Here is a 72,089-nt window from a genome sequence, read left to right on the forward strand (position 1 = left end):
TAGAAGCTCTTATTAAACTTGATAGTAACCCCATCACTCCTTTGATGATTCAAGCTAGAAATTTGCTCAAACAAAGGATTGCTCCTATGTTTATCAACATCTGAGGGGACATCAAAGCCTTCCAAGTATTTTGACCAAAGGCAATGCCCTCGTTGACCAGTTAGCCTCTAATCCTGAATGTTACACTTTACAGGAGGCTATCTCTTTCCATCGGCTCACGCATGCCAACTGGAGGGAACTACACTATCGATTTCCCCAAGTTGCTATTAAAGACCTAAAAAAGATTATTAGGACCTGCAAGTCATGCCACCCTTTATTACAGGTTCCACCGCCCCAAATGGGCTGTGTTAACCCTCGAGGCCTTAGGCCTAATAATCTGTGGCAAACAGATGTTACACATTTTCCCTTTTTTGGAAAACTTAAATACATTTTTTAACAATAGACACCTTTTCCCATGCCTGTTGGGCTACAGCCCATTCCGGGGAGAGAGCTAAACATGCTATCAGTCATTTTCTTCAATGTTTTGCTACTCTCAGATTGCCAGACCAAATAAAAACCAATAACGGTCCATGTTTTGTAAGCAAGTCTCTTGATGACTTCTTTAAACAATGGCAAATTACCCATACTACTGGCATCCCTCATAATCCCAGAGGACAGGCAATAGTAGAAAGATATAACCATGTCCTTAAATCTCAATTAATAAAACAAAAAAGGGGGAATACACTCCCCCCCATGATCAGCTAAAGATGGCTTTGTTTACTTTCAATATTTTAAATTTTGCCAAAGGGGAACATCTCTCACCCTTCCAGAAACATTGGACAACCTCTATTCCCTCTCGAACTGTCTATGTCCGGTGGAAGGACCCCCTTAATGGGGAGTGGAGGGGCCCTGACCCCCTCATTACAGCTGGAAGAGGATTTGGTTGTGTTTTCCCCACTGATGAAACAAAGCCAATTTGGGTCCCTGCAAGGGATCTTAAATATTGTCCCCAAATATGGAGGGACCCCAATAATACTGATGAGGACCCAGAAGGCTCTCTGCCTCCTGAGGATATCTCTCTCTCTCTTCTTTTTCAGAATAAATAATGGACCTTACAGTGCTGATCCTGTTTCTTCTTGGAGTCAAGATACCCATCATCAACTTCCTCTGGACCGGACTGCACAGATGGCTACCCTGTGTCCTTCCATTTCTTGGTCCTATACTCCTCTTGTTCTTACTTTTAACTTTTGGGCCCTGTGTTATCAATAAGGTTACAATTCATTCAAAGCAGGATAGAATCCATTCAGTTGATGAACGTACAGGTGCATTACCAGAGGCTTGCTACCGATGCCAATGACCCCTATGACCAAGGAGAGCCCAATGACGAGGAGGGATCCCTCGACTCCCCTTAGATGTCTCCCCGAGAGCCAATGATGGGTAAGATCTCTGGAGCAGGGACAACCTAAGACAGGCCCGGGGATGATCTGTACTGTGGGACAGAAGGCCACAGAGCATTCAAAGATGGGTAAGATCCCCTGAAAGGGACGACCTAAGACAGGGACTTTGCGCGTTTGTCCCCCCTGTTCTAATAAACAAAAAAGGGGGCCTAGCCTCCATCTCTGAGGCCTGATTCTGGCTCAGCTGCAATTAAAGGGCTTTGTCAAGGCATTTGGTCTTTTGCATACCTCTCTTTTTTTTTTTTTTTTTTTTGCCAGTCCTGGGCTTGAGCTCAGGGCCTGAGCACTGTCCTTGGACTTTCTCAAGGCTAGAGCTGTACCACTTGAGCCTCAGCACCACTTCCAGCTTTTTTCTATGTATGTGGTACTGAGGAATCGAACCCGGGTCTTCATGCATGCTAGGCAAGCACTTTAACCACTAGGCCAAACTCCTGGTCCTGCATACCTCTCTTAAGGCATCTCTGTGTACGTGACTCGATTGAACCCCCCGCCCCCCGCAGTTTCGCGGGTCTCACAGCAGCTCAAGTCTCGCGCGCTTTCCTGCACCTGTCCTGCCCAGTACCTGAAAGCCCCACCCAGACCCTTAGTGGTAGCACAGAGGCCCTCTTCCTATTGGCTAGCTTCCCAGTGCCCACCTTCTCCTACCCTAACAGTATATAACTCATTGTCTGATGCAATAAAATGATGAGAGCATCTGAGAGAACCAGAGATCAGCAGAGAGATCTGATGCGCTTTCATGGTTAACACTGCTTCTGACTCAGCATGGTTTTTTCTTCCCCAGTGATTGGGGGAGGGCTGGGTCTTCGACACTTACCATTTCGCTCGGCTCCCGGGGGACTACAGGCTGGCCCTGTGTGTCCCTGCCCATTCCCGTGTTGCTGCCCCGGAGAGGAGCAACACAAATATGTTTATGAATACAACATTCTTTACTCGAATATATACAAATATTTATTTGTTGTCCTTTACAAAGATTTTTGCACAGCAGTTCAGTATCTTTTCCATATATTTTTATTGTAATTAATAGAAGGGTTACATTATATTCACCAGAGAGAAGGGGCATTACTTCACATACACTGCTACCCTTTCTCATGTCTTGGTCACTATTCCCCCATCCCTCCCCTCATCTTGTGTTTCCCCCTTCCCTTTGTGATTTCAAATAATCAAACACAAATATATACTATATTTCAGATAATAAGGTAAGATACTATAATATTATGAGATAGCCAAGGGACAGCTAAAGAGATATAACATAATACATTGAGGACAACAATCACTCAGTATATGGCTTTTGTTTCTAAATCTTGGTGGTCTTTCATTTAGTGTCATACTATATGGCCTATGTATATAGGTTTTGTTCTATTTTAAATATCTGCTAGGAGAGCTCAAGATTTCTACTGATTATGACAAATGAGGGAAACCATTGAGCCTAAGTTCCTTTGAATCTGGCTTACTTTACTTAATATGATTTTTGCTAAGTCTTTCCATTTCCTTACAAATGGGGCAATGTCGTTCTTCTGACAGCAGCATAAAATTCCACTGTGTATAAATACCACATCTTGCTGAACCACTCACCAACTGAGGGGCATGTGGGTGGTTCCATATCTTTGTAAATAGTCCTGCAATGAACATCGTTGTGCTAGTGGATTTAGTATGTCCTTATTTCCAGTCGATTTGGTAAATTCTAAATAGTGGAATTGCTGGGTCATAGGAGAGCTCTTTTGAGGAACTACCATACTACTTTCCATAGTGCTTGAATGAGTTTGCACTCCCTCCAATGGTGTAGTTGTGATCCATCCTGGCCACAACCCCTCCAGCATCTGTTGTTATTAGATTTCTTGCTCCTGGCCATTCTAACTGGAGAGGTGGAATCTTAGAGTTGTTTTCATTTGCATTTCTTTTATGACCAGAGATGTTGAGCATTTCTTCATGTTTCTATGGGCCATTTTTGTTTCTTCTTCAGAGAAAACACTCTTCAAGTCTTTGGCCCATTTTTTGATGGGATGGTTGTTTCTTTGGAGATAAGTTTTTGAGTGATTCAATTTTTTCAGCTGTTGACATATTTTAGATATGAAGCCTTCGTCCATTGTATGGTTAGTGAAGATATTCTCCCACTCTGTGGGCTTTCTATTTAATTTGCTAGTTATGTCCTTTGCCATACAGAAGCTATAACAATTTAATGCAGTCCCACTTGTCCAGACTTTCTCTGATTTGTTGTGTTTCTTGGTCCTTATTAAGAAAGTTTCATCCTCTGCCAAGGAGAACTAGAGTATCTCCTATTCCTTCCTGTAAAGTTATCAGTGTATAGCATTGCAATATTTTAAGCTAATATAATGCTGAGTTATCTCTTGTAATGTTATTAAACTGGGACTGTAAATTTGGTATGGAAATAGAATGCTTCCTAGCATGCAGGATACCTGGGTTCAATTCCTCTGGGGAAAATGAAGTGTGTTCACCACCTTCAACATTGATCTGTTGCAAGTAGAGTTATTTTATTCTTCTAAAATGAGAGCTTTCAGAAAATAATTATTTGGGCTTGGAGAATGACCTCATTGTAGAATATTTGCCTAGCATGCATGAAGACCCAGGTTCGAGTCCTGGGTACCACATATATTGAAAAATCCAGAAGTGGTTCAGTGGTCAAGTGGTAGAGCAAAACGAATGCTATCATCTTTTTGATTGCCTGCATTTTCCAATTTTGAATAAAAGTTTTGAAGTGCAATTATATTTTTAGGTATGTGTGGATGCCATACAATGTACAGTTGATTAATATATTACTATTATTTATTCACTCTAAAGGTTTCTCACATTTTTTGTAGTCAGGTTGTTTTTCTTCTCGAAATGAGATTCAGAAAAAAAACTTATTTCAATTAATATGTTAACAACACATCAAATATTTGAATCTCACTACCAGAAAGTTAATTTGGATTTGATGCTCCATATCAAATTCATTGCTTTTTTTCTACATGCCATTGTGTACACCATGGGAAATATAAAGGGATCATGAGTTTTTAAGGACCAGTTTTGAGAAAGTATAAAGGCAAGTATAAGTTTCTGTGTTCTAGTTTTGGAAGGTTTGGATAATAATTTTTTTCTGTTGTTTGATCTCATGGTATTATTATTCAGAGCTAAGAGGGCCAAAGCATTCTTGGCTTCTGGCTGAGATCAAATAAATCTGCAAAATACGCATAGATGTAAATAGATACAATTTAGTTAAGACCCCCATGGAACAAGGTAGCAGGTACAGTCTCCTAGTGACCCATATTACATCATTATTAACCAGAGTAATCAGAAGTCTTCCATATTCCAAACAGATGTAGTAAATAAGAGTTATAAATTCTAATTTAGTAATTTACTACATTTTTACACATAGAACTCTGTTTGGAAGGGAGGAGCTGGTCTGGGAAGGATGTGGCAGGATGATGAAAGCAACGAGAGATCAAGATCCATTGCATTTATAAACTGAGTTGTTTAATTATGATCCTTTGTGAAAATACTTATGTATAATAAAGTAGAATTATAAACAAGAAATGAGAATGAAGTTCTCACGTGTCCATACCTCCCATCTGTCTACATGTTTCTTTGCAGTTGTGGACTGATTGGATTGAGTCTCCTCCACCTTGTAAGTTCATAGCAGATGAGAAGAGATCCCAGTACATTTGTAGCATTCACAGCAAACCAGAGAGGAGAGGAATGCTGGAAAAATGTACCTCCAGAACAGATGAGAGGAGCTCACACCTGAGGACTCAGTGAAACCATTGCCAATTCTCACAATATATCGAAGATGGCTTTGTCCACGACCATGTTCACACATGCCTTTTCCTATCATCAACTTGTGAGCATAGTGAGAGTTTCAATAAGTCTAGAACAATGGAAAATGAAGTATTATCACAAAATAGATAAGGCATATTTCTGAAACAGAAATAATGTTTGACACAAGGGATGCAAGAGAAATAAACGTGCGTGCAATATTAATTTCTTTCCTACTCAGAATGTGTCCAGAATTCTGAATCATCATCAACATCCCTGAGAGGATGTGATAAACAAGATTTCAAAGCTACCTCTGATTGACTGAAGGTTGACCACTCCCTCAACAAGTTGAGAAGGGATCCCTGTAAGGTTCAGGAGGTTGTTTTTAGAAGGAGATGAATATCACAAATACAGAGAAGCTTTTTGCTCCTCAGTTGGCATATTAAGAGTACTTATATTTAAACCACTTCTCTCTCTCTCGCGCGCGCGCTCTCTCTCTCTCCCTCTCTCTCTCTCTCTGTTTCACACACACACACACACACACACACACACACACACACACGCACACACCAAGCACCCTGTGTCAGTCCTTTTCTATAAATACTAACTGACATAAATTGTAAATAAAGAAGAGTTTTAACCTTACATCTTTGCATGCAGAAAGTCCTAAATGCAAGACCCTCATCTATCTATACTCTGGTGGGGACTGACCTGTCTGTGTCATAGCATGGTTGCTAATAAACAGAGAACCTGCTGCAAGTTGAGGTGGCTAAGCAAGTGGTCATCTTCACTTTCACAAGTGACTATGATGAGAACTGCCCCACTACATAAGAGCAGCTCTAATCCTCCCATGGACAGTAGGCAGGAACTCCAATGACCTAGTCTCTTTCCACAAGTCCCCTCTGCCCATGGGCAATGTGGTCCATTGGTTATCAGAACCAGTCTCCTCCATGCACTCTTTCTTCCCGGGTGAACTAGAGACTGAAACCTCTGAGACAAATAAGTAGAGGCTGGTTAAATTAGATTAGAAGTGAGACATTTTATATTGTGTTTAATTAAAGACAATCAGAATTGCATATATGCATAGATCATATATGCATATATGCATAGATGCTACGGGCATCAAGGATTTTTATTGGTTTTCACCAAACCCAGAGCACATCTGATGTCACCTTCCTCAGAAGAGCAAGCCTCACCCTCCCTTGGCTCTTCTCACTCTGTTGCCCCCACCTGGATATTTGCATACTGCTCCCTAGGGAGGACCTTCCTCTCTAAGTCTGAGATAAAGGCTCAACTCTGAACTTGCCTTGAACAGTGAAGAGTCCTCATTTCATTACTAGAAATGAAGTCCTTCTCTCAGCTCCTGTGGCTGTTAATGCTCTGGGTCCCTGGTAAGGACAAATGGAGATGAGGAGTGAGAACGGGTGGAAGGGTGAGCTCTCATGGAACAGTTGTGCCCTATCTGTGTTGCATGTGTAGTTATTGTTATCCATGTTGGGGAAAGTGAGGTTGAGGTCTAGGGGAATGAGGAACTTTTCAAAAAGAGCTTGACCCTTTGTTTGACTGAGGACTCTGATTTATACTTTGAAAACTGTCTATTTTTAGTATTTATTATTTTAATTCTGTTGAATCCATAAAATGTGAGTAATAAGGAAAATATATAAACATAATTAGTGTTTATATATAACCTTGCACTTCTGTCTTCTTATAATTTCAGATTCCAATGGAGATGTTGTTCTGACCCAGATTCCACTTTCCCTGGCTGTCATCCTGGGAGAGCCAGCCTCCATCTCCTGCAGGTCTAGTCAGAGCCTCCTAGATAGTGATGGGGATAACCTTCTTTATTGGTATCTGCAGAGGCCAGGCCAGTCTCCACAACTCCTGATCTACTGGGCTTCCAACTAAGCATCTGCAGTTCCAGACAGGTTCAGTGGCAGTGGGTCAGGCACAGATTTCATACTGAAAATCAGTAGAGTGGAGACTGAGGATGTTGGAGTTTATTACTGCATGCAAGATATACATGATCCTCCCACAGTGATGCAGCCCTGTACTAAAACCTGCTTTCTGGCTGAGTGAGTTGCTGTGATGGACTGCTGGTCTAGGAACATAGCAGAGCAGATTGTGTGAGTGGGCTTAGGAGACTCAGACAATGGTCAATGTGAGACTGACTCTAAGTACAGAAGAATGTGTGACAACATACAATATCACAAGAACAAGAGAATAATCATGGCAGTACAAAGACCAGGAGACTTCAGATAGAACATGAGGAATTCATTGAAAATATTCTTTGTGTCTAAAATAGCACCATGGCCAACCCATAATATAAAAATTAAATATCTCCCTTGATTCTACTTCCTTTGTAACAAAAATTATAATATTTTTATCAAGCATGTGGTCTTGCCCCAAACCCATAGCACATGCTATGTTTTCTGTACAGAGTTGGGAAGTCCAGTTATGCATTGTCTAGCGTCTGTTCTATATGTTCCTAAAGTCTTGCCTGACCATCAAGTCATTAGCAGAGTTTGATAAGTGTTTTGGCTTTATTAAACTAGGGTACAGGCAGTACTAGACTCTGCACAAGGGTCTTTCCTTTCCTGAGACTATGGCTCTACTTCATACAGTAGAGTATGATGAAGCCCCGTAATAGAGTCCAAAGGTCCTGAAGTCTGAGCCTGAGTTCCTGTTGAACTCAGCATTCACAGCCCTGCCTGTCGAGCCTCTGTGACTTTATCTGAATCACCATGGCATCAGTAATACTTTAATATATCTTTTATTCACTTCTATCACATTAAATCTTGTGTCATTTCCTTGTACTGAGCCTTTCAGAGGCCTGGAAATATGACACTGCACAGCTTAGGACTTGTGAGTGTCCAATGTGCATCTGCCTCAGAAGATGGTGCAAGCTGTTTCTCCGCGGTGCTCTCAAATTAATGTCTGAAACTTATGGATGAAGTTGGAGCACAATGAGTTCACTGAGGTAATACTCATAGGATAAATGCAATCTGGATTTGATTCGATTTTTATTTTTTTATTTTTTCCAGTCCTGGAGTTGGACTCAGGGCCTGGGCACTGATCTTAGACACTTTTGGTTCAAGGCTAGCACTCTTCCACTTGAGCGAAAGCACCACGTCTGTCTATTTCTCTGTATGTGGTACTGAGGAATGAATCCCAGGTTTTCGTGTGTACCTGGCAAGAACTCTACCACTAAGCCATGCTCCAGGTCCCCAATATAGATCTTTGTGTAGAAAAATGGAATAAACTCATGTAACCTTTGGAAGTTTCTAACCAATTTTATCTAGTCAGAACTACAATAGAGGTGATTCTCAGTTCTCACCTGTCTGGGCATCTTACCAGGATACAGAGAGGCACCCTTCCAATTTCTCATTCTCACTGAAGTTCCTCATTGTGCAAGTCTATGAGTCACTGAAAAGAAGATGTAAATCGTTCCTGTGCCTCCACTGTGGTGCTGATGCTGGGTGATTGACAGTGAGTTGTCATCATAATTTTCCATATCAGAATTTTGCCAATTTTGTGATGGGCCTGAAACTCACTTGAATGTATTTCCAGATATTATCATTGAGTCTAAAATCCTAGCAAAGCAATTTCATTGTAATAAGATAGATACAAAATGAGAAATTACATTAAATAATTTTCAGTCAACCATGGACAAGTAGTGGTAAACTTTTCTAGAAAAGCATGTGCATCAGCACACATACACAATGTAATTATGCAACATTAATTTACAAACTACCATGGTTGCTATATTTAATATGTCAATAGTTATTTTGAGTTCATTTTCTTCAAAAGTGTATAAAAGGAAGGAAACTGTATTTGGTGTTTACCATTGTAATTTGATCCCTAGATTACCTTTGAGATTTCTGGAGGAAAATCACCAAGTTGGTTTGTGTTTCCCCATTATCTGAGTTGAGACGACTGACGTTTGTGTATAAACATGTTTACAGTGTACTCTGTGGTCATGCATTTCTCCATATATTTCACAAAATGTGAGTTTGTACATGGGAAAATGTGCATTGAATTTATATTGAAGATTAAATGGTAGATTGGGATCAATATAAGACATGCAGACTGCCATAAACAGGTGAAGCTTCACGAGACACAGAGGGTTACATAGTCCACACATGAAAGGTACAGCCCAAAAGTCCAGGTCTCAGCCTGCTGCTGACAGTGCTGTAGTCCTTCCAAGTTATAGAAGACCCCCCTTCTCTGATGAGGTTGCCTAGAATGAGAGCCATTGGTGTTGGGGGTCTTTCCACAGCTTCACTAGGAATGTCCTTGTGGTCCTGTTTCTAGAAGCTTTGCCAGAATCTCCTTCATATGATTTCCCAACAGTGTGTTAGCAGATTTAACATTCCAGAATGTGTACTTTTCTGCTTGCCATTCATATTTACAATTAGCAGCAAGAGTAGCCAGTTCACACAGGTACAAGGTCATTTAATTTCTTCCAAGAACATCATCTAATCCCCTTTCTTGTAATTATATTATCTTAGTGGACCTGCCAGAAGAAGCCAACATGAACCATATTCCAGGCTTTCAAACCTCAAGACAAACAAGAACAGAGGAGCAGCTGAGTTCTCTCCCCCTGCAGCAGAGTTGGCCTCACTGTGGATCTGGGGAATGCAGAAGCACTCTGCACAGGATAGATCCAAGGAGGAGACACACAGAGTCCATGAAATTTAGGCTTTGAAACTTTTGCAGCCCTGGGGTGATGTGGATGTATAAAACTGGTACATTGTAGGTTGTGTTTTTATTATTTTCAGTAGTTGTACAAGGAGTTATCATTCTATAAATCAGTCCATGAGTTCGCGACATCATGTTTGCCCTTTCATTATTCTCCCCCATCTCTCCATGGAAATCTGATTCTTGAATCGAATTCTTGAATTGTCCATTGTATCAGAATGATGGAAGGAGAGCCAAGTCAAGGGGTTAATTTCTGGGCATCAGAGAAACATACTAATATGGGATATCACTCTTGCTTGGTTATCAAAGTGGTTCTCATTGATTAGACACTGATTATTGTTGTGATATTATAAGGCTCCAAATGATACAGAAGACAAAGGATTGAATGGACACTTGCCTTTTCCATGGGGTCTCTCATAATACATCGAGTCTCTGAGGACTTTCTGGCATTTTTTTTGTCTGTCATGATACCTTTCGTTTCCCCCTTCACAAGATTCCTCTCTGTCTGTGATCTCAGGGCAATATACCAGTTTTTTCCATATATTTTTTATTATTATTAATAGAAGGGTTACATTATATTCACTAGATATAGGGAGCATAACTTCACAAACACTGATACACTTTCTCATGTCTTAGTCCCCATTTCCCTTTCCCCACCCCTGCCCCTCATCTTGTTTTCCCCCCTTCCTTATCTGACTTCAAATAAACAAATACCCATATATACAACATATTAGAAAACAAGGTGAAATAGTGTAACAATATGAGATAATGAAGAGACAGCAAAAGAGATGAGAGACAGCATAGTACATTAAGGACAACAATCATTAATTATATGGCTTTTGTTCTATATCCTGGAGGTCGTTTCACTTAGCGTCATTTTATATTGTCTTATGTAACTAGGTTTTGTTCTATTGTAAATCTCTGTTAGGAGAGCCCAAGTTTTCTACTGATTGTGACAAATGAGGGAAACCATTGAGCCTATGTTCCTTTATATTTGGCTTACATCACTTAATATGATTTTTTTTCTAACTCTTTCCATTTCCTTACAAATGGAACAATATCATTCTTTCTGACTGCAGCATAGAATTCCATTGAATACACCCATTTTTTTTTTGGCCAGTCCTGGGCTTGAGCTCAGGGCCTGAGCACTGTCCTTGGACTTTCTCAAGGCTAGAGCTCTACCACTTGAGCCTCAGCACCACTTCCAGCTTTTTTTTTCTATATATGTGGTACCAAGGAATCGAACCCGGGTCTTCATGCATGCTAGGCAAGCACTTTAACCACTAGGCCAAACTCCTGGCCCCGAATACACCCATTTTTATCCTACTTTGGAGACATTGTTTCTCAATGGATCAGGATTAGTGCCAGGTTTTAGGTTTATCCTAATTCTGCTTTCAATCACTGGACTCTCCTGCTTGATTAGAGGAAGTGAACATTAGTTCATTTTCTTTGACAATTTGCTTTCTTCTTATGCCCTATAGAAGCCCACCCCAATATCCAGTCCCTCACACAACCTCCAAACTCACAGGAAGCTCTGTGTCACTCACTGGCCAGGCCATAAACTGTCCTTGTCTGTTTACGGTGGAGTCTGGCCTATTCCTTTTCTGTTTCTTCCATTTTCTAATTACTCCTCTGCTAAGAATAATTATCCTTTCTTTTTTTTGCCAGTCCTGGCTTTGACTCAGGGCCTGAGCACTGTTCTTGCGCTTTCTCAAGGATAGAGCTCTACCACTTGAGCCACAGCATCATTTGTGGCTTTTTCTATGCATGTGGTACCAAGGAATCAAACCCAGGTCTTTGTGCATGGTAGGCAAGCACTCTACCACCGGGCCAAAATCCCAACCCCAATAACTTAGTCTTTTTTTGATGATTTTTGTGAGTATACAACAAAAAGCATCCCTTCTCCTAGGAACAAATGTGCATTGTAAGGATATTTCTTATGTGAGTCTCCATATTGCCAGCATCCTTCTAAAGAATCGAAGAATGGTATCGCCAATATCCAGCTGTTTATTTTCATTTCCATGTGATATTCTATTAAATTATATACCACAACTAACTCACTGTTGATGATACTATTTTAGCCATGGCTCTTACTTAGGGAAAAATTGTTCATATGTTATTTTCCCATTTTGTGATGGGAACAAGTATTTTTCATTGATTTATTAGAGTTCAGTTTGGCTACAAGATTCTATTCCATTAAAGAGATCTATTTGTAACAGGTTTGTTTGAGTTTATTTTGCAGTTCTAAACAAGGTGCTTGTAGTGATATTTATTTAAAGGTTTAACAACACGTTTAGTTGTTACATACTTAAGTTTTCTAAATATACTAGAGAGGGATTTAGTGTAACAAATGCCTACAATATTCCTGTGACACACACATGCACATGAAGACTTCCATCACTGTAAGCCTCCAGAGAGAGTTACTTATTCTATAGACATTGATATATCTAGTTCTGTGTGTGTGTGTGTGTGTGTGTGTGTGTGTGTGTGTGTGTGTGTGTGTGTGATGGGGCTTGAACTCTGAGTCTGGGTGCTGTCCCTGAGCTCTTCAACTCAAGGCAACCGCCCTACCCTTGAGCCAAGCCCCACTTCCATTTTCTAGATGTCAGTTGGAGATAAGAGTTTCAGGTCCTTTTGTGCCTGTGCTGGCTTTGAACCTTGCTCCTCAGATCTCAGCCTCCTGACTAGCTAGGGTTACAGGAGTGAGCCACCGCTCCTGGTTTTCATATATCTATTTCTTTAAAGTCCATAAGTAAGAAAAATGTCCAACAAAGGGCAATGGATGCAATGTAGTTTGGTATTTCAGTGTAAGCTCTACTATGTGTTATAGATTGCAGTTCTATGGGTATAAATGCAGGTTGTCCAATATTGAATCATGTAATTCATCTCTTACTCATAAGCATTCTGTTCTCATCAAACATACCATGAAATGGGTATTTGTAAGAGGGAAGGATAAGGAAAGAAGGATAGAAGAATGATGAAAGGGGATAGACTGCAAGCAAGAATTCATTGTGTATACCACAAAATTGAGGAAAAATAAGGGAATGAGTGGGTCAAAGTTGGGTGAAGTTGTTGAAGTGATGACAAATGCCAAAATGCTTTACAGCTTGCTTTGTTAAATGGCCAAATAATTCAATATATAATCAAAAATTATGAAAAGTGAGGGAAATGTTTGGGTGAGAATGTTAAAAGGGGTGACAATGATAAAAAGGCACCGTATTTATGAAATGTTGTGTTGACTGGCATGTTCTTTGTACAATCACAAGAAAAAATATTCAAAAAAAGTTATTCAGAATATCCTCTTACAATTCCAACACTGGAAGGAGGTAGAAGACTTTTTTTGAATTTTGCCATTTGAGAAATTGCAAATCATTTTTAAGGGTTTCCAAGTAAGAAAACTATTATGGGTTCTTGCAAATAATTATGAACTCCTGCCGGGGCCTACCGGCAGCAAATTGGGGTTCCTGAAATAGGGGGCAGGGACTGGAAAAATTAGAAGAGAGACAAACACATGGGGTCCAGGAGGTCTGCAGCCCAAGCAAAAACTGCTCCTCCTTTATTGTCAACTCCAGGCTTATATCCCTTCTTGAAACCAGGGAACTTCCAGCTGTTACATTCATATGGTAAATCTCAGGTCATTTAAACAGAATAAGGCCAGAAAACAATAAGACAATAAAGCAATTGTCTGATGCAAATAAAGGTACAATTTGATTCCACTCTGGCTCCCAACAAACTCCCATAAAGAAAACTAATCAGGAGTTTTTTGCATCTGTCCCCAGCTTGCCCTAATGCTAACATTATGTCAGCCATGATATTGACATTGCCACAATCCATAGAGCTTTAACAGTGTTCACTGGTTATTCTTGCAACAGACAGTGTTTGTGATTGTGCAGGATGAGTGTGCATGGAGTGACTCTATGTGTACCTAACACATGGGTCAGCTCCATGGAAGTATGCATGTTGAGTGTGTTTTGTAGTTGTTGTCAGCATCCTGGAGGAACTCTGCAGAATTATTTCTGAGCAAGAAAGAACACAATATGTCTGCACATTTTTCTAAACTGCTGTCCCATTTCTCGAACAGGAAATTACCTGCTTGATTGCCCAGTTACAAATGTGTCACTTCAGAGTGGAACTAGCAGGGAATATTCCCTAGCACACTAGAGGAACATGTCAAGGAATTACTGTGTTCAAGTTGGTAAGAATCCATGAGATGCCTGGATTATCCTTGTCTCATGGGGAGGCACAGGATTAAAATTATGGCAGAAACTTTATGGGAAATGAAACAGTGAGATATGATGTTTCTAGAGCTGACTGAAAGCAAATACTCAGGTTCTTTACTTTGCTTACAGTGTAAGTACAATTGGAGCTGTAATTGTGGCAACAATCCCGGTGCAATTTGATTTATTACTAGTGAATTAGTATTGTTGGTGCTCTGGTTTATCAGTAATATGCAGAAGCTCCTTTTTCTTTGACTGTTGCTATCAGCTTTTAATTAGCATGTATTTCTTTGCAGGCACGAACACACACAGGGGAGAATATGTGTGCTCCCCTTGGGTAAGGAAAAGCCTAGACGGACATGAAAATTAATACTCAGTTTTAACTACTTACAGTTTATCTGCAGCTAGAATGAACAAAATATATTTAAGATGTGTAAAAATAAAAACGTAATACTAACTAAATGCTCTTGATAATATTTGAGAGACTAAACCTCAGTAATTGACAAACTTTACTTGGACTTGTGATGCTTTACACCCATCATTGTTTCTTGTGGATCTTTGTCATTCACCATTGGAAGGGAATCTGTAGGAAATATTAAAAAATCTTCCTTCCCAATATTTCAGACATCTAGTTCATAGGAAATTCAATAAGCTGCAATGTCACAAAAATACTATTACATGGCAACTATATTTTACAATAAAAAATAACTGCCATGACAGGATTTTTGCCTAGTGATAGAGTACTTGCCTAGCATGCATGAAGACCCGGGCTTGATTCTTCGGTACCACATATACAGAAAAAATCCCAGAAGTGGTGCCGAGGCTCAAGTGGTAGAGCATTGGCCTTGAGAAAGTCCAAGGACAGTGCTCAGGCACTGAGATAAAGCAATATCAGCTCAGATGAGATATTACAGGGAGTGTCAGTGTGTGTGTTTGTGTGTGTATGTGTTGGGAAATATGGGAGGCTATTTAAAAAGATTCTGTTCCTCTATGACTGGAAATATAAGAGCTGTCCCTCAAACTGTTGTTGGATTTTTTACTAGAGAACTTGGTAGAACTACTGTGGCTTTCTTGACACCATGAGGCATTAAGCCTGATATTGAACATTCTACCTGATCTTGGTTCCAAAGGATTCTGAGTCCTTTCCCTCATCATCACACTGTTGTGAAGGCTGTTCTCCAGGCTTCACACTGCTTAACGTGAACCACTGTTCTACTATGGTTTCTTTTGCTGACCATATAGAGTCCTCTGAATCTTTGCCCCAAGTAATTCCATCTTGAGCCAGTTGTCCTAGAGCTGTCCTGTATGCCAGACTGCAGCAGAATAAGCCATCCTCCCCACAGGTGAACAGCTGCTTGAGACAGCAGATTTCATGATGAAAACAGACATAGTCTCATAAAGAAATACTTTTCCCAGGGTATAGTACTTCTCCTGGCAGGGCATTTGACCCTGTAGTTGTGTTTACTGTTTTGCCCCTAGGTGGAGCTCTAGGGACAGGTTTTTATTGATGATTTACAGGCAATTAAAATGTAAACCAGAACTTGTTAGGAACAGTTGATAGCTTTGGTGACTTAGGGTACATACGGTCATCTTTGGTTATCCAGTGCTTTGTAAGTAATTCCTGTTAAGATCATTCAAGCCATAGAAAGTTATGTCCTTCCTGGCATCTCAGTCACACTGTGTCAATGCAATATATTCTGTGAAACAGATCTTGTTTTTCTTAATCCCTGTGTCCACCAAGGGAAATTAGCATAGAATTAGAATTAGGAAATATAGGAAATCTTTCCACAGACGTTCATGGCCCAGTAGAGCACTCTGCTTATAGAACAGAGTCTCTGAACTAGTGGGAGAATCATATTGTTTGCAGGAAAAATCCTGCTGTTCTGCTCTGACCTGAGACCACCTGACATTTGCTGTGCTAATGACATAAGCCTGTCCTGCAGCCATGCTCAGCCTCTGCTGAGTTGCATGGGCCCAGAGCACAGCCCACTGCCTTGAGTATTTCAAAGACGCTCACACCAGGTGCAGGAGTCAGTGCTGGTCATGACACACAGCATGCCCACGAGGGCTCCGCTCAGCTCCCAGGGCTGCTGCTGCTTTTCCTCCAGGTAAGGAAGGGAGCCATGGGAATTTCTCATCCCCGTATGGTCAGTGTTGCCCAGTATGTCAGAAGTCTGGGTTCCATGTCCACATGCCTTGTGGCCTTAGGTACTTCCACAAGTGGCACAGTGTGGTGTGCCTCACACAGTTGACTTGGGAAGTTTCTGGGACAGTAGGAATGTGCCTTCCCTGACAGCTATAGACACGGAAGCCAAGGCTTCCACACCAGCGCTGCCATTAAGCCCAAAATTTCTTCAGAAATATTTTCTGAGTCAGCATTACTGGCATTTCACATGGGACCACAATACACAGTCTTAACTGTTGCTGATTAATATTTTTTTCTGAATTTAAAGTTTCTGTTACTCTTGTCCTCAAGAAGATGTTGGAATGATTGAGAGAAAAATTATTTTGATCCATTACAATATCTATCCTAATTATCACTAGAATGTGTAGCGAAAGTTGGCAACCTACTATTTGTGGGTTCTATTTCTTCCTGTCCTTATCCCTTCTAAGTATGAAACAGCACTTCATTTTCCTTGAGTCACCCTTCTTCCAAGGGTAATTCACATAGAATGTTCATAAGAAACAGAAGAGTAGCCAGGGGCCGGTGGCTCATGCAAGTAATCCTAGTTATCAGTAATCTTAGCCTGAGGATGAATGTTGTGGTTGTTAGTTCAAAGCCAGTCTTGGCAGGAAAGTCTGTGAGAATTTTATCCCCAATTGATGACCAGAAAATCAGAAATGTACTTCTGCGGCCCAAGTTGTAAATTGCTAGCCTTAATCCAAAAGCTCAAGGATAGCCACCAGGCCCTGAGTTAAAGCCCCAACACTGATACCCAAAAGAGGGAAAAATAGAAGTATAAGACAATTTATTCTGAGCCATGAATAGAGACACAGATCACTCCCTTCACATCAGACAGTTTCTCTCTTCACCTTTGGAAAAACAGGTTGTCTGATTAAAATCTGTGCTGTCAGAATGATCTTCCATGGGATATGCGGAGACCCTGAGCATGTGCTGCCATGCAGACAGGAGCCTGACTTGCAGCTGTGCCCAGCCCTGCCCAAACCCTGCCAATTTGCTTGTGCTGAGAGCACCGCCCACTGCCCCAGTGACTTCTTCATAGTCTGCTCACACTCCATGCAGGAATCAGTCCAGTCAGCACACAGCATGGACATGAGGACCCCTGCTCAGCTCCTGGGGCTCCTGCTGCTCTGCCTCCCAGGTAAGGAAGAACAAAGTGGGAAATTATTCAGTACAGTGTAATCAGTAATTTTGGCCTTTGCAGTGAAATCTTTTTCTGATATCATTAGTTGTATGGACATTCACTTTTATGTTTCCAATCTCAGGTTCGAGATGTGCCATCCAGATGACCCAGTCTCCATCCCCAGGAGACAGAGTCTCCATGACTTGCAAGGCCAGTCAGAGTATAAGTGGTTCTTTAGCCTGGTACCAGAGAAACCAGGGGAAGCTCCTAAACTCCTGATTTATAGTACAAAGAACTTGGCATCTGGAGTTCCATCCAGGTTCAGTGGCAGTGGATCTGGAACAGATTATTCTCTCACCATCAGCAGTCTGCAGCCTGAAGATGTGGCCACTTATTACTGTCAACAGCATTGTAATTGGCCTCCCACAGTGATACAAGTCATAACATAAACCTCCCAGGAAAGCAGAAGTGAAAGACTTCTCTGTCTCAGCTGGTTTTTCTGTTTTGTTTAGTTCTATATTTTTTTCATATGTAGCCATGCTTGCGAGGCTACTAGGATAGTTTTATAGGAGCCAAGAAGGCATCCCTTTGTGCTGTTTTTTTTCCTTTCACATTCTCAGCATGACAAACATGGCAATGCCCTTTCTGATATAGAAGAAATAACATTTTCCTTGAGAACTCTGAGTTACCATTTCATTTAGGAATTATACCTTACACAGAAGCTAGCCAGGATACTCTGAGCAAGAAATGTATGTATACAGAGAATTAGGAACTAAACTGTAGCTTTTAATATGCTGAGGTAGTAAGAGAAGTCAATAATAGAATCAACACATTCTCTGATGCTTCCCCATAATGCAGGAATTCTGTTATAGGCTAAATGATCTTCCCTGTAGGAAAATCCAGGGAGAGGTTGCAGGTGCTCTCACTGGCCAGGCACCCCTTCATTCTCCAGTCCTCACCACTGTTCATATGTCTGATTGCTCACTTCAGTGTATATTAAATCATCTTCTGGCTTCCAAATCTCTAAAAAGAACCCCTACACCAGCACCTCTTTGTAAAAACTGTGGAAAGAGAAGAGAATCTGGGATATATGTTCGTGAAAGTGGTGAATCCATATCAATAAATCAACTCCAAAACAGAATCCGACCCTCATGTTTATGAACATCCTTCATCACAGCATATTGATATACAAGGAGCTTCATCTGAATTACAAAGCTGGAGTTTAAAACTAAGGTACCATGACTGGAAATTATAGAGCATTTAAATGTATATTATTGTAATTGAACTTGAAAAAAAAAGATAACACAACTGTGGATTTTCCTTCCAGAATGAGAAAGGAAAGGAAGACATAGAAATAGCCCTGAAATCAGCTATTGGTATAATGCCCAGTCTGGCTCATGTGTTGACCTGGAGATCCACAGTGGAGTTGTTCTTAAGTATGAACCTGGTGGATTTTTTTTTTAGTTTTAATTAATTGTCAGGATGATGCAAAGAGAAATTACAATTACATTCATAAGGTAGAGAATGTAGTACTTATTGAACGTCATTACAATTTCCCATGTTTTTGCTTCTACTTTCCCTCTCCCCACCCACTCCTGAATTGTAAATTCAGGAAATTGTTAATTTCTAACATATTGTTCGATGAATATCACAGTTACATTAGTTCACACTTTGTCCTTTGTCTCATCACCTTGTTGTTCCACTTGCTTTCCCTAATTGAAATATACAAATAAACGTATATACAATATGTCATGTACCAAAGTCAGATACAACAGGGGAATAAACCATAAGGGAAAACAACAACAACAAAAGAGTAAAAAAATCAAGTTCACTGCTGGCATGGTAGCTCACGCCTGTAATCTCAGGAGGCTGAGATCTAAGGATCAAGATTCAAAGACAGTCGAGGCACTACAAAGCCCGTGTGATTCTTATCTCCACTTAATCACCAGGAAACTGGAAGTGGTGCTGTGGCTCAAGGGATAGGGCATAGCCTTGAGCTGAAGAGCACAGGAACAATGCCCAGGTCCAGAGTTCAATTACCAAGACTAACCAAAAATAATAATAATTTTGCATAGTACATTAAAAACAACAACCACAAGAATAAATCTCTTGATTCCCTATGCTGGAGTTCATTTCCCTTAGCCTCATATTACACGGCCATATGCACATAACTTTTGAGATATTTCACCCTCTGCTATGAAAATCTTAGACACATAATGGTTATTACAAATGAAGGAGACCATGGAGCCTATGTTTCTTTGGGTCTGGCATACTTCACTGAATATGATTTTTTTCCATTTCTTTCCATTTCCTTATGAATGGGGCAATGTCATCCTTCCTGATGACAGCATAGAATTCCATTGTGTATAGGTATCACATCTTCTTAATCCATTCATCTACTGATAGGCATCTGTGTTGGTTCCATATTTTAGCTATGGTAAATAATGCTGCTATGATCATGGTTGTCGAGGTATCTTTAGTATGTCCTTGTTTACAGACATTATGGTAAATGCTCCAGAGTGGGGTTGCTGGGTCATAGGGAAGCTCTATGTTTACTCTTTTGAGGAACTGCCACACAGTTTTCCAGAATGGTTGAAGAAGTTTTATACTCCCACCAACAGATTAGTAGTGTTTCCTGAACCAGATGGATATTGAGATGAATTTCTTGGGAAATATCCAAGGATTGAAGGAATCTCTGGTTAGATTCTGATGCTACTAAAAGGTTTTGAGGAAGAGCATTAGGCAACACTTTAAGATGCATATGGTTTTTATGATTTCCTGTTCAAATTCACCTTAGCCCATAGGACAAATTTCTAATCAATCTAGCAGAGTATACTTAAACATCCCAGCATTGATTCTGCCTTTTCTATCTGTCAGCATGTGTGAGGCAGAGGGGTCATTCAAAAGCAACTATATGGCTAAGATCCCAATGACTGGAAATGAGCTCAGGGAATGTAAAGATCAGAAGGAAGATGCAATGCCACTCAGTAATTTGCTGTAGACAAAAGGGAAAACTAGCACATCCCTGTAGAGGAAACCCATGGGACTCTTGAGGGTTTAGTATACGTTTATAGCTCAATCACTGAATCCCATTCCCCAGTGTACACACCAGCAAACGTCCCATGGAAACTGACAATCTGCTTTTTTGAAGAATACCACCAGTGCCCATTCCGCTAAGGCAGTTCACACAACTGCCCCGCCTCGGCTGGGTTATCCTTTCTCTGTCAGAATCACTCTGAGACAAATCAGAACCTCCTTAAACACGTAATTTGGCTAATTTTATTAAAGGCAAGTTGACATATATACAAAAGCTCATTCTTTCTCAGGAATTTCATGGTATCTGATTTTCATTTGACTCATAATATTCCAATGTCATCAAAAACCAATGTCTGAATTTCTTTGCTTTTTACAAATTTTATCCTCATTTATCACAACGTGTCTACCACTGAGCAGTAGGTGAATTAATAAATGCACTTTACATGATTACCCAGAGTTCCCAAAAAGGAAAAGAAAACTAAATAAGGATAATAATGCCATCATCAAAATTACATGCAGAGAATAATGACACTGACTTCTACATTTTGATAATAAGCTTGTCAACTTATGCACCTTTAAATATCATGTACTTAAAATATATATAGTGAGACACAAATATGTAGATATATTATATAGAGATATGAATAAGTATGTAGATGTGTGCATAGATAGATAGATAGATATCTTCTATCAGCATCCACTGGGAATGGACTTTGGAGATGATTCAAGATCCTGGGATCTGTGATTTGTTCAGGTAGAACTGTTTTCCCAGATTCAGAATATGCAGTGAGGCACAAACATTGCTGGTAGAACTCTGAAGAAAATGAATGATCAATTGTATAGCAAACAGAACCTGATATTCCAGGCCCCCCCATCAAATAAATGTGTCTTATATTTCATCTTCTCTGGAACTAGATCCTGTCAAACTTCCTGCTGGTAAGATCCCTTGAAGTTTGCCCCTAAAAATGCTGCAAGAGGACCACACCCAGATTTTATGTTCATCTGCATTCATGCATCAATAATACTCTCAGGGTCACAATGCTGAAGGGTACATATGCTGAAAGGAAAGCTAGTTCCCCTTTTCCCATTGCTGAACTGGGCTGGGACATCCAGGGAAAAGACACAGATGTGACACATGAGGTCTTCCAGACTAAGTCCAAGTCTTGCACAGATCCAGCATGTTTCTAGAGGTACATCTGCATAGGCTTGATAAAAGATCCATAACCCAAGCTACTGTCTGGGTCAGGGTTGTAAATCACCTGGTTGATAAAGAGTAAAATGCAAAAGTAGAATTTACACAGCATAACAAACACATACATTGTGTATCAGTGTTTTTTTCTTTATTTACCTTTTTATTGTAATTAATAGAAGGGTTACAATTATATTTGCCAGATAGAAGGTGCATTACTTCACACACATTGATACCCCTTCTCATATTTTTGTCCACATACCCATCCCCCTACCACCTCCCCTCATCTTGTTTCCCACCTTCCCTTTCCTATTTCAAATAAACCAATAATCACATATACAATATACCAGATAACAAGGTAAGACACTGTAACAATATGAGAATAACCCAGGGACAACAAAAGAGATGAAAAATAACATAGTACATTAAGAACAACAATCACACATTATGTGGCTCTTGTTTCCGTATCCTGAAGGTCCTTTCATTTATCCTCATCCTATATGGCCTTGTGTATCTAGGTTTTGAGCTATTGTAAACCTCTGCTAGGAGAGTCCAGGGTGTGTACTAATTATTACAAATGCCTCCCCCTCTTTTAATTCTAGTTCTGAACAGAGTCACAGCCACAATGCTGGGGAATCTGAGTGAACTTGTACACTGAATGAATGCTCTTTTAAAGAGACGACTAACTGATTTCATGACTTTTTAAAACAACTTTGAACAACAATTGGTTGTAGGTAGTCAAGAGAAGATTCAATTCCCCAAATAATCCTTTCGTACTCCCTCTGGAAGAAACCAATTAGAAAAAGACTGAGACAGAATTGAAATTAAATGGATGTAGAAAACACACACAAGATTAGTCACTTGGGTTATTTTCTGTTTTCTACCATAAGTCAGTCAAATGTGGCCTGAAATAAACCAGAAAAAAATTATAAAGTTTCTTTATCATTTCCTTTTTTTTAATAACTAAAATTTCTTTATTAGTTTTTTGGGTTTTTTTTTGCATTTTTTTATTGTAATTAGTAAAAGGGTTACATGATATTTGCCAGATAGAAGGTGAATTAATTCACATACATTGATACCCTTTCACATGATACCCATTTCCCTCCCCCTCCACACCCCCCACCCGTCTTGGTTTTCCTCCCTTCCCTATCAAATTTCAAACAACCAAATACAAATAAATTCAATATATCAGATAACAAAGTGAGATACTATAACAATATGAGATAACCAAGGGACAGCAAAGGAGATGAGAGACAACATAGCACATTAAGGACAACAATCATTCATTATATGGCTTTTGTTTCAATATCCTGTCAAATTTACACTGCATAACAAACACATACAATGTGTATCAGTGGTTTTTTTGAAGCAATTGTTTCTGTTATCTAGCAAGGCCTTCATGCTTCTGAGCTGTAGGAAATACCACATGGCTTTAAATTAAGAAAACAGGTAGTCAGTAGATTCCTGGACATTAGAAAAGATTCTCAGTATGAGATGTGAACGAATCAATGGAAATCATGGCCTTTTCATTTTTGTTCTAACTTTAATAAGCAATATACTGCTGTAGCAGTCATTTACTGTAATAACCAAGACTAAGAGTACCACAAAATGACACAAAAGTTTATCTATACATTACCTTGTTATTAAAATGCACCACACAATTTCATGTTCATAAAGAATTTAAAGAGATCACTTTTTTTGTTTTTTTCCCCATGAACATTTTGTAAGAATGAGTTGGCTCTAATTTCCTATACTTATGACACTGTTACTTGTGATTTCTATAGAGCTATGATCCTGAAAAATCTCACTCTAAGAATGAGACCCATGATACCAGTGAGTGTTTTTTCCATGATGCATTGGAGTAATAATCTTTCAGATAGATTCTGTGATGGAATGGTCTCAAAGAACATTGTCTCCAGAGAAATCTATGCTGCCTAGCCTTAGCTGGGAAACTGGGAACTAGGGACTGTGTGGAGTTAGTGAGATGAGCTAGCCCTGTAGCCACGCCTACTTCTATTCAGCCCCTGATCAGTTGCATGCACACAGAGCACAGCCCACTGCCCTGTGCACTTCTTCAGAGTCTGCCCACACCCTGGGCATCAGTCAGTCCAGTCAGCACACATCATGGACATGAGGACCCCTGCTCAGCTCCTGGGGCTTCTGCTGCTCTGCCTCCCAGGTAAGGAAGGAAAGTACTAAGGATATATTCAGTTTAATGGTTTTAATTACTGCTGTCTGGTTTTGTGGACTTCTTTTACATCATTCTTAATTGTATGGCTCTGTGTTATGTTTCCTATGCCAGGTTACAGATGTGACATCCAGATGACCCAGTCTCCATCCTCCCTGTCTGCATCTCCAGGAGACAGAGTCACCATCAATTGCAAGGCCAGTCAGGGCATTAAAAGTTGGTTAGCCTGGTATCAACAGACACCAGGGAAGGCTCCTAAGCACCTGATATATGAAGCATCCAGTTTGGACTCTGGGGTCCCATCCAGATTCAGTGGCAGTGGATCTGGGTCAGATTACTCTCTCACCATCAGCAGCCTGCACCCTGAAGATGCTGCCACTTATTACTGTCAACAGTATTATAGTTGGCCTCCCACAGTGATACAAGTCATAACAAAAGCCTCCCAGGGAAGCAGAAATGAGGGTCTGGGCTGCCCCAGCTGCTCCTCCTGCTGCCTCCACCTGCTGACAGTGCATCTGGCTCTTAACATGACTGCAGGTGTAGGTTGGAGCTTCCAAGGAGGCTCCTTTGGACTCTTTTTCTGCCTCCTCAGCCACAGAAGCACAGACAGGGCCATGTTTCTTCTGATACAAAGGCTCCTTTGGGATTCACATAGCTAAACACAAGCCAACTTCTGAGTTTCTTAGATTGCTGGAGAACTTGTATGTAGGAGTGTGAGATTCTCTGGTTCCATGAAGCTCTCCTAAGGTTTGGGCCATATAATACTGTGATTCTCCACCCTGATCAAAAAGCCAGTGTGGGACGATGATGCTTTTGTCTACTCAACAATCTCTCCAGGGGATTCTCCAGGCCTCAGCTCTATTCAGGTATCAGCCTGCTATGTCCATAAGTATTAAATTGTTCTGTGAGATTTTCCCAGTTCACAGAAGAAGCCTTGATGACACGACTCTGTAAGAAACAAGAGCATAAACAGGGATTTCAGAAATGCAACCATAATGATCATATTGATGGATTGAGATATATTGTCATATTGCCCCCAACTCTTCAAATTCCCACACTTATAATGCATGTAAGCGTGAATCTGAAGTCACAGAAAAAAATGGAACACCCTCATTAACTATTGGAGGAAACTAAGAACGTGGGATTTGTGTGAAACGTTATCTGTTGTCCATGATCTTTCACAATAATCCATTGAAAGACCGCCCAAGATAAAATAATTCAGAAGCAAAACAACATCAAACACCAAAGAGTAGAACAATCAGTAGAAAATTCTTGGTTTAAGAATTCTTTTCCTACTGATTTTCAGAAGCATTTTAATTGGATGCAATCATACTCATCATTTCTTGCTCTTATTTCGGGGGAGTCAAAATTCTCTTCTGTGCTTTTCCCTTCAAATATTTTCCCTAGTTTTCATAGAGTAGTTTCAAAGTTTTGGGTCACCGTTTATTATCATGAATCCAATTTACATTTTTTAAAATGAGGGATTTAGGGAAGTGGATTCAGTCTTCTCTGTGTCAATATACAAGTTTCCCAGCAGCAATTTTTGAAGAGTCTCTTTTCCCCAGTGAATGTTTTTGAAACTTTGGATAAAATTCAGATAGCTATAGTTTTGTGGGTTTATTCCTGGGTCATTTTCTTCCCTTAGTCTCCAGGTAGCACAAGTTTTCTGAGAAATTGAATCCTGGGGAAATTAATGCCAGTGAAATGACTCTTAGGTGCCCCTGTATGAGCTGGTTGCCTGCAGGTGTACAATTTTCTCAAGGGAAAGGTTTGCACAGGAATTTACTCTCACGTTCTTGCAAACTTTATATTGGTGTTTAGTCAATTCTTGATATGATCTCAAAGTGTCCTATTGTCCTCACACAAAGCTTCATGTTACTTATGCCAATCTCGTTGAAATGAGGCCTTCCTTAGCCTCAACTTTCCACAGGCTCCTCTGACCAAACTTCACTTTGTTTCAGGTAGGTCAGCTCTTGATTTTGTCCTGGATTTTCAGAACAAATCTAGCTAAAGGACATTTAAGACAATTCTTTCCAGATCCTCTCTTATCCATAAACTATTCTCCTGTTTTCTCAATTCCCTTCTCAAGATTTTTTTCCCAACTCTTCTTTTTCTTTTCTTTTTCTTTATTTGACTATTTACATTTAGCACCTCTCACCTTTAGGCTGTTCAGCACTGACTGGAAAATTCCCTTAATCCAGACAGAGGCACCATGATGACTGCAAAAACTTAGGGGACCAGGCCAGTAGTTTGGGCTAGTGGTAGAGTGCTTGCCTAGCATGCACGAAGACCGAGGTTTGATTCCTTGGTACCACATACATAGAAAAAAAAGCTGGAAGTGGTACTGAGGCTCAATTGGTAGCGCTCTACCCTTGAGAAAGTCCAAGTACAGTGCTCATGCCCTGAGCTCAAGCCTAAGACTGGCAAAAACAAAAAACAAAAAATCTTAGGGGACTTTGAACTTATCTCATATACAATGTCCTACCAGCTTCTTCCTTCCTTGAGAGAGGAGACAGGCCTTAGACCCACAGAATGGAATGCATGTGCTCCTGCTGTTCATGGAGCATGGATGAGAGACTTTTTGTCAATAGGGATAAAATTGTGAATGGGCTCCAGGGGAAAAGGAAGATGGTCAGAAACAAGATGCATGCAGCATCTCTAGATTGAGGACATCTGATTCCAAACTCAGCAGCTAGCTTTTGCTCAGTCCTCACCAAAGGAAAAACTGACATTCTAGTCAGATAGGCAGTTCGTTGACTGGGGAGGAAACAGGCCACTGTGTGGCGTGATCTCAGGTAAATCAGTGAATAGAACCCGAGGTCCCCACCTCACTGTCACTCACCTCAGAGTGATGGCACACAGATGTACCTAGAAGTATTCATCCAAGCTATAATAGCTTGCCACAATGTGGTCCCCAAACCACAGCATCTCTCAACACAGAGAATCTACAGTGCAACTTGGCTGCATCATTGTTCCTCTTTGTGAAAGATCCAAGAAGAGACACACAATGATTGCATAGTTTCACAAAAAAAGCAATATTCTGAAATTCATTTATCTTAAAGTATGTTTGCTGAGTACATTATTTTAAAAACTAATCTTCATAGAAGAATTTTTTGTAGCTAGTGGGACTTGAACCCTGGGTCTGGGCACTGTCCCTGAGCTCTTCAGCTCAAGGCTACCACCCCACCCCTTGAGCCACAGCCCCATTTCCAGTTTTTTTTATTGGTTAATTGGAGATAAGAGTCTCATGGTCTTTAGTGCCTGGGCTGCCTTTGAATAGTGATCCTCATATCTCAGCCTCCTGAGTAGCTAGGTTTATAGGCATGAGCCACTGCGCCCAGCAGAAGAAACTTCTTGGGTATCCCAGAAAAATACCACAAACCCAATGGCTTTTGCTACAGAAGTACATGATTTCCAGGTTCTACATTGTGGAGATATGATTCTTTCTAACCCAGCACTAGGTTTATTAGAAGATTTTAACGGAGCTTAAGGGATGACTTAATCTTAAGTGTTTGTTATAATGGGATATGAAAAAAGCTCTTGTGGGGTTGTACTATGAGATATGGAATCCTGGCTCTGGTTGCCATGTGGGGCCCAGACAAGGCAAGGAAGATTTAATACAGAGTTAAAAATGTTTAAGGACAAGACTCTGTATAAAGATTAAAAATAAATATGGAAATATCACTTAGAATAGCCTGAGTTAACATAACTGAATAAAGTGATTTCTTGCTCATTCAACTCGGGGAGGAAAGGAGCCATTGGGGAGGAATGGGTGGGCATGAGGGGAGCAGGAGAAAGTGAGGGAGGGATAAAATTGCTCAAACAGAAATGTACTCATTACCTTACTTATGTAAGGTAAATAAATGAGTAAATAAATTTTTTAAAAAGGAGAAGAGTTTTGTTAAACCCACAAGTTTAGATGCAGAAACACTTAGATGTACAATCCTCATCTGCCTGTACTCAGGTGAGACATTTCCTGTCTGTGTCACATTATGGTGTCTTAACAAAGGACAACCAGCTGCATATTGAGATGGCCAATAGTCTCCCTCATTTGTCATAATCAGTAGAAACCTTGGGCTCTCCTAGCAGAGATTCACAATAGAACAAAATCTAGAGACATTAGGACAAATAGTACGACACTAAATGTAAGGACCTCCAGGATAAGGACACAAAAGCCATATAATGAGTGACTGTTGTCCTTAATGTATTATGTTATCTCTCATCTCTTTTGCCATCCCTTGGTTATCTTATATTGTTATAACTTTCCATATATTTTATATGTGCTTAATTGGTATTTGAAATTGGATAGAGAAGGGGGGAAATCAAGATAAGCTGAGGGAGGGTGAGAGGGTGGGAGGGCAATGGGAACCATGTCATGAGAAAGGGTATCAGTGTTTGTGAAGTTATATACCTCTATCTGGTAAATATAATGTAACCCTTCTATTAATCACAATAAAAATTATTTTAAAATGCTTACATTCTACCATTTTCCTTTTCCATTATAAAGACCAGTAGATCACTGTCTATGAATTAAAATTGTATCTTCCCTGTCAATTTTTTTTGCAGATTTTGAATTCTTTATTCTTTTTTATTAAAGAATTTGATAACATTGATTTTTACATCATATTTCAAATGACATATTTAACAAACAAGTATTCAAGAAGGGAATCTCCGTATACAACCACTGGTACTTATATTTTGGAAAATAATTAAAATTAGGCTGAGGGTTTGTATGTCATATATACATAGTAATCTATGTAATAAAACATTATGTAATAGAGTCATAAAATTTTATGTCTATGTAGTTGTGTTTATATTTCCAGTACCATGTCCATAGCATTGGATATGCAAATATTGAGTCATCGTTCTTCTACTATTTGGATCTAATAGCCACATATTAAGGATACCATGTGCCTTTTGTTCCTTTGTTCTTGACTTGTCTCACTCAACATGATTCACTCTAGATTCATCCACTTCCCTGCAAATGCCCTTATTTTATCTTGTCTGTTGGCTATGTAGAATTCCATCTTCCTGAACAGGAAGATCCTTGGAAAGATAGGGTCCAACACTTGTAGCTAACATCCTTGAACAGATAATTTGCTAGCAATAGGTTCCAGTTACCTCTTCATCTAGCTCAACAGTGTGTTCTTATTGGTAAACTTCCCCAAGGATCAGGGCTGCTGATGGTGGGCAGTTTGCCTTTCTCTTGACAAGCTGAGGGAGGTACAGGGGATCCAGTCACAATGTCCATTCTTTGTCAAGAGACTGTCCTGGACATAAACATGCATGTCATTGTGTCTGTGTTGCTGTTTAAGGTGGCGGGGCCGTGTATAACTTACTGTCCCCACATATCCACATAAGCACAGTGGGCTCCTTCTTCCCAATGCTGCAGGCATCCTGGACCTTATTGGTTATCACCAAGCACAGAGCACATATGGTGTCACTTTCCTCAGAAGATCAGGCCTCACCTTCTCTTGGCTCTTCTCACTCTGTTGCCCCCACCTGGATATTTGCATACTGCTCCCTAGGGAGGACCTTCCTCTCTAAGTCTGAGATAAAGGCTCAGCTCTGAACTTGCCTTGACCAGTGAAGACTCCTCATTTCACTCCTAGAAAAGAAGTCCTTCTCTCAGCTCCTGAGGCTGTTAATGCTCTGGATTCCTGGTAAAGGCCCAGTTGTTTCCTATGCATGTATTAAATGTGCAGGTGTTTTATACATGAGGTGGCAAGTGAGATTTCAGTCTTTAAAAGGGAGAAACATTTCAGAAGGAGCTAGAACCTGTGCTGGGAATATTGTATGTGAGTCTTAGAGATTCGTTTACATTTTACAAGTAATTCTAACAACCAGCTGGTAAGTACAGTTGGTTAGAACATAGTGTGAATAAAAAATGTTTAATATTTGGTGTTTTAGATTATCAATCAACTCCTGAAATATGAATGAGGCAAGATATATCAAAATACAAGTAATAAATGCATTGCTATCTATGTTTGTATATAACCTTGTACTTCTGATTTATTTCAGTTTCAGGATCCAGTGGAGAAATTGTGATGACCCAGTCTCCACTTTCCCTTCTTGTCACCCTGGGAGAGACAGCATCCATTTCCTGCCTCATGTCTGGTGATGGAAACACCTATTTGGAGTGGTACCAGCATAAGCCAGACCAGTCTCCACAATCCTTGATCTATAAGGTTTCCATCCGATTTACTGGGGTCCCAGACAGATTCAGTGGCAGTGGGTCAGGCACAGATTTCACACTGAAAATTAGCAGGGTGGAGGATGAGGATGTTGGAGTTTATTACTGCTTTCATTATACACATGCTCCTACCGCTGCAGTGATACAGCCCTGAATTAAACCTCCCTTTGGTTGGGGCAGCTTCACTCATGTATCCTGTTCTGGGGAGCAGCAGAGCAGTTGATCTGTGTCTCCTGAGGAGGAAGATATTGAGGTCAATCTAAGAGTGATGCACAGTGGAGACGAAGAATATGTGACATTACCAGTACATACAATCTATGAAGATCAGGGGAATAATCATGGGATGGGGTATAAGGGCCAGGAGATACAACATAATCCATGAGATGTTTATTGAAAAGAAATTCTTGCCTCCTAAGTGGTATTAGAGCCAATCAGTAATATAAGAACCTAATGTCTTTTGTGATTTTCATCGCTTTATAATGGATCTTTTTTTTTTTAAGTGGAGCAATCCTTCATTTTATACACTATCAGGAAGAGCAAACAATCTTCCCAGGAACACAGAAAACCTGCTCAGGGCATCTCTTCACCCTGGCCCTGGTGGTGAGGTGGAAGAGTGTACTTCCCTTCCTCAATGAGCTTAACCCACCGCTTCCTGGTAAGTTTCAAATGCTTTATAGTTTTCAGTCGGTACAAACATTCATGGAAATCATCAAGTTCTATCTTGTACTCTTTCTGTGCCTTCTTTCCCAAAAGTAAGGTATTAGGAAGCATTCTTGAAGGGCTGTTCAGCACTCTGGATTGTCAAGTGATGATCTATGCTAATATCCACCCTTTACTGCATGTCAAACAAATGCATGTCGTCCACTGCAGTGCCCTTGTCTAGGAGATAGATGGAGAAACACTTGCTAGATGACACAGCTGCCTGCTGCCAATAATGAATCTTATAACATGTCCATCAAGCACATGGTCCTGGCCCACACCTGTTTCATATTCTATGCTTTCTGTTCAGAAGCTGGAAGCCCAGTTGTGCCTTCTTTAGCTCTGCTCAGTGTGTTCCTCAAACACTGCCTAAGCATCAATCTCTGGATCCAGAGTCCAGAGTGCTAACCATTACCCAATGGAACTCTGCTCTAACCATGAATCTCTTAGCAACATTTTGTCATGATCTCCTGGCTGGACCAACCTTGCTCAGTTACAGTACTGGCTCCTGTGCACTGGTCACTGGCCTTCTGTGTCCTGGGACTCTGGCTCTACTTAAGGCAGCAGAGTGTAGTGAAGGGCTATCAGAGTGTCCGTGGGTCCCAGAAATTTGAGATTCAACCCTTGTGAATGGGCACAACATTCACAGCTCTACCTTGTCAGCCTGTGTGACTTTTTTTTAAACACCATGGCATGGGGGAATCAATAATGTTTAAGAGTGTTTTGTATCTACTTCTAGATTCTGCTGGCAGTGTTACGGGTTCCAGGTTCTGTTGTTTCTCTTAGAGTTTCCAACACAGTAGGTCTCCATCACTTGATGGGGAGAAACTGAATCCTGATAAGATGCTAAAGATTTGCTCTACCTGGACACAATACTTTTCCCAGCTGAACAGAACTTTGATTTCCAAGTAGCACCATGGTTGTGCAACACTGTGCTGTCTCACTCAGTGAAGATCTCCAGTACAACTACACAGAAGTGAATTAAAACTAAATGACTAGTCCTTCAGGGGCTATAGATACTTCCGAGCACTGATGAGGGAAGCTCTGAGGGAATTTGGTTTCCTCCTCATTTTAAGCTGAGATGAGTTTCTTTCCCGTGTAAAGGGAAGGGCTGCAGTACCTTCTGTGAGAAAACAGTGCTCTTAATATTCCACAAAGTGAGAGTTCAAGTATGGGTGACAGAAGGAAAGTGTGGATAGGGAGAATCAGCCCCTGTAGCCAGGAAGGAGACAAATTCTTGAATGACAAACATGAGAATGTAGTCAACACAGGCTGTGCTGCAGGCCATGGGGCTAGGTCTCTGATGTATGCAGGGTTGTGACTCTCCTGAAGCCATAGTGCAGGAGTAACTGTTGTCTTCTTTGCAGGACACATCCTGAAATTGGATTCACAGGAAGCAAGGACTCTCCACAGGCTCTATCAACACTGGCATTATTGAGACTAATTCTAGCAGCTTTGTCAAAACAGCATTGAGATTCCACTTTATTTTAGTTAGAATGGTCAATGTCAGGGAAGCCAATAAAAAGAAATGCTGGCATGGACATAGCCAACAGGGAACTCTATTACACTGAAGCTGGGAATGCAAGCTTTTCCAGCCATTCTGGAAAGCAGTATGGAGGTTCCTCAAAAATCTAAACACAGAGCTAGCCATTGACTCAGTAATTCCACTTCTGGGCATTTATCCAGTAGAATAGAAACAAAGCCACATTAAAACTTTCAACATAACCATTTTCATTGTGTCATTATTTACCACAGTCAAGATATAGAATCTGCCTAGATGCCCCTCAATGTGTGAATGGATCAAGGAAATGTCACACACACACACACACACACACACACACACACACACACACACAATGGAATTCTACTCATCCACAAGAAAGAATGATTTTGTACTATTTGTAAGGACATTGAAAGATCTGAGAAAATTGCATTAAGTGAAGTAAGCCAGACCCAGGGAAACTTAGGTTTTCATGGATTCCTTCCTTAGTGGTAGCTACAATGTACCTATAAATATGCAGGTAAAGAAACTTGGTTACAAAGGAATTAACTAAAGTATAGTAGACTCCATGAACAGTGCAAATATTATAAATCTTAATAACAAAACAAAATCAAAGATAATCAAAATAAGTACCAGACATGAGTACTTACAAGATAGAAGGATGGTGCCAAAAGAAGAGGGTAAAAGAATGAAGGGGGAAGGGGTGAGAATGCAGGTGCTGATATGTTGCCGCATTAGGATTATCAGTGAGTCAGAACAATTCCAAGTCCTTTTGTTTTGCTTAATAAAGCCATGTGCCAAGTTTGTGTTGAATGGATCTTTCTCTAAATGTCTGGGATAAACACTCCAGTGGACAAGTCTAGTTTCAGATAAAGAAATATAATGAGGAGGCTTTGATCCTCAAAGGGATCACTGACCTGATCAAACCCCAGGAAAGCAACTTGGGTCTCTTCTGGGTCCTCAGCATATCCTATTGATGAGCTAGGTCCCCTGAGACTCAGAATGGAAGCAGTCACTGAGATGAGGCAGCTGGACCTCTGTGCTTATCCCTGCCCAGAGGCTGCTGATTTCCATAGCCAACAGCACAACCCACTGCCCTCAGCAGTTCTTCATAGGCTGCTGCTCCCTCTGTGCAGCAGATCAGTCAGCATCCAGCATAGACATGAGGACCCCTGCTCAGCTCCTGGGGATCCTGCTGCTCTGGATCCCAGGTAAGGAAGGACAAAACTGGGGATTAGCACATCTCAATGTGATCCATGATGGTTTACTCTTTAGGGAAACCTTCTTAAAACTTCATTAATAATATGAATATTTGTATTTATGTTTCCACACTGGAGTCAGGTGTGACATCCAGATGACTCAGTCTCCATCATCCCTGGCTGCATCTTTAGGAGACAGAGTCACCATCACTTGTAGGGCCAGTGAATACATTTCCCGTAGTTTAGCTTGGTACCAGCAACATCAAGGGAAAGCTCCTAGGCCCCTGATCTATGCTGCATTTAGTTTTCAATCTGAAGTTCCATCCAGGTTCAGTGGCAGTGGATCTGGGACACAGTTCACTCTCGCCATCAGCAGCCTGCAGCCTGAAGATGCTGCCACTTACCACTGTCAACAACATTTTTTTACTCCTCTCACAGTGATACAAGTCACAACATAAACCTCCAATGGAAGCAGAATTGAGAGTCTAGGCTGTCCCAGCTGCTCCTCCTGCTGCCTCCACCTGTTGACACAGCTTCTCAGGTTCCTCTAGACTTTTTTTTAAAAAAAGATTGTATTAACACTGATTTTTTTCATATATTTTTATTGTAATTAACAGAAGGGTTACATTATATTCACCAGATAGACGGTGCATTAATTCACATACGTTGATACACTTTCTCATGTCTTGGTCCCCATTTCCCTCCCGTCCACCCCCACCCCTCATCTTGTTTTCCCCCCTTCCCTATCCAATTTCAAATAACCAAATATGCATTTATCCAATATATCAGATAACAAAGTTAGATACTGTACCAATATGAGATAACCAAGGGACAGCAAAAGAGACGAGAGATAACATAGTACATTAAGGACAACAATCACTCATTATATGACTTTTGTTTCTATATCCTAGAGGTACTTTCATTTAGCGTCAAACTATATGGCCTTATGTATCTAGGTTTTTCTCTATTGCAAATCTCTGCTAGGAGAGCCCAAGATTTCTACTGATTATGACAAATGAGGGAAATCATTGAGCCTAAGTTCCTTTGAGTCTGGCTTACTTTACTTAATATGATTTTTTCTAAGTCTTTCCATTTCCTAACAAATGGGGTGATGTAGTTCTTTCTGACAGCAGCATAGAATTCCATTGTGTACAAATACCACATCTTGTTGATCCACTCATCAACTGAGGGACATGTGGATTGGTTCCATATCTTTGCTATGGTAAATAATGCTGCAATGAACACTGATTTTTAACATCACATTTCAAATGCCATTTTTAACAAACAAGTATTCAAGTATATGCAATCACTGACAAATTTTAGAGCATAATTAAAATTAAGCTGAGACATTTCATAGTTATGTATCGGTCTATCTCATGTAACATTATGTCTATAGAATATATACCCCATCATGGATTTTTATGTCTATGTAGTTATGTTTATTTCCATAACTTTTGGTACCCAAATATTGGTTCATCGCTCTTGTATTGTTTGGATCTAATATCCACATATTAAGGAGACCAAGTGCCTTTTGTTCTTTTCATCTTGACTGACCTCATGTAACATTGTTTGCTCTAGTTTCATCCATTTCCCAGTGAATGCCATTATTTTATCTTGTCTGATGGCTATGTAGAATGCCATTGTATATACGTACCACATTTTCGTATCCATTCATTTATAGTGGGGCATCTGGGTTGTTTCCATCACTTGGCTATTATTGTGAATATTGCAGAGATGAACATGGCAGCCAGACTTTCAAGCTCACTAGAAACTATTGGGACGAAGGTCATGGAAACATTTGCACATCCTAACTATCCTTTGCTCATCCGAAGCAGCACACAAATAACAATGCCTCTTCTTACTTAAAAAAAAGACATATCTGTACTGTGCCCATGTGTGGTTCAAGTTATGCTATTAATTTGCATTTACTCAATAAAGAAGACACATTTCTACATATGTCAATTCAGGTTTTTAATAGCAAGGCAGTGCAGTTGTGAAAAAGGGGTTTGAAATGATTGTTGTCCTTAATGTACTATGTTGTCTCTCATCTCCTTTGCTGTCCCTTGGTTATCTCATATTGGTATAGTATCTCACTTTGTTATCTGATATATTGAATTTATTTGTATTTGGATATTTGAAATTTGATAGGGAAGAGGGGAAAACCAAGACGGGTGGGGGGTGTGGGGGGGAGGGAAACGGGTACCAAGACATGTGAAAGGGTATCAATGTATGTGAATTAATTCACCTTCTATCTGGCAAATATCATGTAACCCTTTTACTAATTACAATAAAAAAGAAAAAAAAGAAAGAAAAAGGGGTTTGAAATAATCATTTGTATAGAAAAAACAGTCACTGAAATACTTTGAAAACAATTTTTAGTGCCAGATTTTAATTGCATTTGAAGTACAATATGATGTTTAGTTATATGCACATGTTTTACAATGATGCAAGCAATATAATGAGCAAGAAGTTTGATTACCTAAACATTAATCAATCTCTTGTAGTCAGGGCATTTTTGTTCATTAACTATGAGAACTCCAAAAATATTATTTCAGGACTGGGAGTGTGGCCTAGTGGTAGAATGCTTGACTAGCATACAGGTGGCCCTGGGTTCAAATCTTTGGTACAATGTACACAAAAAAGCCAGAGGTGGTGCTTCTGGCTCCACTGATAGAGTACTTGCCTTGAGAAAGCCCAAGGAGAGTGCCCAGGTTCTGAGCTCAAGGCTCAGGACTGGCAAAACAATTCATCTAATTACTAGAAAACTAATTTCATTTTGATGCTGAATGTCGAGTTTTTGAATATTTCTCAAAACCATTGTTTCATCTCTTGAAAGTAGAATGCAATGATGATTTAATAGTAAATTGACAAAAAGGGAAGTAATATAAATTTGTATTAGAATACTTAGACATCATTTTCCATATTGTTTAATTTCAGAATATTATTCAGAGTTCAGATGGTCAAAACACCCTTGGTTCCTGGCCCAGTTAAATAAATAAACACACAGAAAAGAAAAAAAACATGAAATTATGTGAATAAATAGAATATATTTAGGATACTTATGGACCTATATAACAGGTACAGATAAATAGTGACCAACATTGCAACAGTATTTATAAGAGTAATCTGAAAAGTCTTTTATATACCATAAATATATACATTCATAACTTCATATGTATAATTTTACATGGAAATGGATGCAGAAGAAATGTGTTGAATAGAGAAGTACTGCCCAGAAAGACAAAATAATTGACAGTGATTATGATGCACTGTATTTATAAACTGACACATTTTTTTGCCAGTCCTGGGCTTAAGCTCAGGGCCTGAGCACTGTCCTTGGATTTTTCTCAAGGCTAGAGCTCTACCACTTGAGCCTTAGCACCACTTCTGGCTTTTTCTAAGTATGTGGTACCAAGGAATTGAACCCGGGTCTTCGTGCATGCTAGGCAAGCACTCTACCACTAAGCCAAACTCCCGGCCCGTAAACTGATATATTTACTGATAACTCTTTTGTTCAAACACATACAGATAATAAATGTAGAATTAAAATTAAAAAATGTGTATGGAGTTCTAAATTTCTCCCCTCTCATTTCTGTCCACCTATTTTTCTGAAAGTTATAGATGAAGAGGATTGAGTCTTTTAGGGTTTCTCATGTTATGTTATTTGAGATTTGAAGAGATCTCATCCCATTCAGAATATCCACTAGAAAGCAGAGAGGACACGGAGGGGTGGGAAATGCTCTTCCTGAGGAGAACGTGATGAGAGGAATTCGCAGCTGATGATCCAGTGAGTCCATGGCCCAATTCTCAGAATATATCCAGAAAGACCTTGCCCATAGCAAGAGTTTCAGTCAGTCTCAGTCAATTGAAAATGCAGTATTTACATGAAATATGTTAGGGATACTTGTCAAACACACTACTTGCTGACACATAGAAAGCAACACAACTAAACATTGATGCACTGTTATCATCTTTCTTAGAATTTGTTCAGAGTTCAGAATCATGTACAGGACCCCTATGTTACAAATTTAAAATTCCAAGATCTCCTCAGATCTACTGCCTGTGAATGTGCACAGCAGCATGTTAACCAGGGAGGTCTGTCTGGCTGTGTAGGAAGCTTTATTCAGGAGATGAGTATAATGGGTACATACCTGATTTCTACTCCTCAAGCCATTGAAAAGCATTTCTATGTAAACCACATTTCTCACTCCTGTTGTGTAGTTGAGGGCAATTGGCCAGCAGGACATTCAGTGCCTCCATCATGTTCCAGGCCTGAATATGAACACCATCCATGCCTGATCGTGGGGAGATTCTGAGGTTCTTTTAGCTACATTTGCCCTGTGTTTACAAGTACAAACTCAAATTCTGATTTTCTGTAAGGCTTATGAAAGGGACAAGAGTCCAGCACCATCCTCATGCCTGTATTATAGCTAATCAGAAGGCTCAGATATGATGATTATTGTTCAAAGCTCCCCCAGAAAAGAAAATCCAAGAGACATTTTTTTCTGAATAATGGGCCAGAAATGGAACTGGGGCTCCAGGTCATAGCTGGGGCCATGATTTCAACCCCCAGGACACACACACACACACACACACACACACACACACACACACTTGCATGGTGTATAAAAATGCATAAAGATTTAGTCATACATTAGAGCTTTTATGTTTGTAATTCTCTGAGCAAAAGAAAACAAAGCATGAGATTTCAATATCTTTTGTGGGTTATATCATTATGTAACTCTTGCATACAGGAATGAACTCATAGCTTATCGGGAAATTTCCTGTTCGTCTACATTATCTCCCCCCTCCTGAGTTGCTAGCTATTAAATTTAGTTTGGAGAATTCTTTTAGTTATGGTGTTCAAAGAATTTGCTCAACCTCTTTGTAGAAACAAGCAGCAAAGGAGGTAAGAAAGTAATTTGCAAATAAAAATAGAAAAAGAATGGTTTCAGTTTTCTAAATTTCCAGAAGGATAGAAACATTGAGAAATGTTTCCTGTGGAGATAGCCCTAGAGCTTGGAGGAAGAAGAGGAAGAGTGGAGCTGTTATTTAAGTGTGTTCTCTTCATCCCGGGCCATTTGTAAGAACTGCTGTGCACCCACTAAGTAGATGGCATCCAGAAAAATTATCATATAATTCTTATCCTTAGTTCTATTGATGTGGTGTATTACATCGTTTGATTTGCAAAAGTTAAACTGACCTTGCATCTGTGGGATGAAGCCTACTTGATCATAGTGTATAATTTTTAAAATTTATTTCTGGATTCTGTTGGCTAGTATTTTATTGAGGAGTTTTGCATCTGTATTCATTAGAGAGATAGGTCTGTAGTTTTCTTTTTTGTTGGGTCTTTCTCTGGTTTAGGGTTGAGTGTAGTATTAGATTCATAAAATGAATTTGGTATTGCTCCTTCTGCTTCTATTTCTCGGAAGAGTTTCAAGAGTATAGGTGTTACTTCATCTTTAAACATCTTGTAGAATTCTGCAGTGAAACCCTTTGGACCTGAACTCTTTTGGTTGGCATTTCCCTGATTGCTTCCTCAATTTCATAGTATGAAATTGGTTTGTTCAATTTGTTTACCTCATCATTGTTCAATGTGGGTAGCCTATATTTATTTAAGAAGTCATCCATTTCTACTAGAGCCAGCAGTGAGGTGTGGGGGAGAGTCCTCACGTTTCGGATTCTTTGAGAATGTTGGATATAAGCTTTATCTGGATTTCTTTACCGGTTTGTGTACTTTTCCATTGCTTCTTGAATTTGTAGTTGTAGGTTTCTTAAGATTGTTTACTCGTGGGATTCTCTGATTCTCTCTTTCTGTGGGAAAGAGCTAGGCTGGATCGCTTTTGTCTCAGTGCCATCTTCCAACTTTTATTTTTCTATTTTTGATAATCAATTATTTCTGCAAGGGTCACTGTTTTTTTATGAGTGAATAGCTGAAAAGTCCATTAGTAATGGTGCTACTTGTTGTTGGAACTAGAGCTTCATTACTTCTAGGCTAGGAACAATTATCCACTTGTGTATTTATTAATGTATCCACATGTATATAATCATATTTACATATACTTATGTATATATACATGCATGCATGCACAAATACATATGTGTGTGAATTTTGTTGATTTTCCACTTACCTCCACAACAATAGGTTATTATTAAATAAAATGTTAGGCATTTTCTCATATTTCATTTTCTCACCACATATCCCGTTTTGTATCTATGAAATATGTTGCTAAAGGAAGACACAAATTTTCATCTAATTAGGTTACATTTCTTTATTTCAAGAGTAGGAATATTGATTCCTCATGAATTTAGCCATATGACTAACAGCTGTACTAGGTGATGGGAAATTCCCTCACACTGTCATAGCAACTCCTCCCCATGTTTATGTACTCCTCAGACTCTGATAACTCTGATAAGTTGAGATAACTTTGCATCCCATAGAGTTGTGATATCCTGGACCCTGAGAATAGCACAGGTAAATGCTACACGCGTGGATGTCTCCTTGTGCCTCATCATGTCCATGTGGACTCCTCTTCACTGGATTCCACAATGCTATTTCTCCTTTCATGGACAATCAGATCTCCTTTTTCTTGTTTCTAAGCTCCATGTAACCTCCTCCCCAAATAGATGACATTTCCAAGTGTGGCAGGCTCCAAGACAGTAGGTTCTGAAATTCCAACATAATTTTCCCTTTGATGGGTCTACTCACCCTTCTTGGGCCCATTATCTTTAACTCAGAAACATGGCATTCTCTTAATAACTGGAAAAGACCCACCAAGTGAAAGAGATATGTATGTGTAGGCAACACAACAGGTTCCAGGTAACCTGAGTTTATCTTCCTTTTCAAGGAGAATCTCTGCTTATGAACACAGTAGCTGAAGTAAAGATGTTTAGCACCCAGAAGGAATAATATGAGGACCACAGGCACGGACCTTTGAAATTACACACAAGGCTAAGTTGGCAAAAAAAATGATTACTCAGGAATAAAAGGAGAAAATCTCTGAAAGGACTTGCTTTTTTGTTCATCTGGGATAAAACACACAAAAATGAATGAGAAAATAAGGCTGAATAGTAGAATACAGTAGTATGGGCATTTTCTTTTCAATGCAAGAGCTCCAGGAAAGCAAATTGGTGATTCTCTTCTGTGTCCTCAACATATCCTATTGATAAGCTAGGTCCCCTGAGACTCAGAATGGATGCAGTCACTGAGATGAGGCAGCTGGACCTCTGTGCTTATCCCTGCCCAGAGGATGCTGATTTGCATGGCCAACAGTACAACCCACTGCCCTCAGCACTTCTTCATAGGCTGCTGCTCCCCTTGTGCAGCAGTCAGTCCAGTCAGCACCCAGCATGGACATGAGGACCCCTGCTCAGCTCCTGGGGCTCCTGCTGCAATGCCTCCCAAGTAAGGAAGGACAATGCTGGGGAATAACAGGTCATGTAAACCATTGTGCCTTATTCTTTTTATAACTTGATTAATAATGTACACATTTGTATTCATGTTTCCACACAGGAGCCAGATGTGACATCCATATGACCCAGTCTCCATCGTCACTGTCTTTGTCTCTAGGAGACCTAACCACCATCATTTGCAGGGCCAGTGAGGGCATTTCCCACAGTTTAGCCTGGTACTGGTAGCAACAGCATCCAGGGAAAGCTCCTAAGCCCCTGATCTATAATGACAATAGTCTGGAGTCTGGAGTTCCATTCTGATTCAGTGGCAGTGGATCTGGGACACAGTTTACTCCACCATCAGCAGCCTGCAGCCTGAAGATGCTGCCACTTACCACTGTCAACAACATTTTTTCTATATATTTTTTGTTGTAGTTAATAGAAGGGTTACATTATATTCACCAGATAGAAGGTGCATTACTCTGTCAACAACATTTAGTGCTCCACTCACAGTGATACAAGTAGTAACAAAAACCTCCCAGGGAAGCAGAAGTGAGAGTCTAGGCTGCCCCAGCTGCTCCTCCGGCTGCCTCCACCTGCTGACACAGCTTCTCAGATGCAAACAGACTTTGAAGGTCACTAGAAAGTATTAGGAGAAAGATCATGGAGACATAACCACACCTTAACTCTCTGTCTTGCTCATTTTAAACAGCACACACATAACAATGCCACTTCTGACTTACAAAGATCACAGTCTACACTCATGTAGAGCCCAGGTTCTGCTAAAATATTTGCAGTCACTCAGTAAAGAAGAAGCATTCTAGTTACATCAAAGCAGGTTTAAACAAGTGATTTTTGAAAAACACTTTTTTTAAATTTTTTATTTTTTTTAATTAAAGAATTTATTTACATTGATTTTACATCATATTTCAAATGACATGTTTAACAAATGACTATTCAAGAAGGGAATCTCTATATATAATCTCTGGCACTTAGTTTTTAACAAGATCAAAATTAGACTAAGGGTTTGCATATCATAGATACATATTAGTTTTTGAAATAAAACATTATGTCTATAGAGTCATAGGTTTTTATGTCTATGTAATTGTGTTTATATTTCCAATAACATGTCCATAGCATTGAGTATGCAAATATTGAGTCATTGTTCTTATACTGTTTGGATCTAATAGCCAAATATTAAGGATACCATGTGCCTTTTGTTCCTTTGGTCTTGACTTGTCTCACTAAACATGATTTGCTCTCGATTCATCCACTTCCCTGCGAATGCCATTATTGTATTTTTGTCTGTTGGCTATGTAGAATTCCATTGTGTATATATACCACATTTTCTGTATCCACGCATCTGCAGTAGGGCATCTGGATTGTTTCCATCACCTGGCTATTGTGAATAGTGCAGAGATGAACATAGCTGAGCAGGTGTCTTTATAATATCCTGGGTCATGCTGTTCAGGATACCTGACCAGAAGTGGTATGGCGGGATCATAGGGAAGGTCTATTTTCAGTTCTTTAAGAAATCTCCACACTGCTTTCCAGAGTGGTTGAACTAGTTTACAACCCCACCAGAAGTGTAGTACGGTCCCTTTTTCTCCACAATCCCGCCAACAACTGTCATGGTCTGAGTTCAAAATCTTGCCCATTCTTGTTGGGATAAGGTGGTATCTTAGGGTTGTTTTTATTTGCATTTCCTTTATGACCATGGATGATGAACATTTTCTCATATGCTTTTCTGCCATTTTAATCTCTTCTTCTTTAGTTCCCTTGCCCATTTAGTGAATGGTTTGTTGGGTTTGAGGGGAATAGTTTCTTGAGTACCCTGTAGACACTGGATATTAAGCTTTTGTCAGATGTATCTTTTTCCAGTTGCTTGGCTGTCTTTCTACTTTTACAGCTATGCTTTTATCTGTGCAGAAACTTTTTATTTTTAGGTAGTCCCATTTATCGAGTCTCTCTCCCATCTGTTGTGACCCTGGGATTCTGTTCAGGAATCTTTTGCCTGTGCCTCAGAGTTCCAGTGTTTCTCTTACCCTATCATGAAGTAGTTTCATGGTTTCCAGTCTGACATTGAGGTCTTTGATTCACTTTGAGTTAATGCTTGTGCATGGTGAAAGGCTTGGGTCAATTTTTAGTTTTCTGCATGTGGCTGCCAGCACCAATAATTGAATAGACTATGTTTGTCCCACTGTATATCTTTGGCTCCTTTGTCAAATACTAGTTGCCTAAATGTATGTGGTTCTATTTCTGGGTTTTCTATTCTGTTCCACTGATCTTCTGGTCTGCTTTTGTGCCAATACCAAGAGGTTTTTGTTATTATGGCTCTAGAGTAGGGCTTGAAGTTTGGGACTGTAATACCACCTGCATTGCTCTTTTTGCCTAGAATTGTTTTGGCTATTCTAGGTCTTTTCTTGTTCCATATGAACCTGTGGATTGAATCTTCTATTTCAGTAAGGATGTCTTTGGGATTTTGATGAGGATTGCATTGAATTTGTATATCAATTTTGGCAGTATAGCCATTTTCACTATGTTGGTTCTCCCTAGCCATGAGCATGGGATGTCTTTCCATTTCCTAGTGTCCTCTTTAATTTCTTTCATTAGCCTTTTACAGTTTTCATTGAATAATTCCTTTACATCTTTGGTTAAGTATATTCCTAAGTATTTTATTCTTTTGGGGGCTATTGCAAATGGGATCATTTTTCTTGATTTGGCCTTCTGTTTGTGTATTGTTGGTGTCCAAGAAGGCTACTGATTTCTGAAGGTTAATTTTGTATCCTGCCACATTGCTAAAGTAGTTTATTAATTCTAGGAGTTTGGGAGTGGAGCTTTTTGGGTCACTCAAGTAGAGGATCATGTCATCTGCGAATAGGGAAAGTTTAATTTCTTCTTTCCCTATGCAGATTCCTTTGATGTCCCTTTCTTGCCTTATTGCTCTGGCTAAGGATTCCAGCACTATATTGAAGAGAAGTGGAGAGAGTGGTCATTCCTGTCTAGTTCCTGATTTTAAGGTGAATTGTTCTAGTCTTTCACTGTTTAGTATAATACTGGCTGTAGGTTTTTCATATATGGCTTTAATTATTTTAAGGAATACATCTCTTATTCCTATTTTTTCTAGTGCTTTCAACATGAAAGGATGTTGTATTTTGTCAAATGCCTTCTCCGTGTCCAAAGAAATAATCATATGATTCCTATCCTTAGCTTTGATGTAATGGATTACATTGATTGATTTGCGAATGTTAAACCTGCCTTGCATGTGTGGGATGAAGTCTGATGGATCTTAGTGTATAATTTTTAAAATTTGTACCTGCCTTCTGTTGGCTAATATTTTATTAAGGAGTTTTGTGTCTGTGTTCATTAGAGAAATAGGTCTGTAATTTTCTTTTTTGTTGGGTCTTTCCCTGGTTTGGGGATGAGAGTAATATTGGATTCATAAAATGAGTTTGGTATTGTAGAATTCCACAGTGAAACCATCTGGACTTGGGCTCTTTTTGGTTGCTGTTTCCCTGATTGCTTCCACAATTGCATTGTAAGTGATTGGTTTGTTCAATTTGCTTACCTCTTCATTGTTCAGCATGGATAGCCTATATTTATTTAAGAAATCATCCATTTCTACTAGATTTTCTTGTTTCTTTGAATATAGGCCCTGGTAGTACTTATTCATCATGGACTGAATTTCTTGGGTATCAGTTTGATTGTTCCCATGGAGTCTCTAATCTTGTTTATTTGAGTCTCCCCTCTCGTTTTTTTGATTAATCTCACCAGGGATCTGTATATTTTGTTGACTCTTTCAAAGAACCAACTTTTTGATTTATCAATTTTGTGTATAGTAGAACTTATTTCAATCTCTGATATTTCTGATTTTATTTTTGTAATTTCTGTCCTTCTAGTTGTTTTAGAATTGACTTTTTCTTGCTCCTGTAGGTGTTTCAGTTTCTTTTTTAGGTTATTTACACGCTCTTCTTCTGTCTTTTCAATGTGCGCTCCTAGTGTGCTAAATTTGTCCCTTAGAACTGCCCTTGCTGTGTCCCATAAGTTCCTTTGGATGTCTCTTGATTGTCATTACATTCAAGGAAGTTTTTAATTTATATTCTGATCTGATCTGTAATCCAGGAGTTATTGAGAAGTGTGTTGTTCAGCTTCCAAGTGTTTGAATGTTTATTGACTTTGACTGCATTGTTCAGAATTAGTCTGACTCCACTGTGGTCAGATAATGTGCATGGAATTATATCAGTCCTCTGGTATCTGCTTAAGTTTTCTGTATGAACTGTTATATGATCTACTTTGGAGTGTATTTCATGTGTTGCTGAGAAAAATGTAAAAAGTTTCACCGTTTAGTGGAAGACTCTGTGTATATCTGTTAAGCCCAGCTGGTCTATGGTGTCGTTTAAGTCGATGGTGTATTTGCTTAACTTTTGTTGAGTTGACCTGTCATTTGTTGAGAGTGGCATATTGAGGTCTCCCACTATGATTGTGTTTGAGTCTATATCGTTCTGTAATTCTAAGAGAATTTATTTGACATATTTGGGTGCTCCCATGTTGGGGGAGTACTATGCGTATGGATTGAACCTTTTACTAATATGTAGTGGCCGTCTATATCTTTATGTACTGATTTTACTGAGAAGTTAATTTTGTCAGTGATTTTGATTGCTACTCCTGCTTTTTGGCATGCTGTATAGGAGTGGAAAATTCGTTTCCATCCTTTCACTTGGAATTTGTTTCTCTCTTTGGCAGTGAGGTGGGTATCTTGGAGGCAACATATGGATGGGTCATGTTTCTTAATCCAGTCCACTGCTCTGTGTCTTTTGATTGGATTTTTCAGCCAGTTCACATTTAGGGAAATTATGGAGAAGTGGTTAGTGTCCATTATGATTTTTCATTTTTTCTTCTAAGTTTTTTTCTCTCTTTTTTCCCCTTTTGTGTTTAGTGAATTGTATTTAATTGCTTCTTGATGGGGGCTCTTGGTATCCTGCAAGTTGTTCTTGATTAATATTGTTTGCAATTCTCTTTTAGTGTGCATGTATTCATAAAGCTTCTCTTTGTAGTGAAATATTCTTATTTCTCCCCCAAATGTAAATGCTAGTTTTGCTGGATATATCAGTCTGGGTTGGCAGTTGTTTGTCTTCAGGACATGAATGATGTTTTTCCAAGCTTTTCTTGCATTTAAGGTTTGTGTGGAGAGGTCTGCTGTTATTCTAATTTTTTCCCATTGTAGTATAGCTCTTTCTTTGTTTTTGCATCATCTAAGATCAGTTCCTTGGTATTCGGGTCTAGTGTCTTTACTATGATGTGTCTAGACGAATTCCCTCTAGGATCATGCTTATATGGAGTACTGAAACCTTCAATAATGTGAGTATTTTCTCTATGGAGGTTGGGGGAAGTTCTCTGCTATGATTTTGGTGAATAAGGGTAGCATTCCTCTGTCCTGAAACTTGTCCCCCTCATCAATCCCTAGTATACGAAGATAGATTTCTTGGCTGCATCTACCAGGCCCTGGAGTTCTCTTTGGTGAATTCGGACTGATTTTTGCAGGTTGATGAATCTCTGTTCCAGCTCTTGATTTCTGTTCCTGATATCCTATTTTCCATCTCAGTCAATCTGTTGCTTAATGTATTCCTTTTTGCTTGAATTGTGGACACTAAGCTGCTCATGTCTGCTGAGAGGGTATTAAACTTTGCTTCCATTTCTCTTTTGAATTTGAGGAGCTCTTTGGTAATTTCCTGCTTATGTTCCTGTAATTGTTTTTGTAATTCTCCCTTAATTTCTTTGGTCATGTCCACAATCATCTCCTTGAATAGAGTCTTATTTCATGTCTCTTCAGGTGTCATTTCTTGGGATGGTGACATCTCTCTCATCCCCTCGCCCTTCTTTCCTTTTGAGCTTTGTGTGGGATTTTGATTATTTATATATGTTGTAATCGTTGTTGTGCCTTGCGAGGCATCCAGGACTGTTGTAGGTTCATTCTGCGGTTGGTAGGTGGCGGTATTTACTTTGTTTGGGACTGGTGGTTCTGGGAATCTGTGTGTATTTGTGGTTCTCAGCCAGAGAACCACAGAGTTTATAGCTTTTACAAGTGTTCGGCCTGTTCCCATAGTCTGTGTGCTGTTGCATGGCTAGCTCTCAGCCCAACCAGTGACTCCACAGTGGGCTATAGGATGGAGATGTGCACTTCAGTCCCATCTATCCCGATGGACAGCTACTTTTCCTGCCTTATTCCCAGGGGAGGGACCTAGCCAAGGTCCTGGGGTTTGGTATTTTCTGGTAGCTCTCAGGTACACCCATCTGAGTGGTTTCCACCCAGTTGCCAGGGGCAGGGCCCAACTTAGGACATGGGCTTCCAGTTTGGAGGTGCACCTTTCTAGCTCTCAGGGGTGGAGCTCAGCCCCTGTTTGTCTGCCCTTCAGTTCCCTGCTGTCTGTCAGCTGATTTGGCAAAGAGTCTGTCTGTGACTCCATGTGGGGCCCCTTGGTGCTGTCTTGCTGGAGACTCCTAGAAGGAGATTCGGGTAAGTCAGATGCTGGTTCCCAGAGACCCGCGTACCCCCACTTGCTGTTGGAAGGCAGGGTCTCAGCGACCTCTGTCTCCAATTTCAGCGCCCAGAAGAGGGGGCTATTGGGCAGGTGGGAGCAGGGACATATCCGCCCCCTTTGGTAGGGTGCTGGGTCTTAGTGCCTGCTCACCTGTCAGTATCCAGTCAATGGCCTGGGGGAGGGGGCTGTTGGAAGAAGGAGCAGGATTCTGAATTCATTGCCTCCCTGCAGTTGTGAGTCCTTCTCGGGCAGGTGGAGGGTCTGAGTTAAGTTCTGTGGCTCGCCACCAGCTCTGCTTTCCTGATGGTTTTGGCAGAACCCACTGGGCTACTTACTGACAGGGTTAGATGTTAGCTGCTCCAAGGTGTTGGAGGGTCGTTCTCTTCCCCTCTGGTCTCCACTTCCATCTGTGCTGTCCATGCCTGGTCTGTGCGGTTCCTGCGTGCTGGTGTAGCTGGAGTTCAGGGCTTCCTGGCCCGGTGCTCTCTGCCTAGGCTTTCTCAGCTTGGAGTCGGGCAAGAGGGGCAGGGGAGGAGGTCCTCAAGTTTCAGATTCTTTGAGAACTTTGGATATAAGCTTTATTTGGATTTCTTTTCCGGTTTGAGTATTGCTCCGTTGCTTCTTGAATTTGTAGTTGTGGATTTCTTAAGGTGGTTGGCTTGGGGATTCCCTGATTCTGGGAGAGAGCTAGGCTGGGTCCCTATTGCCTCGGCGCCATCTTTCGACTCCTGAAAAATACTTTTATAAAGAAAAAGTCATGAGAAATTTTTGAAATCAATTTTTGATTGCCCAGGTATAATGGTATTTGAAGTACAAATTTATGTTTAGGTATGTGAATACATTGTGCAATGATCCGATCGATCATTGATTAACAAGTTAGTTCATCAACTTAAACATTTACCACAGATCTACATAAATATATATATATATTTCACTACACAGGTGATCTTAAATTTTATATATTTTTAGATTGTAAAGGACCAGAAGTTTTTAAAATGCAAATAAAATGTTCACATATATACTGAAAATAAATTGTTGACAACGTAAAGCTGTGATAATGGCCAACACTTACATGCTATACTGGATATTGAATGTTTCCCTATCCCATTCATAAGCTGTCATAAGCTGGGGAGATGGACACCTGTGAAACCCTCATTGTGGGGTAAAAGCAACAGGGGCAGGAGTTCAAGGCCAACCTGGGCTCAGAATGAGATTTAGTGTTCCAATATACAAAATACAAAACAATGTGAGTTTAGAGTGTGACCACCAATATGGAGTGTGACCACATTTCAATATACAAAACAATGAGAAAGGGTTGTGGAATGTTGCTGTTCCATTAACATATAATATCAATTATGTTATCATGGTAGCAATGAGCAAAAGCTAGACAGAAGAAAAAATGATTCTGGTTTTGTTTAAGTAAACCATTGTGAACTTTGCCATTTCTATACTAATATAGTCCACAAAGAGTACAATTAAAATGTAACAGTTCTATGGAAACCTTTTGGAAGGAAATACCTTGGCAGTAGCAAATAAATGCTTCAACATTTAGTAGTTTTCCTATATGAAAGAGGCCCCATTAAAACACTTTCAAGCAAAGGAAGGACACAGGATCACTTGAGCTCTATTTGAACAGAGAAATTAAGGAGGGGGATGCAGTCTTCATTTCACAACACTGTGGCAAGTACGGTTCTAAAAAGAGAAGGTGATCAATCATGAGGTTATACCTTGGATTACAATATCTGCTATCGATCCACATGTCTGGTGGCCTCAGGTGCTTCCATGTGCAAGCAGCTATGCCTATCTGAGTTAGCTCTGGGAGGTTTGGGAGGTAGGAGATCAGATGCTGCCCTGACAGCAATAGAATAGGAGAACTCATCTCTTATCCCACCCTGATGTTAGGCCCTAGAGTTTTTCAGGAATATTTTCTAAAACAATGTTATTAACTTTCCAAATATATCTTAGTAGCCCATTCTTAAATACATTGTGATTTAACATTTTTTAAGAATTTCAGGTTATCTATTACATCTTCATTTTGAACTAGATGTCTCAATTATTGAGAAGAAGGATTGTTTTATGTTCCCTACAGAATGTATTCTGGTGATGGATGGAAAGGACCGACAAGATACAGTTAGGAAAATCATCACAAGTAAAAGTGGAGATTGTCAACTACTGAGCTTTAATCTCTGAAGCTCTATGAGTTACAGTGTCACAGAAAGATGATTAGAAAGCAAACCAATTCCATAATAAATGAAAGTGCTGCTTATTTTACAACAAACAGCAAAGTAAGAATGAGCAGCTTGCTCTGTAGATCACAGTTCTATATGTTGCAAGATTAGGCTATTGTCTCCATGCCCAGGAAAAGGGGTCGAGATTAGAGGGATATATAACTAGCAGAGAGAACCTGACAGAAACACTGCAACTTTCTTGAGACTATGAGGACAAATAATCTAACTGATCATGTTGAAACAGGAAGACAAAAGGGACCAGAGTCTTTTCTACCATTTTCAAGCTGCTGTGCAAGCTTGCTTTTCCATAGATGTCAGACTTCTGTGTGAATCAGTGTCCACTGTGGTTTCTTGTGCTTGAGTAGTGAGATGATTCCTCTGAATTCTGTCCTGATTAACTCCATCCTGCAGTAAGCTGTCACAGAGCTGTTCTGTATGCCACACTGCAGCAGACCAAACTGTTCCTCCCATAATTGGACAGCTTGTTTAGATCATCGAATTCTGTGATAAAGGCAAGTCAGAGTGCAGAAAGACAGTGGGATTTTTCTAGTATCATGTCATTTGGGTCTGTAGTTCTGTCTGCTGTTTTCATATGAGATGATGGTCTAGGTCTAGATTTTCATTATTGGGTTAGAAGTTCCATAAAATAGGAGCTCAGAACTTGGTTGGCACAGTTAAGTGTCTTCAGTGACTTTGGATACATACAGTCACCTCCAGATAATCAGGTGCTCTGTAAATAATTCCTATTAAACTAGATTTGTATGAGACACATTTTGGACTGAGCCACAGACCTGCTTCCCTTTTTCTAGTGATTAATTGGAAATAAGTGTTTCACTTTCTAGTGTCCAGGCTGGCTTTGTACCTCTATCCTCAGATCTCTGTCTCCTGAATAGCTATGATTATTGGCGTGAGCTACAGCACCCAGCTTTATTCAAATTATTATACTGAAAAAAGGACATGTACAGAGCATTCCACACTAAAAGCAGAACACACTTTTTTTCTTTACTGGCAAGTACACATGGAATATTCTCTGTGATAAGCCATATCAGATCTTAGTAAATATAAGGAGAGGAAATATAGTAGAAAGAAATTGTGAACCAATGTTGTAATGAAGACTAAAATGCTCACAAAAATGAGGATATAACCTGTCACATTTATTTTCAAAATTTGCAAAGAAGCAATCAAAAGTCTGATTACAAAATATTATGACAAATGAAAATGCACACAACAACACGTGAACTTACTAAGTGTAGCAAAAGCTATATTAGGAATGTAGTTTGTAGTTGTGAATGCCTATATAAACAAAAAACAAGTTTTGGGGCAGGTTTTGGTCTTGGAACAATGAGGCATCCTTGACTTTTTTAGAACAGGAGACTATGGCTGCGACCCCACCCCTCCATTACACCCTACAATATTAGCGATTTTCTTTTTTTTTTTTTCCTGTAGGTCTTGGGGTTTGAACTCATTCTTGGTGCCATCCCTGAGCTCTTCAGCTCAATGCTTCTGCTCTACCTCTGAGTCTAGCCCCTTCTTGTTTTCTAGAGGATAATTTGAGATAAAATTCTCAAGTTCTTTAGTGCCCAGGCTGATTTTGAGCCTTCATCCTCAGATCTCAGCGTCCTGAGTGCCAGGATTACAGGAGTGAGCGGCTGCACCCTGCTCTTAGGGAAGATTTTCCAAAACACATTATTGTCCATCTCTCATGGATCACACGATCCAGCCCCTAACTGTCTTGTGACTATTATCTTTTCCTAAATTGAATATTGATTACTAGTTTGTTTGTTTGTTATCCCACAACTAGATGTCTGAGTTACTGAGAGGAAGTTCCATTTGCTGTTTCCTACAGAATCCCTCCTGGTGAGTAAGAAAACAGATCAAGCTTCTTAAGTAAGTGCAAAGCTCCATTGTCAAGAATTACTGAGATTCAGTCGCTGAAATTCTGTAAGATGCAATGCCACAGAAAGTCCATTACATGGCAAACAAACCCCACTGTCTATAAATGAGCTGTCTATGTAGAAACAGTAGAGATTGATGGGGTGCTATTACCAACAAGGAGTCCCATAGGCTTGAATGAGAACTCTGGAAAACCAGGCACACTTGGGATGCAATGTGGCTTGCTGACCTTTGTAGAAAACCACTCTGTGCTAGGTGCTGAGACTGGAAACCTAGCCTTGCCTCTATCCCTGCTTCCTCTGTGTCTACACAGTCCATCTCCTAAGGACTGAAGTGTGTCCTCCAAGTTGGTATGTAGAAATCCTGCACCAAATCAGGGTGTACGTGGAGAAAGAGCTATAAGAAGAGAATGAAGTGTACCTTAGGTCATTCGTATGGAAGAATATAGGCCATATTATCACTGGGTGTGTATTTAATATCTATGCTTCCTTGGATAGGAAAGTGTCTGCATGTTTGGCTTTCTGATTAGAATTTTATCACCCATTTGAAGTATTAAATCAGTATGAGCATTTTGAGACGTCCATATTCTCTCTCTTAGGTACCAGAAGTCAGGCTTTCTGTGGGTTCTGGAGGGTGTTTGGCCTGCCACTTCAGAGCCAATAAACATGTGCTGCCTTTTCAAGTGGGCAGAACAAGAAACTCAAGAAAAATGTCAAATCAAGGAATAACATCCCCCACCCAATATAAACAGACAATGGAACAGTCACTGGCAAACCTAGAGGAGAGTCTTCCAAGTGCTATACAAATGCAATTGATAAACATCATTAATGAAAAATGTGAAAATATAAAGAAAGAGATAAGGGAGGAAGCCATAGCTAAACAAGAGGAAACCATAAACAAGGTGATAAGTGAAAAAGAAGAAGCCATAAAGGAGGCCATAACAAAGGTTTTTCAAAGAAAAATGGATGAATTCATAGAATCCACAAAAAGGTGACTGAACTCCAGCAAATGTCCAAAGAGAATAAAGCTACTGAGCTAACCACTCAAAAGAAAATAAAGGAGCTAAGCAAATCCTTACATGATGTAAAAAAAGAGATGCAAGGCATCAAAAATGAGCAATTAGAAGCAAGGGAGATGAAGAATAAAGTAGATAGCATTGATAGCAGGTTAGACAATGCAGAAGAGAATTTCCAGGGCTGAAGATAATTTAGTTGTTATAGAGAAAGAACAGAAAATGAGTCAATCCAAATCTAGGAAATATGAGAGAGCGCTTCAGGAGGTCCAAGATACAATTAGGAAGCTTAATTTAAGGCTAATTGGTATTGAGGAGGGTCTGGAGAAAGAGGTCAATGGTATTGGAAATATACTTCAGGGAATCATCTCAGATAATTTCCCAAATATCCAGAAAGGCAGGCCCATCCAGATACAAGAAGCTTTTAGAACCCCAAACCCTACCGGACCAGAAAAGAACATCCCACCGCCACATTATAATCCAAACTGGATCAATAGAGACCAAAGAAAGGTTCCTAAAACTGAGGGAACATTAAAAGCATTCCATTCCAGGGAAAAGCTGCAACATTATGTTGCAACCAAACCAACATGACAAAAAATTCTCAAATATGTTCTACACATAGAAAACCAACATAAATGCAATACAGAGAAAGAAATGGCACCTAAACATCATACCATCTAAGTACCACAAGAACTGTCAAGACACAGGCCCTAATAAAAGCTTTTAAAAATGGTAGGAACTAATAAATATCTCTCAATCCTAACTCTCAATATCAGTGGACTTAACTCTCCAATTAAATGGCATAGGCTGTCTAATTGGATCAAAAAGCAAGATCCATCGTTCTGCTGTCTTCAAGAGACACATCTTACCCCTCAAAAAACAATCATTTTTTGAAAGTGAGAGGTTGGAATAAACTCGATCAAGCTAACGGCCCCCATAAACAGGCTGGAGTTGCCATCCTCATATCAGATAAAATAGACTTCAAACTAAAATTATTAAGAAAAGACAAAGAAGGTTACTACATACTACTAAAGGGATCTTTCCTCCAGGAAGACATAACAATCCTAAATTTCTACACACCAATCCCGGAGCTCCAAACTTCATCAAGCAAACTTTACTTTCACTGAAAGCATACATAGATCGAAACACACTGGTTATTGGTGACTTTAACACATCACTCTCACCTATGGACAGATCAACAAGGCAAAAACTCAACAGAGAAACCTTAGAATTGAACAACTATATAGACCAACTAGATCTAACAGACATCTGCAGAATTTTCCACAAAGCAACAACACAATATACTTTTTTTTCAGCAGCACATGGAACATTTTCCAAAATAGACCACATCTTAGGCCATAAAACAAACCTGGACAGATTCAGAGACACTGAAATTATTCCCTGCATGCTCTCAGACCACAATACCATTAAATTGGAACTGAACACACATCTCCACCAACGAAAACCCTGTAACTCATGGAAATTGAGCAACATATTGTTGAATCACCAATGGGTCATCGAAGAGATCAGAACAGAAATCCAACAGTTTATGAAATTTAACAAAAAGGAGCACACAAAATACAAGCTGCTTCGGGACACATCAAAGGCAGTACCTAGAGGAAAATTTATAGCTCTGAGTACCTACAAAAACAAGTTGGAAAAATCACAAACCAACAAGTTAATGTGTCACCTTAAGCTCCTGGAAAAAGCAACAAACCAACCCTAATCCCAGTAGAAGGAAGCAAATTATTAAAATCAAAGCAGAATTAAATGATTTGGAATCCAAAATTCTCACATTCTTATACATCTGTTTAGGGGAGACTGAGGCTTGAAAGTCTGGAAACCATAAGATGTAGATCTTTATTTTTTGTAGACAAGCTAAAATGTCACTTCTTAGCAAAATAGAAATAAGTCAAAGTGAGGTTTATTTTCATCCAGTCTTCATGTTTTATATCAGGAAAATGAAAAAGAACCTTATCTCCCTTTAATTCCTCTCTTCTAAGAGTCATTAACATAGAATGAAAAATCAAGAAAATCAGAGTGCATCTTGAAGACAGCAAAAGTTTGTTCTACTCACCAGACAGACAACACAGGCTAGACCATGGTGATTGATTTGCATGTGCCAAAGCACAGCCCACAGCCCTCAGACTTCATAATAGACTGCTCACTTCCTGTGGTGGAGTCAGTTCAGCAGTCAGCACACAGCATGGACATGAGGACCCCTGCTCAGTTCCTGGGGCTCCTGCTGCTCTGGTTCCCAGGTAAGAAAGAACCATGGGGAGGCATAACACAGATCAGTGTTATTCGTGATGATTTACTCTTCACAGAAATCTTTTTAGAGGTTGATTGATAGTGTGGATGTTTGCTTTTATGTTTCTACACAGGAGTAAGGTGTGACATCCAGATGACCCAGTCTCCATCTTCCCTGGCTGCATCTCTGAGAGACAGAGTCACCATCACTTGCAGGGCCAGTGAGGACATTGGATATGCTTTAGCCTGGTACCAGCAACATCCACGGAAATCTCCTAAACTCCTGATCTATGGTGCAGATAATTTGGAAGATGGAGTCCCAACCAGATTCAGTGGCAGTGGATCAGGAACAGACTTCACTCTCACCATCAGCAGCCTGCAGCCTGAAGATGCTACCACTTATTACTGTCAACAGGGTTATGATGATCCTCCCACAGTGATACAAGTCATTACATAAACCACAAGGGAAGCAGAAGTGAGGGCTACTCCTCATGCTTCTACCTGCACGATCTGTCCTAGAATCACAGGACAGTGAACGTCTATGTCTCACTCTCTGGAGTGAGTGTGCTGGGCTGAAAGTTGAAATATTAAAATTAGAACCAAGACTACAAACATCTAAATGCACTGTTTTTATTCTTGAGTCTTTTAACATCTAACAGATATTCACACTGTGCACAGAGATATTTCTAATTTATTATGTTTAACTTTTGTTTTGTGACATCAAAAATTTTAGTGCATAAATTCCATCAGCAATTAAAGACATTTTGCTACTTCATTGTTCTGGTTCATGCCTTTTGTGTTTTTATTTTCCATTTTGGTTTTAGGTTTTCTTATTGCATTTGGAGTACCTCAGTACAACTTTATGTACAGATGGTGAGAGTGAACATTGCATTCCTTGATATAACTTGAGTGATAAAATGTTAAATACTCATTGCGAGTTTGGCCTACTGACAGAGTGCTTGCCTAGCATGCACAAAACTCTGGGTTCCAGAGTGGCTGATCTAGTTTACAATCCCACCAGAAGTGTAGTAGGGTTACTTTTTCTCCACAACCCGCCAGCAAATGTCATTGTCTGAGTTCAAAATCTTGGCCTTTCTTGTTGGGGTAAGGTAGTATCTTAGGGTTGTTTTTTATTTGCATTTCCTTTTTGACCATAGATGGTGAACATTTTCTCATATGCTTTTCTGCCATTTTAATCTCTTCTTCTGATTAGTCTCTCTTTAGTTCCCTTGCCCATTTAGTGAATGGTTTATTGGGCTTGGGGGTGGGAATAGTTTCTGAAGTTCCCTGTAGATACTGGATCTTACACATTTGTCAGATGTATTATTGGTGAATATCTTTTCCCAGTCGGTTGGCTGTCTCTCTGCTTTTACGACTATGTTTTTAACTGTACAGAAACTTTTTATTTTTAGGTAGTCACATTTATTGAGTCTCTCTCCCATCTGTTGTGACCCTGGGATACTGTTCAGGAATATTTTGCCTGTGCCTTTGAGTTCCAGTGTCTCTCCTAATATTATGTAGCAATTTCACGGTCTCTGGTCTAACATTGGGGTCTTTGATACACTTTGAGTAAATGCTTGCACATGGTGAAATGCTAGAGTCAATTTTTCGTTTTCTGCATGTGGCTGCCCAGTTTTTCCAGCACCAATAATTGAATGGACTATGTTCCACTGTATATCTTTGGCTCTTTGTCAAATACAAGTAGCCTAAATGTATGTGATTCTATTTTTGTGTCTTCCATTCTGTTCCACTGATCTTCTGGTCTGTTTTTGTTCCAATACCAAGAGGTTTTTGTTATTATGGCTCTAGAGTAGAGTTTGAAGTGTGGTATTGTAATACCACCAGCATTGCTCCTTTTGCCTAGAATTGTTTTGGTTATTCTAGGTCTTTTCTTGTTCCATATGAATCTTTGGATTATATCTTCTATTTGAATAAAGAATGTCTTTGGGATTTTGATGAGGATTGCATTGAATTTGTATATCAATTTTGGCAGTATAGCCATTTTCACTATGTTGGTTCTCCCTAGCCATGAGCATGGAATGTCTTTCCATTTCCTAGTGTCCTCTTTAATTTCTTTCATTAGGCTTTTATGGTTTTCATTGAATAATTCCTTTTCATCTTTGGTTAAGTATATTCCTAAGTATTTTATTCTTTTGGGGGCTATTGTGAATGGGATCATTTTCTTGATTTGGCCTTCTGTTTGTGTATTGTTGGTGTCCAAGAAGGCTACTGACTTCTGAAGGTTAATTTGTATTCTGCCACTTTGCTAAAGTAGTTTATTAATTCTAGAAGTTTGGGAGTGGAGCTTGTTGGTTCACTCAAGTAGAAGATCATGTCATCTGTGAATAGGGATAGTTTAATTTCTTCTTTCCCTATGCAGATCCCTTTGATGTCCCTTTCTTGCCTTATTGCTCTGGCTAAGGATTCCAGCACTATATTGAAGAGAAGTGGAAAGAGTGGGCATCCCTGTCTACTTCCTGATTTTAAGGTAAATGGTTCCAGTCTTTCACCATTTAGTATAATACTGGCTATAGGTTTTTTATATATGGCTTTAATTATTTTGAGGAACATAAGTTTTACTCCTACTTTTTCTAGTGCTTTTAACATGAATGGGTGTTGTATTTTGTCAAATGCCTCTCCACATCCAGAGAAATTATCATATGATTCTTATCCTTAGCTCTATTGATATGATGTATTGCATTGATTGATTTGCCAATGTTAAACCAGCCTTCCATCTGTGGGATGAAGCCTACTTGATCGTAGTGTATGATTTTTTTTTAATTTGTTTCTGGATCCTGTTGGCTAATATTTTATTGAGGAGTTTTGTGTCTCTGTTCATGAGAGATAGGTCTGTAATGTTCTTTTTTGTTGTTGTTGTTCTTTTCCTAATTTGGGGATGAGAGTAATATTAGCGTCATAAAATGAGTTTGGTATTGCTCCTTTTGTTTCTATTTCTCAGAAGAGTTTCAAGAGTATAGATGTTATTTCATCTTTAAACGTCTTGTAGAATTCCGCAGTGAAACCATCTGGACCTGGGCTCTTTTTGGTTGCCGTTTCCCTGATTACTTCCACAATTTCATTATAAGAGATTGGTTTGTTCAATTTGTTTACCTCTTCATTGTTCAGTGTGGATAGCCTATATTTATTTAAGAAATCATCCATTTCTACTAGATTTTCTTGTTTCTTTGAAAATAGGCCCTGGTAATGTTCATTATGGACTGAATTTCTTGGAAATCAGTTGTGATTTTTCCTGTGGGGTCTCTAACATTGTTTATTTGAGTCTCCCCTCTCCTTTTTTTGATTAATCTTGCCAGGGGTCTGTGTATTTTGTTGACTCTTTCAAAGAACCAACTTCTTGATTTATCAATTTTGTGTATAGAAGATCTAATTTCAATCTCTGATATTTCTGATTTTATTTTTGTTATTTCTGTCCTTCTAGCTATTTTAGAATTAACTTTTTCTTACTCCTCTAGGTAGCTCAGTTTTGGTTTTTCTTTTTCGTTATTTACATGCTCTTCTTCTGTCTTTTTAATATTCACTCCTAGTGTGATAAACATCCCAAGGAAATAGTCTCTGTTTTATTGAGTTTTTTCAACTCCAAAGATATGCATTATATTTCCAGTGTAATCGCATACCTGTGCAGACAAAATAATAGCAAAGAAACACATAGGAAGCATTTGGCCATATATATATATATATGTATTTCTTCTCTATATTTATTTATAAAAAATATGAAGATCCTTTTTCAGGTTTTTAAAGTTTTCATCAAAAAGGTCCTTTACATTCTTATATAAGATAATTCCTCGGTACTTTACTTTATATGAGGCTATTGCAAAAGGAGTTGCTTTCCTGATTGTTGCCTCATTCTTCTCACTGTTTGCATAGAAGAAGGCAGTTGATGTTTGAGGGTTGATTTTATACCCTCCTATCTTTCCAAAGTTTTGAGTCAGCTCAAGGAGCTTGGGAGTTGGGTCTATAGGATTCTTTAAATACAGAATCATGTCATCTGCAAAAAGGGATAGTTTTACTTCCTCTTTCCCAGAACTGAGGAAATGGAAAAGCCTCCCATGCTCCTAGATTGGAAGAATCAACATTGTAAAAATGACAATCTTGCCAACAGCTATCAACAAATTCAATGCAATACCCACCAATATCCCAATGGCATTCTTAAAAGAAATAGAAGAGGCAAACCAAAATTTCATATGGAATAATAAAAGACCCCATATAGCAAAAGCACTTCTTAGGAGAAAGAACAGTGCAGGAGGAATTTCAATACCAAACTTTAGACTCTATTACAGAGCTATAATTATCAAACCAGCTTGGTACTGGCACAAGAATAGGCCTGAAGACCAACGGAATAGAACTGAGGACCCAGAAATTAAACCACAGACCTATGGCCACCTAATCTTTGACAAGGGAGCCAAAAAAATAGAATGGAAGAAAGACAGCCTCTTCAACAAGTGGTGCTGGCAGAACTGGTTAAGCATCTGCAGAAAACTAAAGTTGTATCCTTCTTTGTCACCCTGCTCTAGAATTAACTCCAAATGGATCAAAGACCTCAAGGTAAAAGCCAACACATTGAAAATTTACAAGGAGGAATAGGAGATATACTAGGCCTCCTTGGCACAGGTCAAAACTTTCTTAATAAGGACCAAGAATCACAACAAATGAGAGAAAGACTGGATAAGTGGGACTGCATTAAACTGCAGAGCTTTTGTATTGCAAAGAACACAGCTAGTAAATTAATTAGGAAGCCTACAGAATGAGACAAGATCTTCACTAACAATACAACGGACAAAGGCCTCATATCTAAAATCTATCAACAGCTCAAAAAATTGAATCACTCCAAAACTAATCTCCAAAGAAACAACCATCCCAATAAAAGATGGGCCAAAGACCTAAAGAGAGTCTTCTCTGAAGAAAAAATAAAAATGTCCTGTAGACACATGAAAAAATGCTCAACATCTCTGGTCATAAAAGAAATGCAAATCAAAACAACTCTATGATTCCACCTCACTCCAGTTAGAATGGCCAGGAGTAAGAAATCTAATAACAACATATGCTGCAGGGGATGTGGCCAGAAGGGATCACTACTACACTGTTGGTGGGAGTGCAAACGTTCAACCACTATGGAAAGCAGTGTGGCAGTTCCTCAAAAGACTAAACATAGATCTCCCCTATGACCCAGCAATTCCACTACTTGGCATATACCCAATTGTCCAGAAACAAGGACATACTAAATCCACTAGCACAACGATATTCATTGCAGCATTATTTACCATAGCAAAGATATAGAACGAACCCAGAAGTCCCTCAGTTTATGAGTGGGTCAACAAGATGTGGTATTTGTACACAATGAAATTCTATGCTGCTTTCAGAAAGAATGACAACGCCCCATTTGTAAGGAAATGGTAAGACTTAGAAAAATCATATTAAGTGAAGTAAGTCAGACTGAAAGGAACATAGGCTCAATGGTTTCCCTCATTTGTCATAATCAGTAGAAACCTTGGGCTCTCCTAGCAGAGTTTTGCAATAGAGCAAAACCTAGATACGTAAGGTAATACCGTATGATGTTAAATGAAAGGACCTCTAGCATATAGAAACAAAAGCCATATAATGGTGATTGTTGTTCTTAATGTACTATGTTATCTCTCATCTCTTTTGGTGTCCCTTGGTTATCTCATATTGTTACAGTATCTCAGTTTGTTATCTGACATATTGAATATATTTGTATTTGGTTATTTGAAATTGGATAGGGAAAGGGGGAAAACAAGATGAGGGGTGGGGTGGGGGGAGGGAAATGGGGACCAATACATGAGAAAGGGTATCAATGTATGTGAATTAATGTACCTTCTATCTGGCGAATATAATGTAACCCTTCTATTCATTACAATGAAAATATATGAAAAAATAAAATGAGGAACAGCATGTAAAAAAAAGAAATGAAAGACATGTGTTGGCTAGACATGCTGAATTAAGAGGGAAAAAACAATCTTAAAGCTGCTACAACATACATCCTGCCACTGGACAGACATCCTGAAGTCCAATGGCAAAAAGATAACTGTTCTGCCGGAAATAATGACTCATCAGTTCTCCCTCATTATTCATGGAATATTTCTAATATAAATTAACTTCATAATTTGTGAAATACTGCCCAGCTGATATGTCACAAAGTATGGCTGGTGTGAAAAACTGTAAATGGTTGTCATTTCTCTGGGTTCACATCAACAAAACCTCCTCACAACCTCTTCCTTTCGATTTTTGTTGTTATAGATTGCCCAGTGCAAGCTTCTAAACTTGAGACTTGATGATTCTATTCCAATGCCATTAAGTGTTTAACAAAGATAATGAAAAGATGACTTTAATGAAAACCAAATACATCCATGCACATGATTTTGTTGAACATGCAACATTCTCCCTTCTTGCTGGTGTCTGTGGTCATGGGGTGCTGCTGTGTTGAGCAGCAGAGGAGATGGTCTGAATCTACCAGGAAAGGAGATTATCTTGTTTATGTGAGAGTGACTCTGACTTGAGACCGTAAGGTGACAATCTGACTATATACAATCTACAAACTCTTGGGGAACTATCATGGAAGTAAAAACCATCAAGAGAATTCTGATAAATGACATATTTAATGAAAAATCCCTTTGTCTCTTCAGTAGTATTATAGCTAGGTAGGTGTATATGAATCAAATATCTACCTTGATTTTTTCATTTGTGTTGACCCTTCAAATACTTCCATCAAACCTATGGTCCTGGTCCACACTTATTGCACATACTGTGCATTCTGTTCAGAAACCGGAGGAAGCCCAGTTTTGTCTTTTCAAGTTTCATGCTTTGTTTCCCAAATCTCACTTGACCATCAATCCCTTAGCAGAGATTGTTCACTTTTTCTTGTCTGGATCATTCTAAGGCGGATATAATACTGGACTCTGCACACTGGACTCTGGCCTCTGTGGCCCAAGGGTCTGGTTCTAGTGAAGACAGTCGAGTATAGTAACGTCCTCTTATGGTTTCATTGATCCTAGATATCTGAGATTGGGACTTTGTTCAAAGGATTTAACATTCATACCCCTATCTGGTAAGGCACAGTGACTTTATTTGAAAAAACTCAGACCAGAAACATCATTAATACTTAGGTGTGTCTTCTTTCCTCTTTCACTGTTTGTTTTTTCCTTGTAATGAGCCTTTCAGAGACCTGGATCTACATTGCACAGCCTAGGCCTTGAGGATTCCAGCTCTGAACTTCCAATGATGAATCTGATGAGCTTATCCAAAGTGTCAGAGCACGATTGATTAGAACAAGCCCAGTGAGTTTTTAGTAAAAATAATAGAAACGGACACACAGATGTCATTACTCTTAGAAATATAAATGTATACTTCTCAGGTGTCCAGAAATGAACTTAATAGCCTCATTCACAGTACTATTTAGCCAAAATTCTAAAGATAATATATATTTTTCATCATTTACTATACTTTATTAAAATTATATAGCCAAGTTTAAAATATAGATTTATATAGCAGAATTAATGAAAGTCTTGATAAAAAAAATACCAAAATAATGGTGAAAGATGTCCCTGCCAACATAGCTTCCAGTATCTGGGTAAAATAAGAAGACAGTGCACTTTGCAGGCTCTTTTCGATTTTAATGCATCTTTGAGTTCTTAGGTATCACACAGGCAACCAGTCATCCAATGCAGGCTTCCTAGATTTCCATCAGTACAAACAGCATCTCCCAAAGAGCATTCTCACATACTTGGGAATCATCCTTTCCACTGCATCTCAAGACAGCTAGTGTCTCCTCTGACATCTCACATCCCACCAAATCTCTCTGTTATCAAGAGACTTGAGGTGCCACAACTCCCTCTGGGGGTAAAAGGTGAAATACCTTCAGTTCCTGAGCTCTGGTGGAGAATTTTCTTCATTGATTCATTAATATAAAGAATCACATTTTAGAAAGTATGCTGAAGGCAGTATCATGAATACTCCTAGACAGGAACAATTTGGGCACATGAACAGAACCTCTGACTCACAGAGTTTCCATTTTAAGACAAATGGCAGACATTGAACAAATGCCTCTCATGCTACTCTGGCCCTGTTTCCTGAGATTCCCCTCCTCTTCCCTCATGCAGCGATCCTTCATCCCTTCATTGTTACCTGGACCATATTGGTGTCTCCTCATCTCTTGGCAAGATTAGTTAAAGAAAGGGGAACAAGTTACAATTAAACAATTGTTTTTCCTAAAATAAACATGCAAAAAACCCTCTGAACGCTATTTAACCAAATCATCTTTAGAACAAGGATGTGAGGCTTTCATTCCATCATGCTCCTACCATTGAAAATCACCAAACACAAATCAATGCCATGAACCAGACCCTGCTGGTAAAACTCTGGATGCTCTTGTAACAGAGCATCTTTGACCATTTTTTTTGCCAGTCCTGGGATTGAGCTCAGGGCATGAGCACTGTCCTTGGACTTTCTCAAGGCTAGAGCTCTACCACTTGAGCCTCAGCCCCACTTCTGACTTTTTTCTATGTATATGGTACTGAGGAATCGCACCCAGGTCTTCGTGCATGGTAGGGAAGTGCTCTACCAGTAGGCTAAACTCCCGGCCCTCTTTGACCATATTTTTAAAAAATATTTCTATTAGTGAGGAGTGACAATCTCCATTTGCAACAGGTGAATAGTTCAAATGTAAAGGGAGAAAAAGTGGTTTTTATTTATATGTCCCTCAGATTCATAATGACACTTCCTTGGAACTGTGACTTACTTTTCAATTCTGTAATCTTTTTTTTTGGGGGGGGGGAGTCATGGTGCTTGATCTTGGGCCTGGGTGCTGTCCCTGAGCTCTTCAGCTCAAGGTTATGGCCCTACCCTTGAGCCACAGCCCCACTTCCCATTTTCTAGTGATTAATTGGAGATAAGAGTCTCTTGGCTTTGTATTGCTTGGGCTGGCTTTCAACCTTGATCTTCAGATCTCAGCCTCGTTAGTAGCTAGGATACAAGCTTCCTTCTGTAATCTTGAATGCAGCCTTGATTATATATTGAAAAATGGACATTTCTTTTTTATTGTTGGGATAATGTGTAGAGGGATTACAGTTATCTTTGTCAGGTATTAGGTGCATTACTTCTCACACACTGATACCACATCTCGTGTTTTTTCCCTGTTTCTCTCCCCCCAACTCCTCCCAATTATCCTGTTTTCTCCCCTTCCCTTTCTTATTTCAAATAAACAAATAAATATATATACACAATATACCAGCTAAAATGGACATTTCTATTTGCTTTTCTAATTCATCTATTACACCTCCACATTATAATTACAATCAATTATACATTGGATCTCTTACCCCAAATAGCTATGCCTGTTTGCCTACAGTTTTTCCTGTAGAGAATGCTGAATCTAAACCCATTGCAGAGAGCATCTGCAGGATGGATATTGGCCTTTCTGAGAAGTCATGTCCTAGGCTGTGCTTACCTGCAGATTCTTTCAAAGGCTTGGCCATACCTATCATGACCTCAAGGAGAGAAACAGATCCCAGTGGAACATGAGAAAGAAACCTTTACATGGTAAGGAATAAACACAATCCCAGGATTTGTTAGCAACAAGACAAAATCTTCTCCTAATACAAAAGTAGCACACGGCTGAGCAGCGGATAGAGGCATGAAAAAAATTATGTTTTAAACCTGTAGCTCAAACTCTCAGGGAAGCAGAGAATGGTGTGAAGGTTATTGTGGGTCAGTCAGGGCAAGTTAGTCAGATCACATTCATCATCAAGGCACCATGAACACTATTTTAACCTGATGCTCAGTTACTCTTGGTGACCACACACCAGAATGTTGCTGAATCAACTGATTAGATGTATGCACTTTTTTTCATTCCTGACCCATTCAATTATGGATGTGTGTGAGAAAAGTCCACAAGTGCTGCTGTATTCTTTAGATGGTGTCTGTAAGGAGGCCCATGTTTGAATCATCATTATTGGATGATCTTCATTTCAATTCTAAATTAAAGTGATGTCTGTTTGATTTCTCTGCTACACACTTGCTCTTTCCCCTTTGAAATTTGTGAGGATGTGTGAAATTTTAAGTATTTATGAATATCCTAATCCTTATTGAAAGAAATATCACAATAAATCCTAAGATCTACAATTTATTACATGAAGTGTATTAGTATTTATCCAACATTCAAAATCCCTCAAACTTGACAAGTGTGCATCCCTTCCTAACTGATTTCTCTTCTGTCTTTCCTTTACCTCATCCAACAGGAATTCACAAAGTGGCTCAAATTCATCAAGTTCTTTTCCTATTTTTGATAAAGTATCAATTATTTCTGGAAGGGACATCATTTCATTTATAGAAAAAATAACCTGGAGGCCCATTAGTAATGGTAGTTACTGAAAATATAGAATCATTATTTTTAGGTGAGGAAAAATTGTCTATCCATACATCCATTTATCTATCTGTATATATGTAGATACATTTATACATACACATTCACATGTATGAATGTCTGCATATAAATATATACATCATATGTACAAACATGTATAGATATATATGTGTCAATTTATACTTCTCTATTTGCATCCCCAATAGGTTATTGTTAAATATAATCTTAGAAAAAAATTCTTTCTTTATTTTTTGCCAGTCCTAGGCTTGAGCTCAGAGCCTGTGCACTGTCCTTGGACTTTCTCAAGGCTTGAGCTCTGCCTCTTGAACCTCAGCGTCACTTCCAGCTTTGTTCTAGGTATGTGGTAACCATGAATTGAACCCGTGTCTTCGTGCATGCTAGGCAAGCACTCTACCACTAGGACAAACTCCCAGCCAAAATTTATCCTTTTCTTTTTTCCACAACATATTCAAATTCAGTTTAGTATCTACAAAGTATGTTATTAAATTAAGTCTAAAAGTTGATTTAGAGTGTAATTCTTTACCCCAAGAGTGAGTATACTGGTTGTAATTATCCCTCATTAATTTAGCCATATGAGCAACAGGTCTTCTGGAAGAAATAGGAAGCAGGCCAAGAGCAGGAGGAATCATGAGGCATGTCCCTCTCTAGGACACACACATTAGATCTCTGTTGCACTTCTTGATCACAGTGAATGTCATGGCTCCCAGGAGAGGCCCCACCCTCCTGGTGTGCCTTTCCACTTGACCTGCCAGTGTGTCTCTCTCCATTGCACCCACCAGGTCATTTGTATATTGCTCCCAGGGGAGGAGCTTCCCTGCAAGTCCCACATAAGAGCTCAGCTTTCAGCTTGCCTGCACTGAGCAGCATGGCTTCCTGTCAAAATGAGGTGCCCTGCTCAGCTCCTGGGGCTGCTCATGCTCTGGATCCCAGGTAAGAGCACAGTGGAGCTGGGGAAGGAGCTGGGGAGCGGCTGAGCTCTCTGTCCACTGCTCCCCATGTGTACTGTGTCCACACGTGAAATGAGCAGATCTGCCCTCCTGGAGAGACATGGGATACATGGATCTGTGCGAGTGAGGAAGATTCCAGGGGGAGAAAGGCCTTTGCTCTGCTTAGGACTTGATAACGGAAAGGAGTTGGAAATTCTTGAGCTCCCTTGTGTCTTACAAGCATGTGTGTGTGTGTGTGTGTGTGTGTGTGTGTGTGTGTGTGTGTGTCTGTGTCTGTGTGTGTGTGTGTGTATGCACTTGTGATCACATATGCCCACACTGAAAAATATTCTGGTGCATAAACCTAAATTGTTACAATTTTATAGCATAATACAAGAATATGGTTATGAAAATGAATTCGGATGGTTGTAATTAATCTTGTCCTCTTCTCTCACATGTTTAGGATCCAGTGGAGATACTATATTGACTCAGACTCCAGTCTCTCTTGCTGTCACCCTGGGAGAGCCAGCCTCTATCTCCTGCAGGCCTAGTCAGAGTCTCCTATTTGTATTGGTTCCTGCAGAAACCAGGCCATTCTCTACAACCCCTGATCAATTTGGTTTTCAAATGATATTCTGGGGTCCCAGTCAGATTCAGTGGCAGTGGGTCAGGCACAGATTTCACACTGAAAATCAGCGGGGTGGAGCCTGAGGATATTGGGGTTTACTGCTGCTTTCAAGGTACACATGTTCCTTCCACAGTGATACAGCCCTGAAAAAAAACCACCCTGCTTGGGGGGGGGCACAGCTGTCTAATATAATTTGTTTGTGAAGCAGTACAACAATTTTTCTTGATGATTGTCAGAGCAAGAAGCTTTAGAAGTCATAACGAGTTTCAGTTGAGTCCTGGGTACCATGAGCATCTCCGGTGCACTTGACGCATAACTGGGTAAAGCCCACGGCTTGCCCAAGGGAGCAGGAGAATACGTGCTGTTCATTCAGCTGCTGAGATATGATAATTCATGTTATATTGAATTAAATCGTCATTCTAATCCCAACTGCTTTGCTATCATGTTTTAATTAAGTTAGACCACTACAAATTGAATAGTATTTAGTAATATTAAGAGATGTTTTTCCAATAATTCTCTTTGTAGGATGAGGTGCTGAAGATTTGCCAGCTTAGTATTAGTCTAAGCTATATTGTGAATTAGAGGCCAGAGTGGGATACATAAAGAAACCCTGTGCAAAAACAAAACAAAACAACATGGCAAATGAGTAAGTCCTCCATTTATGATTTTTTTAGAGAATTTAATAACATTGATTTTTACATCATATTTCAAATGACTTGTTTAACAAACAAGTATTCAAGAAGGGAATCTCTAAATACAATCACTGGCACTTAGTTATTAGAACATAATGAAAATTAGGGTAAGGGTTTGTATATCATGGATACATATTAAACTATGCAATATAATATTGTGTCTATAGAGTCATAAGTTTTTATATATATGTAGTTGTGTTTATCTCCAATACCATGTCCATGGATACAGAATATGTGGCATATATATATAACTGAATTCTACATAGCCAACAGACAAGATAAAATAATGGCATTTACAGGGAAGTGGATGAATCTAGAGCGAATATTGTTGAGTGAGACAAGTCAAGACCAAAGGAACAAAAGATGCATGGTATCCTTAATATGTGGCTATTAGATCCAAACAGTACATTTATGATTTTGATGTCTATATGTTGTAATTGCAACTGAGGTAACTACCACCAGTCTACATACATATGCCATGTGGGAAGGCATTAATGCAGTCTAATTCTCATGAATGAAATAACTTTCTCTGGAGAACAGTACCGAACAAAGAGCATTGGGAAGATGTCATGATCATATTATCATGAGACCCAAAAGTAGAGAGAGCTGTGGACAATGTCTAGTCCTCTCACTTATGCAGTTCTGAACAACTTGTTTGGAGTCAAATCTGGAGCAGCTGTTCATATGCATAAGTACATTGTGTGTCAAAAGCCTGTGGGTGTGAAAATACAAGAAGTTGGCAGTTGTCACAAATCATTTCAGTCAGGGGAAACTCCCTCATCTAGTGGTATCCCATGTGTTATGAATAATTTGATGCAATGGAATTTGTTTGGACTTTCTCAAATTCTACATGGCTGGAGAGAAATATTCCAAAGTTATAAATACATTTCTTTGGTAGTCAAACATTATTGTTGTTTTTCTATCTTCCAAATCCTTCTATTTAGCATTTACCTTCCCATCTATAGAAAGCAGAGAAGTCTACACAGCTCTTCTGTATGGAGGGATGACCAGGGATCATGAGCAAGGAGCCACTCCCTTTCAACACAACATCATCACAGAGAGCTGTGAAATGCATTACCCGAGAGGAGGCCACAGAGCCTCTGTGGTTGGTGTCATGGAGACAGAACACACAGCACCTGATGACCAGAAGACCCAGCAACACCAGCAGAGACAGAGTCACAGCTCATGTAAGTGATATATATGAAGGATGAGTTGTGCAGCCAGGAGGAAAATACCCCAGTAAGTGGAGGGATTTCTGCCTTGGTCCCTACAATCCCATCCTTTCTCCTCCAGAATCAGATCTGAGAAAATGCATGACGGGGAAATTTCCTGATGGGAGATCCTGGCTTGTGAACCTCCAAAGTCAGCTCATTTCTCTTTGCTCACATGTCTTTGTGTCCTGGTAAAACTTGCCTATGTTGGCAAATGTGTCAACTCTGAAATGGAGGCAGAGTAGCCTATGTCCACAGTTCAACTAATATGATCATTTATATATTCTGGAATTTTAGATCATGAAATCCATATTTCCTTCATTGCATTCTGATGTTACTAGTATATCATTACAATATACACTTCCCATATTTTTTTTAGTGTGAATTTCTGGAGAGGTGTTCTAAGTCCTAGTGATACTTTTACCAGATAATGGAAATTCTTTCCATCTTAATGTAGATGATGTTTTAGAGAAGGCAATTTTACCAGTGCTTCACTTTAAAATCAATGAAATCCTGCCACCTCTGAAGAGGACCACTCACATGGCATTGTCATTTACCAAACTAAATCTTATTTCTATATTATAGCTGCAACCATTTTTTGAATATGCATTAGTTCCTGATATAACTGATGGGAAAAAGTATTGGAAAAAGTTATTGTTTTGTAATTACATATCATGTCATTCACAGTAAAAGCATATTTAACTGGTGGGTTAGTAACATCTGGTTTCTTTTATCTTACAAGATGTAGTATCTGACAATGACCACTAGATGGCACACCTCACATTGCATACACAGAGAGGTCCAATGGAGAAATACCAGGGAAATAAGAGAGATAGGACCACTGCCACCAGCAATGTCCACTGAACAGTGTATTAACCAAAAAAACAAAAACTCACAGTTAGGCAGTGCCTCCTAGCGGGATGGATTTTTGGAGCATTGCCTCTTCCCTTGCTGGTTCTGAGACTGGAAGCCTGGCATTGCCTTTCTCCCTTATCTTCTCTGTGTTACCAAAGCAATTATCAAGGGAAGGAGTTTTGTCCCTCAGTGTGCATGTAAAGGGAGAAGTGACCTGCAGAAAGAAATGAATGTTTAAAAAGGAGGGGTGAGGGCTCAGTAGATGATTGGATCAACAAGATGTCTTATTTATACACAATGGAATTCTATGCTGCCATTAAAAAGAATGACATCGCCCCATTTGTAAGGAAATGGAAAGATTTGGAAAAAATCATATTAAGTGAAGTAAGTCAGACCCAAAGGTTTTCCTCAATAAATTAGTATACACCTAGGACTCTACTAGCAGAGGAATACAATTGTACAAAACCTAGGTACATAAGGTCATGTAGGATGAGACTAAATGAAAGGATCACTATGGAAACATGAGCTGTATTTTGTATGCTGTTGTTCTTAATGTACTATGTTATTTCTCTTCTCTTTTGTTGCCTTTGGTTAATCTCATATTGTTAATGTATCTTACTTTATTATCTGGTATATTTTATATACGTTTATTTGTTTATTTGAAATAGGAAATGGAAGGGGGGATAACAAGATGATGGGGAGGGGTGGAGAAGGGAAATGGGGACAAAAACACGAGAAGCAGTATCAATGTGTGAGAAGTAATGCACCTAATACCTGGGAATTTAACTGCAACCTCTCTATACATTACCCCAACAATAAAATTTAAAATTTTATAAAGGAGGGGAGAGGGAAATGCAATAAAAGAAACCCCAATACACATCCTTAAACTGAAGAAAATTGAGTAATGTGATGGTTTGATACTGATGGGAGAAAATGAGGAAAGTGGTGATATTGAAGAAGATGCATTATATTCATAAACTACTTTGTTGAATGGCAACTCCAATGATAGCCTCTGAAAGGATTATTTTAAAAAGAGTTAGTATAGGGAAATGCAAAATCCACATCTCCATTGTCATTAAAAGAAGCTCTGTCTCTCGCCTTCCTAACAGGCACCAAGCCTATGAGGATATAGAAATTAGGTGAGTCAGGATATTGGTCTCTAGGATTTCCTCAACCTCCTGAACTTTGATAGAAAAAAAATGATCGTTCGTTCCACCAAATTTAGTTCCATATGGCAGACAAGCCAAATTTCAAACCAACTCTGTCTGAGCAGGATCAGCTTTAGGAGTTGGCTTAGGGACATGGATATCTAACCTTGTTTCTCTCCATTCTGCAGCTTTGATTTTGGTAAGAAAGGATGGCTCGTACTCCAACCCCAGTGTAAGTGTGTATTGAGCATGAATGTGTCCTTGTGAATGAAGGCATTTGCCTGATTGGTTTCTGAAAAGAACTATATTACCTGAACAGCCTGCTTTTTCAGTATTGATTTTTGTTCTCACACTTAGATGAGAGTGAACAAAACTTATGTGGACTTTGTCTCCAGCCTTGCTCCTTGCTTCCTAGATGGAGGGTGATCTGCAAAAAGATTAACAATATGCTGTTTAGAAACCAACTCGGTCATTCTAGGAGAAGGGGCAATGCGGCCTGTTTCCCCTTGTAAAGAGGAGCTGGGAGCTGGCGCTCTCTGCCAGATTTCATGGAATCTAGTACTAGGATTTTAGAGGAAAACATGATTGCCAATATAAGATTTTGACCATTTCATGTTCACTTTGTAAAGTGTAATCACACCTGACAAGGCTGACATTTCCACAGGCATGTTATAGTGAAGTGATTAAGGACAGGTGAGAATGTTGAGGGAAGGAGGGGGACCTACAGACATGCAGCCCTGAAGGGAACATGTGCACACACCATGTCCAGTTGTGGGAGGTGAGAGGGGGTTGCAGGGTCAGTGCTGTTGCCAGCAGGTCCCCAGAATCCTCTGCAGTGAGCAGGTCACTGCTTGTCCTCAAGGGCACAGACTGGGACCTGAGCTTCATCATGCTCAGGCTAAGAATGAGGAAGAGCTGCTCAGTGATTATTCAGTTTTCCCTAGATTTATTTCTCATTGTCATAATTTAAAATGATGAGTTATACAATTAAGATTAGGCCTATGAATATATTAATTTATAGGCAATTGACTGCATTCGTTCCCTTGTGAAGTGTCCTCTCTGTTATTACAGCACAGACTCCAGAGGATTTAAGGCTCTGTCCTGGGACCCTGCTGACTCTCCTCATCACCCAGCCCCTCAGGAGCAGGAAGAGCAGCCCTGGAGCATCATCCTTCCCCCACACCCAGCCCTGCTCTGCAGTCTGCCTCTCTCACACTCTCACCTTGGCCCTAATCTCATTCAGGTTCATGGACCAGAGTGCACTTCCCTCTTACCAGGAAACATCATAGAAAGGATTCCTGGTCTCCCTCTATTCCCAGATCCTTAGTCTCATATCAGCCAGGAGCTCCTCCCCTCACCACACACAAGTCTGGTTTGAGAATATGGCTCCTAACTCTTCCATGTATGCCAGTGCTTAAAGTCCATGTGGACTTGGAATTCACAAGCCACATGTCCACGCTAGCTGAAGGCAGCCCTGAAATATAGATCATGAG

The 72,089-nt window shown here is 39.6% G+C and overlaps 2 pseudogenes; one reads left to right on the plus strand and one right to left on the minus strand.

Annotated features, from left to right (window-relative positions):
• Positions 1-30,579: 30,579 nt before the first annotated feature.
• LOC150060390 (NADH dehydrogenase [ubiquinone] iron-sulfur protein 5 pseudogene) lies at positions 30,580-30,865 on the minus strand (annotated as a pseudogene).
• Positions 30,866-54,678: 23,813 nt separating this feature from the next.
• On the plus strand, positions 54,679-55,179 carry LOC150060391 (immunoglobulin kappa variable 1-39 pseudogene; annotated as a pseudogene).
• The last annotated feature ends 16,910 nt before the right edge of the window (positions 55,180-72,089 follow it).

This window comes from Megascapheus bottae, chromosome 7, assembly GCF_031878675.1.
Source record: "Megascapheus bottae isolate mThoBot1 chromosome 7, mThoBot2.hap1, whole genome shotgun sequence".
NCBI lineage: Eukaryota > Metazoa > Chordata > Mammalia > Rodentia > Geomyidae > Megascapheus > Megascapheus bottae.